This window comes from Macrosteles quadrilineatus, unplaced genomic scaffold (genome assembly GCF_028750875.1).
Source record: "Macrosteles quadrilineatus isolate MER2022 unplaced genomic scaffold, UCM_ALF_1.0 Scaffold_4__1_contigs__length_99947679, whole genome shotgun sequence".
NCBI lineage: Eukaryota > Metazoa > Arthropoda > Insecta > Hemiptera > Cicadellidae > Macrosteles > Macrosteles quadrilineatus.
In genome coordinates this window covers 5,003,633-5,075,721 of record NW_026542597.1, presented here as the reverse complement: position 1 = coordinate 5,075,721, position 72,089 = coordinate 5,003,633, and the positions used below count along the sequence as shown (strand labels likewise).

Sequence of the window (72,089 nt, the reverse complement as noted above, 5' to 3'; positions counted from 1 at the left end):
TTGTTGGCTGAAAGATACGTTTTGCTGGCCATGCCAGTTGTCATCGCCATTTGGGGACCGAGCAGGGTTTTACTTACCTAGGGCTGCAAAATCAGCTGCCCGTTTGCTGCCTAGCAACTATTTATTATTATTTTTGATAATTCCTCAAATTATTTCTTCACATAACCTTAAAATTTTACTTGTTTTGACTATTAGTGTGCATTATTATTGTGATGAATAGTGGTAATAAGGTATACTGTGGTGAAAAAAGCGTTCGTACCACGGGCCGAAATGGTTTTGCAGGTTTCGATCGTTTTAATTTCGAAATATACTATTTCGTAGCCAATGTATGTGTTTTGATCATCTTTGTTACTGAATTTGATCAGCTCTTACTTCAGCTAAGCCCGCAAAAGTTTCGAAGTATTAACATTACTCATTTAATCAATTTTCTGAGTATTAAAACGGTAACCCTCAAGATAGTACGCGGGCACTATGACTAACCAATACCCAGCTACTTGTACCGTTAGTACCTTCCAAACCAATAATTGATAATGATTTATTATTATTGTTTAGCTATTATTAATACAGAGGCATATAATTACATCTCATGGAGTTTTTCTCGGATTGCAAACTAACAAATTATTATTTAAGTGGTGATCAAAATTATATAAATGACGAGGATTAGATAAGACATTTGTATTAAGTGTATTTTTTTCAATGCCGAATAGTCTTCATTGGTCCCTAGTTATTTAGGTATTTATTTACGTATATTTACATATTATTTAGCGTATGTTATTTATATAGGCCTACAACCACAGTTGGGAAATATCATTATTTTAGCACTAACGCAATGCAATCGTTGTTTTTTAATGTAACACAATTTTTTATTCAATAACTTAAGATCTCTGGACGATAGTTTTCATTACTTGTTTAACTGTTTGGTACAGGTACATTCTCAATTGGTTGAAAATACATTGCTAATTTCACTGATGTGGGCAAATGAATGACTAATAAAAAATTATTGAACATTCATTAAAATTTAAATTAGCAAATAGTTTTTTTACAATTTAGATTCCTTCTTTTGAAAGAAAATAGAGTATTTAATTAGAATAAACTGTATTTATTTTAAATTGTTTTTTAAACTGGTTTAATGAAATAATAATTTTTTATTTTATTGATAGTATTCAACTTATTGTACCTGAGTGTAGAACTCCATTTTATATTAACGTGCAGAAATAATGCAGACTAGGTTTTAATATCCAATATATTAGTGTTGTTCAAAGGTTTATTGCGGACATTTTCCATCACGAATGTAAAAAACAATACACAACGTTTCGGGATCTGGAATCTGATCCCGTCTTCAGGTGAAAAAAACTTAACTAACACATTACAACTAACAAAACACAAACGCCCTACCTAAGTTGGAATACACTACAGAGGGTAGTAGTCAAAAAATATGCAAAAAAATATGTATGGGACAATATATTAGGTTGAAACCATTATAATGTATAACTATAATGTACGATTATAATGTATTTAGGTCGATCGTAAATTGTATTTTAAAGTATTATTTTGAACGTAATTTACTTTCGATACTATTTAGTTAAAATGTATGAACTGCACTGACCACTTCAAAGGAACCAGAATTGTTTTGACGTGTAGTATTTTCCTCATCATGCTAAACATGTTATGTTTACCACAAAATGAGGAGACCGTCAAACATGACACGTTTCAATAATTAGAATTTGTCAAAGCAATTAATCAGATGTGTCGTCATCATAACAATCCACTGGAATTTACTTTATTCTCTTAATAATTAATTAAAAACAACAGTAATATTATTTTAGGTGTTTGATGGTTTTGACACTGACCAATAGTATTAAGATAATTTTTATTTTAAAACCAATTATTTAGAACTATGCGCACAATGAAAATCTCTCCATTTTAAAATAACGCACACTGCGTTATGTATAAGAATCCATCGCACCGTTCACATTTAATTCCTAGACAGTATTTATGATGCAAAATTAATGTTTATGGATACCTGCGACTTAATATTTTCCTTTTGTTATGATTAACTTTACGTATCATGCCATCGTAAATTTGGTAATAATTGATCCGATTAAAACCTGATGTACAGTTCCCCTTCGACAATAGTGTAGCGTATGTTATGTTGTGTAATTTAAGTTGACACAGTCCTTTGTTTATAATTTGTTTTCGTAGTCCTTCTCAAATATTCCTAACTGTACTTTAAAGAACATATTTGATTGTCTTTACAATATTATACTTTATCTTCCTATTATTGCCAATATAATTTAATTAGAAGCAATAGAGTACTAGTATTATAAACCGTAGGAGCGAGCTAATCTAGTTTTAGAGAGCAAGGCACCGGAGCCCGAGGTCCCGGGTACGATTCCCGCCGATCACCAATGGATTTAATCTATATGTGATGGGTAAAATGGTTCCGCACTAGAACCTAGTGTTATTTTTACCTATGATGTTATTTCTAAGAAAACAAACTTGTTATAAACCTAAGATTATAATAATAACCGAATATACGCTAACATTTCGTATTGATATATTTATAGAGTTAATGAGAGGATAGAGCTTTCTTTATGTTAGTTTCAATAACAATTATGTCTGTTATGCAAGCTCCTTATGTTAAAAGTTTAATATTTCATTTGCATGCAATGATTCTAGAAACAGAACGTACCAGCATAAATATAATGAAAACAAAATGTTGTAGATACATTAACTAACACGTTTTAGGCTGTGATAGCTCAAGATAATATTTAATTTAAAACTGTATTTTATTTTACTTACTGACTAAAAAAATTATAAAATAAAATGTACAAAATAAAATAAAATAATAATAAATATATTATGATAAATAATTATAATAATAAAATAAAATATATAAAATTAAATTAAATAATAGTGCTGAGAAAAGCACAATAGTTTATCTATATTTATTATTTTTGGTAACCTTTGAACATTAAATGAAGTTTTTAATTGAATGTGTATTTTTTTCTAATTCGCAACCTTATTGTCCGTTATCCTCTTACTCGGAGTTTTTTCCTTAAGAATAATCCAAACCCAAACAAATGTTCATAAAACTTTGTCGACTTTTCTTTTAGATAATTCTAAATAAAAAACTGTTTTACAAAATCTTATTAAGGAACACTGCACAATGCTTATTTGGGTTATCCTAAGCATTAAACACATCCTACCTGGCATGAACATCAGCTGATCCTTGCATAGTTCTCCTACTTTGTATCCGTTGTCACAAAACCTTCCAGGAACCTCGACCTTGGTGCCGCCTTCGTCACCCGCGATGTATTTGGCTTCATTGAAGAGGATGTCGGTGATGACGTTCACCAACTCGATGGTGATCTCGAAGGGTAGAAAGTTGGGGTAGTAGTTGGTGCTGAAGGGGCTGAGCCTGTAGGATAGGTCGACCGCGGTGTAGTAACAGTCGTCAGCAGCTGACGCTAGTCCCACTGTAGTTGCTATCAGCAGGAACACATGCATGGTTACTTCAACTGACAAACACCGAGTACCGCTATCGATACTTTGCTATATAAATTTTCTTATCGTTCAATTTATAGTGCAGTAAAAAGCTTTAACTATCGCTCTCTTCGGTTTATATAGGAGACTTTATCGCGAAAGGCAAATACTCTCGTAACGATGGCTACTGACGACTTTGGTTCTGTCTCTGGATGGGAACTGGTAAAAAACTCTTCCTCGAAATCTTTATAAGTTTGGATTATTAAGTTTATAGCAGAAAACACTGGATATGCTACATGTTCGACAATGTTGACGGAAGGATGTTTCAATGTAGACTGAAAGGAATCTATATCGGAATAATGTTTACATGGAATCATAATAATATCTATAATGAGTGGAGGGGGGGTTGATAAGGGAAACTGATAACTGATAATTAATTTGGGATTTTTAGCTCAACATTCGAGTAATTAAACACGTGATTGGTTTGAAAATATTTAGTAATAATTGATTAGTTGTACTACGTTGTTGAATATAACCATATTATTCCAAATATTTATCTTGCCAAGAAATATTTTTGTTTTTTATGTTTAGGGGTATTTGAAACTCACAGGCTATTAGATGGGGTATTGGACAACTGTTAGATTCTCTAAACACAAATTTTTATGTTTACATTTCTCAGCTATTTATTTTATTTTATTTATTTTAGTTATTTTTTTATTTTTTTTTATTTTCTTAGTCCTCGTTTTTTTATTGTTTATATATTATTGTTTGTGTTACATATATTGTTTATATATATTTTTTCTTTAAATTTTGTTAGTTATAAGAATGTGTTAGGCAAAGCCTATTTACTCGCGAATATTATTTAAGAAAGGATAAGCTTGTAAAAGATTTTGTTGCCAATGTTATTAAGTAAATAATGTTGTTGGTACATTGAAAAAGTCAAGTTAAACCTAAGAGGTATATAAATACTTCCTATAGTTCGCATTAATATACAGTATTTGACCTTGACGAGCCAGGTTCGGCGCTGGCGTCACCTTGTTGAGAATTTCAGTCAAACTTGTATTGAATATGACGTATTTGTATAACACACAACAAAACCTACAATTTCCTTTGGCTTTGGACCCATGAATAAAAAAAACTCAATATTATAATTGGCGATCATTTAAATGGTTGTTGTAACATTTTAGGTTGTTCACAATAAGATTTCTTTAACACCTACAAACAAATGCAACATTTCCCAAGATTAAAATAAATTTATATTAAATATATATTGTCAAGTATGTATTCATAATGAAACATGGCCCTGAATTTTAGGTACAAAAAATATTGTTATATTTCATTGCAAAGTTTTCATACAGAGACAGTCTCAATTAGGTTGAGGTCAATAGAGCTAAATGCATTGTTATTGAAGAGTGGCATTGTACGAACTTTGATCCTTAGTTGGCTTGTTTTAGTTGAGAGGAATTACTGTTGTGTCGAGGAAAATCAAAATGAATGAATTAGGAAAGCATATCATACTAATTATATAATAAATGTGAAAGTTTGTGTATTCGTTTGTTTGTTTGAAGTTAAATGACTCATTAAGTGCTGGTTGGATTGGAGTGAAGTTTTGATCATTGAAATTATGATAGCATAGATACCCGATTGAAATACAAGCCTATTCTAATATCAAAAACCCTTTCAGACTGCGCCTTAGTGGCCCTGGAATTTCCCATGTTAGCATTATGAGTATTCATACTTACAACTTTGACTAAAAGTGATTACCGAATTTTGTAAGCAGTTTCAACTTTGGTTCTATGGTATTGGATACCGCAGCATTAAAAGGTTATTGGGTCTACCAACAGCGTGCACTATTAATCATTTATATTATTTTATTACCAAAGCTAATTTGAACTAAGCAGCAACAAAAGGCAGTCATACACAATGTTAACTGATGATTTAAAATAAATAGAATAGGCAGAGAGAGTATACAGGGCAGAGAATTAAAATGGAAAGATGAGCCTGCTGGAATGAGTCGTTCTAGCTCAAAAGTTTTTTACCCGTATTATAAGCGCCGATAAAGCTATGAAAGAACTATACCTTAGAATATACACTGATAAATACACTGAAGAGTCACGGCATTTTCAGTTTTAAGATTTGATGTTGTAATATTTTTTAGCTGCGTATTAAACATATTGTTGTCTGTTGTATAGTGTTTATTTAGTTTTTGATTGTAATTGTATTTCTTTTTAAACTGTGCGTGACGCAAATGATAACTTATTTTCATAAAATAAAACTGGAAAACTTTAAGCATCCAGTTTTGTTACCTGTTTTGATTTAGATTGTAATATTCTGTATATTTCTTATGCTGTATTATGGTATCTACGCTGGAAAAGCCGCCGGTACAGGCAAGTAACTCCGTAATGACCAGATCAGTTTAAGAATGGTTGGATACTAACTCATGCAGGCGTTCACTGAAATCAGTAGAAAAAAAATCATGTTATTACGTAACCCTTTCTTACTCCTCACCCTGAGATTGTAATAAACTAAAGCTAAGCTAATGCATATACTGAACCTAAATTTAGTCTTTTAATTTAGTCTAAACTTGAATGTCAGTCTTTGACGTCAAGAGGATAAATTAAATCCGAGAGGCTCACATGACTTAAAAGGCTGCTAGCTCTCCCTTTGGAACTCAATAGATTGACTTTCGCAGAAAAAAGTCTCTATACTCGACATAAAGAAAATTATATTTTCGAGGAATTCCTATCTTGTCACTATAAGTGTAGGTAGGCTGATCCGTGTATTTTTAGTCATCCTGTCTTTAGAATACTGCGAATTCCAAATATGTATTGTTGACTCAATAAGTAATTGTGCCTAAAATACGTTTTGTTGTTTCGGACCTCTTTTTCAGTGAATTTCGTCGTGCTTACCAACACAAATATTACATAGAATTTAAGGAGGAATAATTAAATCAACTCAGAATTTCAAATAGCATAATGCAGTACTTGCATATATCTTTTGAGAAATTGTTATAAAAATCATCCGTATTGTTGGTGAAATTACTAGTATTAATCTTCTGATCAACAATGACATATACAGATGCTCAAAATATGTTTTTCTCCACACTACGACGTTTTTATTGGTTTTACAAACGTATTGGACGCCGAAAGTTACGTATTGCTGTCCATCGTCATCGTCATTTGGGTAGGTTTTTACATCCCTAAGGCCGAAAACCAGCTGTTTGCTTATATACTTAAAACATTAATGTATATTAAGTACACAAGCAGTATATGCATTGCAATAGACTTGGTTTATTGTCACCACTATCTAGGCTATTTATTGTTATTTTTGGTGATTCCTCAAAATAATTCACATAACCAAAAAATTTTAGTCGTGTTGACTGATAGTGTGAATTGTGGTATATAGTGGTTGGTAATAGAGTAATAGCGTGGAGGAAAATAGCGTTCGTACCATGGAACGAAACATATTTGCAGCTCTCGGTCGTTTCAAGTTCTCGACATCGTCTCGAACTTCAAAACCGATTTAGAGCCGGTAAAACCTCATTTTCGGCCCTAGTTACGAAATATACTATTGTATTATGTTTGTCCGTGAAGTAAAATAAGTATGCTAAATAGATGTGGACGATTTTAATACACGACGTTAGTGATAAAATGCTTATATGTCTTCCAAACAAATAGATGTTTTGTGCGAAGAGCAACAAAGCTCCATTGGAACTGTGATGCCACAAAACATCAAGGAATATTATAATGATCTTTATTGGTGTATACAATTTAACCTTGAAATGACGTTACATGCCTAACTGATAAATTAAGAAGACTTATTATAAGTGTGACTTTGTAGAACAAAAAGTATAACTTTGTTCCAAAGCTATTGGCTTTGAAAATAAACATGAAGCCATATAGCCCATTCAAGGACATGTCCTCGTAAGTGAACAGCTATCATATTAAAAACGGCGTGAAAATGATACTAATCGCTAATAATAGTTTTGTAATATTTTAGTAGTAATAGCCTTAAAAACGCACCGTTATTATTATGTCCAGTAATTTTGCTGCAAATCATCAGCATGAGAGGGACATTGGTATGTCTGTGTTGTAGTGGGGGAATTTCAACGTTCATATTCAATGCGTGTACATTAAAACTTTCTAAACACACATTGCAGCTATCCCCGTGTTAGAGCTGGATAACCTTGTAGAAGTAAATGCCATAGTAATGACATTTTGTGCAAAACTTTGTATCTTGAATAAGATATTTACGATGAAACTTTATGCAGTGATAAGCTTGATATGTTCTAACTATGAGAAAGATTATATTGCATTATACAGTCCCGAAGCTTGGCCTCGTTTGATAAACCTTAATAAGAGCGATATTTTCTGCCCTAGTTAAAGAATATATGATAGAAGTGATGACTATCACTTCTATATATTCACAGTAGTTTCCTAAAACCTCGAGGTTTATTGGAATTGAATTTCAATATAGTTGAAACTATATTGAATTGAGTTTCAATATTCTTCAATATAGTTTTAGATACGAGTAATGCATGTCATAGGTAAAACCTAAGCTATTTCAAAAAGCCTAGATCATACAATTTGATTACACTTTAGGTTACAGACGAACAAACAGAGGTATTAGGCCTGCTATTCGGTGATTCTTAAGACAAAGATAAATCTGATATTATTTGTGTGTTGTGTTTCTGCATACCCCTAATTTGCCAAAAAGTATTTGTTTAGTTTAAAAACCCAAACTAAAATTATATTGACTAGCTGTTTTAGCTAGTATAATATACAGGGTGGTAAAAAATTCCCAGGACAGTTAAATATAAAAAAAAATGCAGATAGAGCTACAATACTTGGTACAAAGTTATAGGGCATAAACTCTATTTTAACACATATTCAGTGATCCAATAACTCTTCAGGGAGGCGGCCCACAAAAAGTCGGAAGAAAATCTTAAACAGAAGCTTAGGTCAATATGCACATCAAATTAAAGGTCTTTTTGAGTAGAATACAATGCCGCAAACCGCACTTAAAAAGGTTGATCCTGCGCAAAATGACAGTTGTTCAAAGATTAATTTAATTTACATTGCTATTATACGCTTGCTCCTAAAGGGTGCCAGCCCTAGCAATCAGAAGAAAATTGTTAACGTAAGCATAGGTCGATATGCACATCAAATTAAAGGTCTTCACTAGTAGATTACGATGCCGTGAATTCAAGCTCAAAAGAATGCCTGAGTAAAAAATGGCAGTCGTTCAAAGATTCAAAATGGCTGATTCAAGAAATCTTTGAACATCTGCCATTTTGCGCAGGATCAACCTTTTGAAGTGCGGTTTGTAGCATTGTATTCTACTAAAAAAGGCCTATAATTTGATGTGCATATTGACCTATGCTTCCATTTAAGATTTTCTTCCGACTCCGTGTGGGCCGTCCCCCTGAAGAGTTATTGGATCACTGAATATGTGTTAAAATAGAGTTTTATGCTCTGTAAATTTGTACCAAGTATTGTAGCTCTATCTACATTATTTTTTTTAAATATTTAACTGTCCTTGGACTTTTTTAACACCCTGTATATTTTTTAATAAATCAGTTTATTGGCCTCTTTACCTTGCCTGTCTACATGGGCCACAGAACGCCCAGCAAAGCAAGAGTTGCGCCAGTTCAGTACAAGGGTGAACTGCACTGATAAGTAATAAAAAGTAGTGAGAGAATACCAGCGTCCGAGCCCAAGACCAAAGACTCATTATGGGATATTATTGTAGACTATTTCGTCTAATTATTGTTTGCTAAATATTGTACTGCAAAGCAAACGCCACAGTATGTTTTTTAAGACATGAATAAATGGATGTTATGTTTGAAGTGAATTGCGTGAATATAAATTAAATAATTAAATCTTTTAGGTTATATTACATTAAATAAAAATTATATTTAAAGGAGCCATAGTTTTGAGTGGTTGGCTTAGTCAAAAGAGGATTTTGGAGTTTATAAGGTATGTGAACAATAAACTACTTTAGAACAGGATGCTTTACCTATGTGATTCTATAAGCATTTAATACAACAAGTAGACGTCGTCCTAACATGCAATTGTAACTGGTTTTAATGCGTTTTATGTTGGTTATTTTGGGAGGAATTGTCCATATTGGGGCCCCTGAGCCCCAAAATCCTTTTTTTCGAATTGATTGGTTTGAATTGAATGGAGTTTGTTTATTGATGTATGTGTGTGCCATTATGTGTGTGTGGATGTGTACAGAGGTACTGATGACTACAGTCATAGAGTAAATAAACATGAGTTTATATTATTTGCTTCAGCTATGGTCCGCTTCATGTATGTACTAATCCTAACTAAGAAAATACACAGATTTTTTTGAAATTTTATATTTAATTGTGACTTTCCCAATAACATAACGATGGGATTTTAATAAAAATTGCTTTTACGATTTTGATTAAAATGTAGTAAATTATTGTCCTTTTCAATTTGCAACAAGTACTACAATTAATTGTTGAAGTGTATGCGATTTTACAGATAAAAAAAAAACCTATATTTACCCTATCAGTGTACCCATTATAAGGGTTGTTGACAAACTAATGGTAAATGGTATGTGTCAGTTTGCTTCTTCTGTTTAATGGATACATTGTGCATTATGTTCTTTTAACATATATGACGGTACCAATACAACGGTAAGGAATTAAAGACACATTTATTACAGCAATAATTACATATAAAACACGTAATGAGCGATTGTAAGACAGTTAATCTATTCCTTTTCCGGATAAAAACCAATGATAACCAATTTACTGTCGAGATATTTTAATACCTAAATGGTTAAATTCATATGAACTAAAACATTTGCTTATTTGATTAAATTAATTCGTATGATCCAATTCAATTCGGCTAGATAAATTGAAATACATTAGTAAAATTAATATGGGCTTACTACCAGATTCTATTTCATTCCAATGGTTTGTATTAAAACGTAATTCATTCTACATTAAAAGTAGCCTGAGTTCTGAGCTTGTAATGATAATATTGATAGATACAATATTTATTTGAAGATACAATATTTATAACGACAAATACAACCTAAAAAATAAAAGGTTTTACCTTTTGTTTACAAGCAGACACTTGTTAGTGCGTGGAACAAGTGTAAAAATCTTTCACTTCCGGAGACCAGCACCATACTTTGGGAATCGACTAAATACATCTAAAAGAGTGAAAATCAGCCGGGAGGCAAGCTTTAAAATAATTACGTCACGGACAGTGACATCATCAAAATGGCCGCTCAGCCGATTATAAGAATGCCGCATATCTCGGCAACCGCGTAACCGATTTTGACGTATGACATCTTATTTGAAAGGTATAATCATTGTCTATAAAAAAGGTAATTACACTTATAGCGATTAAACCAACGGTTTCTTTGTATTTTGTAAGAAATTAATTTTTTACCCCCCACAAAATGGGTTTTTTGGATTTTTCATTTGGAAAAATTAAAATAATCAAAATTTACTTTCCACCCATGAATTCAGCTTAAAAAAATGAACAATTTAGTATTTTTAATCATCATTCTATGTGTATTTGTTACCGAGATATTGAAAGTGGTAAACTCAGAACACTGTTTCCCATGTTATTCTTATGGAAAAAATAAAATTCTATATTTCGGTTATTTTTTAACATATCTTAATAAAACTCGGTATGTGGCTTCACCAAGTTGATCTACTTGATAATGACTATTAAATAATTATATTTTACATTTACATGGCAGCAGACCTGCGTACTCATTTTCCATTCAATTCGTAAGGCGAATATTTATGCATGATTATATATGAACATATGTTGACAAAACTTAACGTTAGGCTTCATTTTCATTAATTATAGAAAAATTTGAAATTCGCCGAGTATGCAGGTCTACTGCAATGGGGTTTTTTATAAATATCAGTAATTTTATTTTTGGAAATATTTTTTTCCTGGGTTGGTCAGACTGATCACCCAAGAGACCTTTGATGGTTAACAAGACCTAACAGCTGGTAGGGTCATTTGTCCATTGTTGACCAAGAAACGTGATAATAACATGTTTGTTTTTGTCTTATTTGAGTTTAGATTGTTCTAGTAATTTAAATTTAGGGACAGATGTGTTTTTTGCTTTTTAAAACATAGTTGTAGATTGTTTAGATTTCTTCGATATTTTTTGATAACCTGAAGAAGATAGTACTGTATTCATAGTAATTTTATTTTTGGGTAAGAATCTTTTGATGAAAACATAGTAATGAATTTTTCTGTGGTTACCTGAAGAATATTTTAGCATTTCAGGCTTTGGACAGTGGATTCTTCACTTAAACATAGAATTAGACTGTTTATATAATCTTTATAATTAGTATAGAATACGGCTTGACGTCTCTGTTATTTCCTTTCAACAAATTTTATTAATGATCTTTAATATAATACAACCAAAGTGGGCATGTCCAAAAAAGAGAAACGGAAGTTTGTATTGCTTGATGCAAGCCTTGTAACACCGACTATATCATGGGAAAAGTGCATCCTATGCCAAATTAAAAACAAAGAGGCTCTAATTTCACCAGCAGAAAGTGGATATAAATCACTTAGTGAACATTTGAATGAGTATGCAAAATATGAAACCCTCCCATCTCACTTACAGCAGGAAAATATTCATCATGCCATTGTTCAAAATAGCGCCAAGTATCATAAAACATGCAGAAGCAAATATAACAGGCGCATGATCGAAAGACTGAGAAAAAAGCCACGCCTTGATATTACATGCTTGGATGAGATTCTGCCCCAGAAAGATCCCGAAAATAATTCAGTTGAAGGCAAGAACTATTTCAAGACTAGATCAAGTTGCACTCCATTTGATATTAAATCCACCTGTATATTTTGCGAGCTTAATGATCACAAGGAAAAACTTGTGTCTGCATCAACACTTGGCATTGGACCAAATATATTAGCATATGCGCAGCAAATTGAGGACCAAAAACTTCTTTCAAAGCTGTACTCAACAGATTTTATTGCTTTAGGAGCAAAATACCACAAGTCTTGTTACAAAAGTTTATTAAATAAAGTTCGAAGTAAGAGCAGGTCACAGTGTAATGTAAATAGCGATCCTTCAAAAACTGCATTTGGCTCGGTTGTAAATGAACTAGTAACTTACTTGCAAGACATGTACGTCTACAATGATACAGTCCCAGTTTTCCGGTTGGCAAATCTTGTGAAGCTTGTTGATGAACGGCTTGAACAATTGGGTTTCACCGATTTTGTGGTAAATAGCACTCGACTAAAAGATCAACTGATTGCTTTTGTACCGGGTCTTCGCGAAGACAGAGTTGGTCGAGACATTTTTCTTACCTTTGAAGGAGATGTACATAATGCCATATTTGATGCTTGTAATTTCAATTCTTTAAGTGATGGAATGTGTCTTTCGCGTGCTGCAAATATTCTTCGTGAAGATATGTTTGCTGAGTACCCTAAGTTTGACGGTTCTTTTACAGAACCATTTACAAGTGTAAACTGTGTGTCTAAGAAATCAATAATGTTTTTTAGAATGGTATTAGAAGGCATTTCTACTGGAAAACCAATAACTAGAGAAGAAGCATCGTTTGAGAAACAAGAGAAGTTGCCTCTTGCAGCTGTGACTATTGCACAATTGGTTAGATTTAATAGCATAAAAAGAAAACGACAATCCGATGCTAAGTTCACACGTCATAACATAGACCAAGAAACTCCTCTACCCTTATATTTAGGGCTAATGATTCACAATCATACAGGGGGGGAAAAGATCGTTAACAAAATGTATCAACTTGGCTTGAGCGTATCCTATAAGAGAGTTCAACAAGTAGAGCATTCTGTTGCCGCTAGTGTATGCGAGTATTACAATCAGAATAAGGACACTGTTGTGCCGCCCAATATTACACAAGATGTATTTACATGTGCGGCGATAGACAACATAGACCACAATACATCCTCTAATCAGTCACTCGACTCATTTCACGGTACAAGCATATCGCTAATACAATATCCCTCAGACCACCACAAGAAAAACGTGATGAAATCGTTAAATAACAATGTACACAACAGTAAGATTTCTCTACCTCAGTGGTACACATCAGTTATACCAACCGCTAAATGTAGCTGTGACAACCCTTTACCCGTGATAAATGACTCGTATGGTAATTCCAACTTCAATGTTTTTGAAGAAACAAAAGAATGGGTGGATCAGGTTACATCCAATGCTGAAGAGAACATTCTACCATGGGCTGTATTTCACTCTCGTAAGGAAGAAAATGCTTATATCAACAAATCAAAGTGCACATCAACTCTACTTCCACTCCTAAAAGAAGACATCAACTCACCAGCTATGGTTCGTCATTCTATGAACATTGTTATAACTTTGTTGAAAAATATAAACTCAGATCAAATTCCAGTTATCACGGCAGACCAACCAGTATATGCGATCGCAAAGCAAATTCAGTGGAGGTATCCTGATTTGTACGGAGAAGACAAAATGTTTGTAATGTTAGGCGGACTTCACATTGAGATGGCCATAATTTCTATGATTGGTTCATGGCTAGAAGGCTCTGGTTGGACTGAAAATCTCATAGAAGCCAATGTTACAACTTCAGGAAGGGCTGAGGGCATCCTCAACGCATCTCACGTTAAAAGAAGTCGGTATGCTCATGAAGTGAGCTATGCATCCCTTAATATTCTTTTGCAGCAAGCATACGATAGCAATGAAACTTCATTAACAGAAAATAAAACTGATTGGTGTAACCGGATGCAGCAAGAATCTGTTCAGTTCAAATACTGGCTAACAACTATGCAATTAGAAGGTCTTCTTTTAGTTTTTGTTCGCAGCATCCGTCAGGGAAACTTTCAAGATTTCATTTCAGTGCTTGAAAATATATGCCCTTGGATGTTTGCACTTGACCGTGTAAACTACGCTAGATGGTTGCCAATTTTCATACACAGTCTATGGAATTTACCAGAGCTTCACCCGACAGTGTATAGAGAATTTTTAAATGGAAACTTTGTAGGCTGTAAAACACTGCGCAACTTCTCATGCTTGTCTCACGATCAAATTCATGAGCAAAACAACAAACTTGTGAAACTTGACGGTAAAAAACTATCCCTACTGAGCAACAAAGATGCACTTCTAAAGTGGATGACTGCTGGCCCAGAAATTTCACGTATGAACAATGACTTTGAAGAAATCAACAACTTGGATGAAAAGCCTTCTTTGGAGTCAGGCAAACACCACGAAGATAAGGAATCATTTAAGATTCGCTTTCAACAAAATACTTGTGATTTAGTTCAAGTGTACCAGGAGAATGGTAATCCATTTGATGAGAAATACCTTACAACCGTTAACAGCAGTAAAGTAGTCATGAGCGATATAGCTGCAAAATCTGTCCTTGAAGCCCACGTCACAGGACAAGAACAATATGCCACCTACGTAAATGATCGTATAGTTTGTAGAAAAACATCTATTCATGATGTAATAAAACGGAACAATCTTGTATTGTTCTCTAAGAAAAAAGTTCCCCTTAAGTCAAAAGAAAAAAATCAGGTAGCACATTTGAGAAAGGATTCCAATGTATTTTGCCGACTTTACGTTGCAAGCCAAGTTAGACAAGGAAATGTGGAAGAGTTTTTTTCTCATGAAAATAGTACGTTTCCCCCATCTATTTCTGAGTCCGGTGAGCTTCGACTCCCTTCATGTAAATCTGATATTGTATCCTGTGTTAAAAAAACTTGCTGTTTATCAAGCGAAGCTATGGCCCAAACACCAAATGTGTCTGTCCTAATAATCGACGGAGCTGCCCTCATTCACATGTTGACACCTGGGTCTGCAATTACATTTCAGCAGTACATTGACTCTGTTGTAATACCTTATATAAGTCGAAGGTTAGAGACTGTCAGTAGATTGGACCTGGTGTTTGACCAATACAGAAAAGGAAGTTTAAAGTCCCAAACTCGCCAGTCCAGAGGAAGTGGTAATCGTATAGCGGTCAAACCTGGAGTAAAGATACCACGCAATTTTAAACAATTTTTGTCTGAAGACAGCAACAAGGAAGAATTGTTTAGTATGCTGGCAAACAGTATCGTTGCAATTGACAGCCCTGGCAAACAAATATTTTGCACTTTGAAAGATAAAGTACTATCATCAACCGGTCAAGAGAGTGTTCAATCAATTTCTCCATCTTTGCATGAGGAAGCAGATGCCCGACTTCTTTTACATGCAAATGATGCTGCTATGCATGGACACAACCAAATAACTATTAAAACTGTAGATTCTGATGTAGTTTGCATAGCTTTATTTGCATTTCCCTACATTACACAAGCTGAAGAACTATGGATTGAATATGGAACAGGAAAGCATTTACAGTATGTGCCTATTCATGAATTACATTCAAAGCTTCCCAGTGGTATGTCCGAGCTTATACCATTCTTCCACTCATTCACAGGTTGTGATACGGTGTCATCGTTTTCTGGCGTTGGGAAAAAAATTGCTTGGAAAACATGGATGGCATTTCGTGATGTTGATGTAGCCTTCAAAGAGTTTTCAAATATTTCAGCAACAAGTGTTACGACTGACAGTATTGAATTTTCCTTAGTTGAACGTTTTGTGGTTTCAATGTACCACCCTGCATGTACTGCAGAACATGTAAACCACGCACGCAGAATACTTTTTACTCAAATGAATAGAACCATAGAACATATACCACCAACGGCGGATGCGCTATTGCAGCATTTAAAACGTTCGATGCTTCAATGTAACGTTTGGAGAAACTGCTTAACAAAAAGCCCAACAGTAATCGATCCATGTCAGTGGGGCTGGAAATCAGATGATGGCACCAAGTTCACACCTCTCTGGACAACGATTCCAGACGTTAGTGTACACTGCCAAGAACTCGTTTCATGTAAGTGTAAGGAACGATGTACAAAGTGCCGCTGTGTGAAAATGGGACTTCGTTGCACTCTGTTATGTACTTGCGAAGGTCATTGTACAAGAATGGACACATAGTTAGCTGTGTATATATGAATGAAATATATGTTAACAATAAATACTTACTAATTTTACTTCATATTATTATTACCCTTAATTTAGATACATCAACATTTCAAATATTTAAGAAAAAATTTTACAAAATACTAAAAACTCGGAAAATGAGTACGCAGGTCTGCTGCCATGTAAATGTAAAATATAATTATTTAATAGTCATTATCAAGTAGATCAACTAGGTGAAGCCACATACCGAGTTTTATTAAGATATGTTAAAAAATAACCGAAATATAGAATTTTATTTTTTCCATAAGAATAACATGGGAAACAGTGTTCTGAGTTTACCACTTTCAATATCTCGGTAACAAATACACATAGAATGATGATTAAAAATACTAAATTGTTCATTTTTTTAAGCTGAATTCATGGGTGGAAAGTAAATTTTGATTATTTTAATTTTTCCAAATGAAAAATCCAAAAAACCCATTTTGTGGGGGGTAAAAAATTAATTTCTTACAAAATAAAAAGAAACCGTTGGTTTAATCGCTATAAGTGTAATTACCTTTTTTATAGACAATGATTAGACCTTTCAAATAAGATGTCATACGTCAAAATCGGTTACGCGGTTGCCGAGATATGCGGCATTCTTATAATCGGCTGAGCGGCCATTTTGATGATGTCACTGTCCGTGACGTAATTATTTTAAAGCTTGCCTCCCGGCTGATTTTCACTCTTTTAGATGTATTTAGTCGATTCCCAAAGTATGATGCTGGTCTCCGGAAGTGAAAGATTACTATGTAATATGTTGCTTGTTCCACGCACTATGTGTACTTCAATGCAACATGAGAAATACTAAATTTTCTAAAAGCCGTATAGCCGTATAGGGGTCATCAGGTTACTGTAGGTTATACTTTTACTTTCACCTTTAGTAGTTATAATACAGTATCTCCTAAAAGACAAAAAAACATTTTACCATGCGGTTTTTATAAAATAAACGCAAACAAATTAAATTCAAATAAAAAACAATCATAGGGGAATTTGTTTTTTAGAAAAAAGTTAATCCCTTTTTTCTTTAAGTAAGCCTTTTCATCTTACTGAGTGCATACATAATATACGTTGATAACTTTTTCATAGCGGAAAATTCTTGAAAACATAGTCTTTTGTAATTATTTAATAACTTCAATATATATCAAAATATAATAAATTGGGAAACTGGATGCTGGATGCTTAGTAGTTAGATTTTGATATTAAATGTATTGAACCTAACAGAAAGTAATAAGTATAAAGTATAAATCCAAAACAGTATTTTAAAACATTCACGCTATTACTAGAATACTCACCACAGACCTCCGTAGTGACTAAGCAAACAACAGAGCGTGATAAAGAACACAAACAATATAAAACTCAATCATGAGCTCGACTCCGGTTCGACCTGCAATGCTCGCAGTGGGTCGTATAGCCCTGGTGTGGGCAGTGGTGTGCCAGTGGGGGTGTGCTGAAGCATGTAGTGATTGTGCCTACACGGGGTCGCTCCTCACCTACTACATCAATGGGATGAACGGACCTTGCTGGCCAGGGTTCACCCCATTTCTGGTCTTCCCGGAGATCACCGAAGACACTCTCTTCTCTGGGTTCACCGAAGACCGCTACATCTCCGGAGATGAGGTTGCCACCTTCATCGAGGTCGGGGGATGCTACCACCCGGAGGGGAAGTTGATAGGAGATCTTGGACCGGAAGATTTATTTCTCCTGGAGAGTATGTATGAATATTTTATGTAAATTATTTTGTTCAATTTAATTTGTTTCGCTTAGCAAGTTATAATTATAGTGACCAGTGGCGATAAGTAAACAGTGGTCATCATGGTTTTTATATATATTTTTAAACAAACAAAAAACTCTGTTCTTAGTGTTCAGAAAACCAATACATATCTATCATGGTTCCTAAAATTTAAAACAAAAATGACTATTTTTTTGTATCAAGACTTTGATGGTGAATCAATTGTTTGAGTGTTTAGGTTTGGTTTCGGTTTGTTTTGTTTAGATTGTGTATGGTAGAATGTTTATTTTTTGTGCCAAAGCTTTGACTCACATTGTCTATAAAGTACCTATTATTCTTGTACTACTCTACTTCACATGGTCCATATGTTATTTTCCCGACGGCTATGGGCCGCAACATGAACCAGATCTTACATTTGTCGATAACAAAAAATATTGAAACACTATTCTAAATAAGTACTTAAAATTTTTTTAACTCAATAAGACTATTAAGCATTTGCTTAATTATTTTTTGAATTTTACAGCCAAATTTTATAAATTGGTTTATACATCTTAAATTTTTTATGAATTTATTCATTATTTTGAATCAGCCTGCAAAATAATATTATTTTATTGCAATAAATTTTAACCAATACGTTAACAATTGATTATGAATTAACTGTTCATTCATATTTTGTATTAAATAAATAAAAAAATACATAAAACTTAAACTAGCCTAGAATATAATATAAAATTAAACATCTCAAAAAGAGGTAGTTCGGTTATATCAGAATTAGTTACATATAATTAATTAGGTACACAATCTAAATCAATCTGACAAGCCTCTGTATCCAAATCAAAACAAAATTTTAAATAATCTCATTTACTTTTTTTATAAAGGCTATTCGAATAATAGATACTTGTCATAAGACTACTTTTATGAACTACCGAAAAAGTGTTTTTAGAATGGTTCAGGGTAATAATTATTTATGCAGTTTATAAAAATATATGACACATAGCTTTATAAAAATACGTATTAAATTATTTTACCTAGGCTATACTAAAGTAAACAAACTCTTAGCTTCCTGTAACAGAAGTATTATGTGGATATAAAACATAACGATATAGTCGTAGGTAAAAGGTTTTAGCTGTAGGGCCTATATTCTTATTTTATGGTGGAGATTCTCTCACCGCATCGTAAAATATTCCACTAACATTTACGAGATCTATAATATTTACTAGGAAACGAGGAACACTTAACCGAAATTTAGGATTTATGAAACACTCATATAACATTATTTATGTTTTGTGTAAAATATAGATTCTTTAGTACACTCTCAGTTTTAATGTGATATATAAAACACAAATGTTTGCATAAACGAATTTTTACAATGTTAATGATATTTATATCATACTTAAAATGATGAGTATTGTTCATGTAGAGATACTGCCAAAATCAGTAACGAAGATAACAATACAAAGTAAATGAATATGCCTAATATTTGTCTAAAAACTATCTACTAAAACTGTCTATCGTGTTGTTAAAAGTACTTAACAGAACTAAACGTGGTATTTGTGGAAACAATTAAAATATTAGAAGCGATCAAATACTTAACTTACTTTTTGAATTGGTCAAAAGTATCTTTTAGTACACAATTTTGAGAAAGAAACCAACATATTGTTATGGTGTTGAGGATAAATGTGAAAAAATATTATAGGGCTTACCATTAAGGGTAAAGGATATTGTAAGGAATAAATATCACATAGAATCAATTTTACTTATTATTTCGGAAAAAAACAACTTTAGCATAAATTCCTAACTAACTGAATTTAATTTTGTTTTGAGACGTGCATTACGTAAATCAGATTTTTCTTTAAAATCCACACATAAACATTTTGAAGGCAGCTTAAAATTTGCATCAAAACGTCCTTTAAATACATTTAATACACCTAGATAACTAACTATGTGTGTGTTAGTTTAACTAACGTTTTATCTACTAATTTTTTTCACTATTATTGATGGTTGATTTTTAAACATTTTTGCAATTACTGAATTGCCTAAACGCAGTTTTTTTCTTAGTTTCATGGAATAATTTAATCTCATAAAAATATTTTAACGGGAATTTAAGATATTTAGTTAAAAATATATAAATCTTGTATCTAAAACGATTGTATAACAATCATGCTCGATAAATTCCCTACAGATTTCAAGTAATATTTTTAAAAGTAACAAATGTTGGGTCAGATTATGGAACTTTTTTTGTGATTTAATATACGAGATAAACATTAGTCTGTTATATTAAACCTTTAACATTGCTTTTGCGTTGGTGTTTTAGGTCATGAATGTTGGGTACAACTAACACATCGTAGACTATTTTAACAAATTATAACTTTACATACATCCTATACACTAGGGCAATAATGAACCTTGTCAAAAAATACATCTTGGTGCGACGTGATTAAAAATATAATTTGCCAATTAGGAATTCTCACAGTTTAATACTGTTAGGGGTTTAAAGGTCTAATTCAATAATTAAATGAAGTGTTAGGATTGTACACAAGCTATGTCCCTTATAAGATTTAAATTATACTCGAAATTTATTATGTAATAAAAACGCTGGACCTTGTCGTTTTTTCTGCATTGAATAAAATAAAATGGCTACCGAAAATAACTATAGAATTGATTTGACTTAAATGTCACGAAATAAAAACTGCTGCCTCGAATGACATTTTGATATAAATACGTAGAAATGCCAATTTTGCTTTATCTCATGGTGTTACTCAGCTACTGCACATAATTTACAAAATGTTTTATTCTTTAATCAATTCTAGCTGGTGAAAAGAGTTTGTAAACATTTTACACAAATAAATATTATTCATTTCCTGTAATATCAGGTTTTTCATCATAATTTGTTATTGTGCAATAAAATGTTTTACATATTTTTCAAGTTGTTAAGGACTTTATTTATCGATGTTAAATGCGTAACAGTTTTAAAACAAGAAAATATTAGTTCCCAGAAAAAATATTATGCATTAGGTAAATCGACTCAAAATAATAGAGATGGAGTATCAGACAGCAGTTTGTAAACACTGTTTGATGGTGTTTTGTTTACATTGATGACATTTGTGTCTGCCAATATTAGTGTTGGCGAAATTGTTATGTTTCATTAACAAGGAAGTGCAGATGTTTTAATATGTTAATTTTTATTCGTGATATTTATCGAATATGTAGTGGGTAAAGAGGCCTTACTGATTTTGAAGGTTTTTTTTTTAAAACGTACTTTCTTTCGTGATGCCAATATAATATTTTTTTTTGCAATTAGTATCGTTGTATCAGTTTACCCAAGTATACATTGATTCCAAATGTGAGTAGAAGTGCTTAATATTACACATTTTTAGATCAGCAGGATGGAGTAACCTCAAGGGTGGCTCAGTGGTAGGCACGGACGTTTTGTCCTTTTGTAAACCAACGTTGGAGGTTTAACCATGTCATACAATGAACTTAATACACCATATAATTCCCCCTCATACTCCCTTTCTGTTGCGAAGAAAGGACTAGTTCTATGTACTGTACAAATTAAATCAACATTAATTCATCTTTGATTGACTTAGATCTTTTTATTCAGTGAGGAAAATATTTACTCGGACTACCATCCATGTAGATTATTGGTGTAAGAGTCAACATTGTCTTTTAACAAGGAAAAAAAGCATTTAAATAATTAATAATTCCGAATTAACAAAAAAACATAATAATATGGTTATTAATTTCGGTTGTCTCTGCAATACTCCAATCAAAAGAATTCATTTATATTTTGGTAATCTAAAATGAAACAATGTGCATGCATAATTTGTATTTATTTTGCAAGTAATTTGTTACATTTGCAGCCATCCAAATTGACGTAACATGGAAAGCTGCTAAGGACTCGAACTACGAGATAACCAAGGAAGACATAGAGCAGTGGATCTGCGAGTATGGGATGATTCCTCCGAGGTCCTTTGTCATCTTCAACACAGGGTGGTCCTTCAAGCGCGGTAACCGATACTACGGTCCGGACACTCTGGCTGACATCGGCAAGGTCGATGATCTTCTGACTGACCTATTGGGCACCAACGTCCTGGAAGACATAGAGTACCTCATCCCTGGAGTACTGGAATTCTCTTGGCCTGGCTTGTCTGCAGGTTAGCCACATGTTTACTGTTTTTACTCAACTATATAAGTGTCTGATAACTGGTAACTGTTTGCTACGAAGAAATAAAGAAGGCCTATCTATGAATGTTATAGTATTCTAAATGTTGTGTACAGAGAAATGTAACTGTATGTCTAACGTTAAGAAATTACACAGTTTTTCGTGCTTTGACCATCGGTATGTTTAATTACTCCAGTCCGATAGTACTCTAGTCCGGTCGGTGTTTATGGTGGATTCCACAAAAGAATCGAACCAAAATAGCCTTTAGTTCTTAAACATGCTTCTAATTGAAGATGAAAACCATTACTAGCTACCATTACTTTTATATTACGATAGCTTTGTAAAATTAATACAATAAAGCTATATACAATTAATGAAAAGCTCTCCTAAATAGCTCCAGTACTTGTTTTCCCCAATCTTACTTTGTTGGCATTTAGAGACTTTGCAATCATCCATTTAATTTATAGGCAGACAAAAAATGGGAAATGGGGGAGAATGGGATACAAATATTATACTAAATAATCATCTGGTATACATAATTAATTGTTCAAAATTAAAAACAAGTAAAGTTTTTACAAGAGTACATTAACAGCCTCCAAAACCTTTTAATGCAGAATTCGCTGGTTAAGCTAATGCATTGCATTGATAGTTCCATCCATTAAATAATTTGTATCAATTAGTTTGCAAACATATTAAACATAATTTTCTTCGAATTTATGGGTGTATTAGTGTTTGTGAAACCAAATATGAATAAGAAGTAATGTGCTTTTTCCTTGATTGTCGTTCTGTGTATATTTCTATCTATGAAATTCGAAATATTCGCCTATTTCTATTTTAGTGTTGTAAATAACAACTACGAATCTGTCACATAATTAATCGACAACCAATGAAAAAAGTGACACCAAGGTCAATCCTTGAATCTATCTCTTTCGTAAATCTATTTCAGCAGAAGTCCAATCAGCAGCCTTTAAACTTTAAGGCGAGCACTAAAACTAGCATCTCAGTTTCCCCACCCGCTAACTGATGAGAACCTTTTCTGCGAAGAGTGGGGTATTGTGGGAGAGCCCCTCACGTCGATTTAAGAAAATCTTTAAATTTAAAAACCACTTGGTTACCTAGACACTTATTATTAATTTCGTTGGCGATTTTTTATTTGCATGCATATGATTCACCTCTATTATTCTTTCAAACTAATTATCCAACTCACATGTAATATTGGATCTCTACTCAATTAAAATCGTAGTTTTTAACCTGTCAACTGCTAAATTGCTATTTAACTTATTTTAGGACAGCAATAACTTGTAAATACTGAATATTTAAAAGTTATTAATGGTTATTCAATCATGGTAATTCAATCATACTCTGTATGATTGAATAACCAACTATGACTGAGTAGCTTTTACTGAATAAGAGCCTAGTTTCTAACAGTACAGTGTTTTGAGTCCGTCGATCATTTTTATTTACCTAGTATTTCTCTTTTATATGCTATAGCAATAGCAAGTTTACATTTAAAACCAAAAGATTTATAAACATAAATTTCTCATTTTCAGAGGCCGCGGAGTTCCTTTACGACCACTTCGACATCAAAGGCATCGGTATAGACACGCCCTCTGTGGACGCTGGGTTCCGCTACAGGTCCTACGTAGGTGACTACCCTGACACACGAGGTGTGAGGAGGTTCCTAGCCTCCTACGGGCTGTTCTTGGTCCAGAACCTGCTCCTGTTGGATATTCAACTCCCTGCTAGAGGGGTTTTCACAACTCTAGGAGTGTTCAACATGTGCAAGGCCACCAGAGCACCTGTCAACGTGTATGTAGAGTTTTGCGCTGACTGGACTCCTTCCATGTGCTGTGAGGTGTCTGATTACGTTAGTGTAGTTTTGAACAACTACCCCTACCCTTACCGACGCTAAGAGATACGGTATTGTCTTTGAAATTTTGTTGGAATGGTACTGATCCAAATAAACTCATGCGAAATTAATTTTTATAGTAAGCATTATACGATACATGTCCAAATATTGTTGTCAATTTCATTATGTTTAATAATTTAATGTGTTACAATGGGAGCTTTAGATAACCTACAGATTGAAACTTTCCATAGAAAAATCACCGCACTTAATTATTTATTCTTTAATGAAAATACATACACTTAGGTAACACAAATTATTTTTTCCTAAATTAGAATATTGGTACCTGAAAAGAAAATGGAGATCCACTAACATTTTCTTAATTTAAATGTTGAAGAATTAATTATGTAAGTCATCAATAAATGTTTATTGTATTACGTAGTATAAATGATTAGGGTATTTTTTGTAAAAGTGTTTTATCACTAAAACATACCTTTTGTGTTTTCACGAATATCTGCCACAGTCATATTTAATTTCTTTAATTACAAATATAAAAATTTAATGTCAATAATAGAAACTGTCTTGACTTTAATGTATGTTTTTGTAAATAAATAGAAAGTTGTATATATTTTTGTAATTTATTATACAAATGCTGTAAATAATAATGTAAATTATTTCCTACTTTTATAACAACGCTTGAACTTTTGTTTATTTCTACCCTAAAACTTCTCAAATTAGCTTAAATTTAGAATGCCTAATCAGCTAAGCATGATTTCATTTAGGTTAATCGTTGGATTTGCAGATATTTATTGACAAAATATTCAACATTTTAAGTATCAAAACATATATGGGAATATATATATATATGAGGATATATTGATTTGCGAATTTACATAGTTACATTGCACAGTTAGCTAATTTATTGGGGAGGAATAGGAGTTCGTGACGTGATATGACAAGTTAAATAGATTTTATTTCAACTATTATTTCTTTCAATAACAAATTTCAAAAAAAAAAAAAAAAAAAAAATAGGTATATTTAAACAAATTATTATCCTTTAAATTTGCAAGAAAGCAAAAATTAAAATCTGCATTATTTAATATTAATGATATCATTAGAATCTTGGAAATAATTGTTAACAAATGTATTTCTCTTTATCGATTATTTTATACCTGAAATGACTATGTTTTCATCAACTTCCCCTCTGGTACTTTTAGCCTTACTGCCTTTTAAATGAAGAAAAATACACCAATCCGTTCCAGTTTTGTTTTCCTAATGTTATCATGCAATGCAGCCTTAAAAATACAACTTTTTAGTATAACAATGAAATACTTATAACTTTTGTATTACAATAATATAATAAATACGGCCTTGTGAATATCAAAATGGTTATAATTCAATGTAATTAAAACCAAATTTTGTTGGAGAAAGTAGTTGATTTTTCGAAAAAAAAATAATAATATGATATAAGATATACTACGGGATGATGTACTTTAACACAATCAATCTGTCTAACTATAAAATTATTCTGGGAGCAGAATGAGAGAAAACATGATAACACGGTAAGAAGTTAAATGAATCAGATTTTAAGAATTTTAATGTTGCACAACTACAAGCTTATACATTTACTGCTTTTATAAATATTTAAATATTTTGTTTGACACAAGAACTATATTTTCTGTCGTAAATATATATATTTTTTGAGTAGCCACAAGTTACTTAAATATGAGGTTAATTTACCTTGGCCCTGATGTGTCTTAGCACTAACATTCTCTTTTCATCACAACATATAAAATTACTCAAATGATTAAGGCATATTTTTCTAGCTTTATTGATTTGAGACAATGGAATATAGCAATATGATATTTCACTAAAATTGTCTTCTTTGGTTGGGAGGCGCTGAAGAAGTTGGCCTACACTCAACCGAAGAAGGGTTGTTACCTGGTATTTATCCTGTGACGTAGAGAGTTCAATAATATTTATGCTATCATCGGGTTCCATAATGGTTTATAAAAGAATGCTAGACTGCGAGGTAATTTTCCGTTCAAAAGTTGGATTTAGTTGCTGTTATAGTGGCTTTAAAGATCTTAAATTTTTCGAAATCTGCCATACTTTGTACTTTTTTAGCATATAAGTAAAAGCTACTCGTTATATGCTATATCCAGTCATTGATGAAACTTCGACCATTAGTTGATATTAGTTAATCCTTGTTGTTAGTCAAATAACTGGTCCGGAAACACTAAACACCAAACAGTATGCATAAATGTTGTCTTTGTCCTTCCTAAATTAACAAAAAAGTCCTCTTAATAAAAAAAATTTAAATTAAAGTGGAATTCCACCAAAAGACCACATTCGCAATGCATATTCTTCTGATGAAGGGGCCATATTCGTATAGCATCAACATTTTAACGTGAAAGTTTGGAAAGTAAATACAGAAATGTTTGTGATTACAGTTGAGGGTGCTATATTTTACATTGAAGACAATGTGCATAACTCTAATGAAAAATATTGTTATCCTCGGACCATAAATATACTCCAGATATAAATGTCCATACACTTAAAAGTTATAACATCTAACTACTTAAGAGTAATTTTACCAAATAAATTAGCAATACAACATATATGGTTGATGTTATCCGATTTTACACATTATATGGTTCACATCCCACCAAACTCAAATGGATTTTAAATGTGATATTGCCACACCCCATAGGTCTAGCAAGAAGTAATGTGAAAGACAATCCCGGCACGTACTTAGCGTTCTAGGGGGAAATAGTTATTTGTGCAACTAGTGAGCAATTGCACTTTGCACTCGAGTTGCACATTATATTTTTCCTACAGTTACCATAAAACAAATAAATTAGTAAAGGAACGTAACATATTTTTACACAGAAGGGAACTTTGAATATGACATTTATTGATACAACAGTACAACAGCTGACCAGCCGATTTGCAGCCAGTGCTGCCAACGTATTTCGCGCATACGACCTTGTCTGCATGTTACGCGCTCACTATTTCTTGTCTTCACGTTACAAATCTGGAGTGAGACAAAGTAATTAGAGTGAGACAATGTTAACATTGTCTCACTGATGAGCAAATTAGCCACTTTGCTTTCTCAAATTAGCGAGAGAACATTTACATTGTTAGGTAACTGTAGGAAAAATATGTTTCCATACTATATGTCAAAGCCAAAATGAAGAAACAAATAAATAAAATATAAAATGTCATCGTACCTCAAAATAGCGTTTTGACTGTATCATAATCAATACTTATTTATCTAGTATTCGAAACCATTGATGTTTTGTGTTTGTAGTAATAAGTAATGAAATAATAACAAGGAATCGGGAATCCTAGGTATTTACTTGATATTTTATATCATCTATGTATGTCGCCTTTCAAACATCTCAAGAAAATCTTGTTGGCAATCATATTTTGATCAGCTCTGTGATAGAAACACAATGCTAAACAAAAGCACCACCTCAAGGCTTGTGTTCGTGGAAGTTACATTATGGATATAAACTAGTGTCATCATGTATGAGAGAAATGACAATATTAGCTTAATCGTTTCCTTATCTAAACGTCAGCTTACCATAACACACCCTAAGGGTTGTCAGTTTTCGGTATTCAGTCCTAGCTTACAGCAAACTTAAAGCTATTGTATGGTATACAGTGTGATACAAACAAAAGCGTTATAGCGTTAACTTAACCGACTTAACCTTGTAATACAACATTTAATGGATACAGTGTTAGTCTCTGAAGTAGTGAGATGTGTAAAAGATTTGATATAACATTTTATCAATTGTATGTTAAAATACCTAACGGTTAGTTGCCTAACATAGTACCGAATTGGCTTTTAATCTAACAAATATATCTATAATGGTTATATGTGCATTTTTTATTATGTTGCTTTGATGTATCAAAAAAAGCTTAAGCCAATCTTAACTATTATTGCAGTAATTTGCATTTTGAAGCGTTTGCCATATTGTTATTGGCAATCAGCCGATTTCAATCTATTTTACAACGTATACTTTCAAGCACACTATGCTTATAAATACATTTCATGCTACGGTATCTAAAAGGCTAGGTTACACAAAAAGTAAACACATTGCATTACATTTTTTTTTATTGGTTATTAAAATGAAGTTATAGTTTGTCGCTTGTGTCAACGCCAGTAGCATAGATTTAAGTCCACTCTAACGGTTTTATAGTAAACTGGTCATAGCCCCATTATAACTACGTCTTTCCCGCATCGATGTCCGAGTCGCTAACCACTAGGCTAGTAACCCTAACTGAGAACTGAATTTCGCAAGAGTGTAACTAACGAAGCATTAAAGATAACATTAGGGAACAAAATTTAGGACAACATTATTGACTAAGTATTATGTAGGCAATTTAGGATTAAGGTTAACACTGCGATTGGAAAATAAATATTAGGGAACACTAGGAACGGAACTTCAATTTTGAATAAAAAAACAGGACTTAAATATATATTTTTGGGACTGTGCGTCGATGATGATGTTTGTCACTGAGTTACAATAACGACATTAGAAAATGCGCATCGATTACTGATAGGTATGTTTTCGGGGCAGTGATAATATTGAGGGCTGAGCTTTTATGAGGACTTGAGGGACTATTTTGGGGACTAAGTGGTCTTAACGACAACGAAAAAAGACCGTAGATGATGACGTCAAGAGCTGAGCGTCAGTGATGGTGAAGGTTTGATCATCGGTGACAAAATGAAAGACTACCCGTCGATGACGATTCCGGGGACTTAGTGTCAGTGACGATGTTGAGGACTGATCGTCGATTAAATTACCAGATACCAATTAGTAATGACAGCGTTGAAAATTGAGTGGTGATGATTTCATTCGGAACTGGTTGACGTGGACGATATTGTGAGCAATATATGCCTATAGCAAGGTTTTTCATTTAAGATACTTTAGTTTCCTATGCCTAATTTGGTACATAGTTATTTGTGCAACTAGTGAGAAAAGTGAGCAATTGACTCACTCGAGAGAAAATCCTTACTCACGAGCCGTAGGCGAGTGAGGAATGGTTTCTCGAGTGAGGCAATTGTACTTTGAACTCGAGTTGCACATTATACTTTTCCTACAGTTACCATAAAACAAATAAATTGGTGAAGAAACATAACCTATTTTTACACAGAAGTGAACTTTTAATATAACATTTAATGTGAAGTGACAAATACAACAGTACAACAGCTGACCAGCTGATTTACAGCCAGTGCTGCCAACGTATTTCGCGCGCATACGACGTTGCCTGCATGTTACGCGCTCACTATTTCGTACCTTGACGTTGCAAATCTGGAGTGAGACAATGTTAACATTGTCTCACTGATGAGCGAATTGGCCACTTTGCTTTCTCAAATCAGTGAGAGAACATGTACATTGTTAGGTAACTGTAGGAAAAAGTTATATTTGAACTTCATTTTAGTGGTAGTATTGTTATGTACTATCTTTGTTAGGCGGACTTGTAACTTGTTTAGAAATAATATATTAGTAGTTATAAATTGATCTTAAAAGGGAAATTAAATTAAATATTGGTTTAAGTAGGGTCTACTGTTAAATAACATATGCATGTCCCGCCACAATTTATACACTGCATTGGGCAAATCCTTTCAGCATTAACTTTACGTGTTTTATGGGAACAGCTGCTCAACTGTGAACAACATGGAATGAATATCTGCTGTCGATGAAAATACAAACTTTTGAATAGTTTTAAGGTGACTTAATATCTTCTGGTTAACATTCCTGAGTTTCTTTAGCATTTTCGTATATCAATCAGATAACTCATATCAAAATAGATAACTTTTAGTAGTTACTAATACAAATATACAGCGACATATTACTTTTCTTCTTAGCTATATTAACGCCATTTAAACTACAAACCATAATCATGCACTGCTTCTAGTTATTTAATGAATGTAACAAATAAACTGCTAGTGTTAAAACAGAAACATATAAGGGAATTGGAAATAAAACACAAGTGAGTGTAAACATAAAACGCAAATTGTTAGGTTGGGTTATTTGGATAGTAAGTCATAACAACATGTTGTTTAACTACTTTGTTTACAGTATACGTCCGTGCAAAATAACAATGCACTTCTCTTAATAAATTCAACAAAAGCTTTTTTAACAATTAACCAAAGGATAATAAGTTTAAATTTTCTTTTAAAACAATAGGTATTTTTTTTAAATATACTTAACTGCTATACTGTAATACGTTGAATTCTTGATTACATATCTCTTTGATTTTAAATGAATGTGTACTGTCCACAGTTGGCAATACAAAAAAATACAAAACAAAATAAAGACCTTAGCTTAATTCATGTTCCTTTGGATCCTAAAGTTATTATATGTTGAACTAGTTACCAGATAATTGTCAAGAAAGGTGTACCAAAATACCGAACAACAGAGCTTTTGCACAATCATACAGTGCAAACAAACATTCGGAAAAAAAGTGACTAGCACGAGATTATTGGTTTTAATGCAAACTAAATACAGGCTAAAAAAACTACTTTGAATTAGGTGTGACTGGTCTTAAAGAAAATATAAATATCCAATCTAATTGTATTGTAAAGAACAAATAGATCACAAGACATTTGAATACACTAACTTTTCAACACTTATATTTCTTCATCTCAAAATAACTCGGTAACTAGGACTGAATTTGCGTCGCACGCGTTCAAATCAACCTGGATACCATAAAATGGTGGAAAGTGGTACAATACGTCAACCAAGAGATGGAGACGAGTATTGCAGTGCTGATAACGTATGTACCCAAGTGGTCTGATAAGAAGCCAGTTACTCCACTACGATGCGTACGTCCCTCATCATCTTCCCAAGCTGCTTGACAGACGGGATGACGTTGGTGATAAAACCAAGGTCAGTATTACTTTACATATACACTACTGTCTTATTATAAAATTACTTTTTCAACCTGCTACAATGTTAAAACAAACTTCCCTAGCAATAATTTAGTCCGAATAACAGCTGTTTGTCGCCTGATTAATCAAATGGGGTTTCATTCCTACTGTACATAATGAGTTTTTTCTGGACACCAGCTGATTATATTTGACAATGAGTGATTATAAACAAAAACATAACCTCTTAGAGCTTGCGAGTAGTTATTGTTAGTTCTTTAGGCAGTGGAAATATATAGCAGATTTTTACAATTTTTCTTTTTTAGGTAAGTTTAGGCAAGTATGGCGAATGAATTCCAAAAAATGCATTTACCGGATTCGTAGAGCAATCCCACACTCGACTTTGTCTCGCGTGACTTTGGTATATTTTCCGGAATAATACCATAATATACTATAATTCCAGTGAACTATGTACTTTCAATTGAGCTCCTTTCATACACGTGTACTGAATATAGTGCATATGGTTGCACCGAAAGAATCAAACCATACTTAGTATTTTAAAATAATTATGTAGTAAGTTATCATTATTTTATATTTGTTTGAAGAAAAACCTTTTATCATTTAAAAGTATCCATTGCTCTTTTTTGGAATGTCAAAACATTTTTTCTCTCAAGCGTTTAGTTTTTTTTATCTCAATTTTTTTTATACAATTAAGTTAAAATAATTTGAAATCAATCTGTGGCTAGGAATAAAAGTATTTCCTTTCAAAATTCCTGAACTTTTACACTGGGGAATATAGATTTTTTTTATCTGCAGATCTACAAAATCTATTCACGTTTGATATATGTTCAGATTTTATTTTTCCCCATTAAATTATACTTCAATTGTTTATAAAATTATCAATAAATCTGCATTCCTTGGATAGTAAGTCCATACAAATAATATATATATGGTATATTACAGCTAAATTGATTTGGCTCAGAAATTTGATTTTGTAATTAGTTGATTTATGTTATAATTTATGTTTTGCTAGAGCGAATTTCAAAATTAATTTTTAAACATGTCAACTCTACATTTTAACCTATGATACACTTCCAGAATAACCATCGCTATATACTCGTATTGTAACTCACTTATCATAAAGTGGTTTTTGTTTTAAACATCAGTATTCTGAATATCATGTAGATATTGTCTTATGGCAGGATATTTTAATGTAATAACTATCAGCCTTTATAGCACTAAACCTAATTTATATAAAGGAAATAAATTACTATGTTTTACTTTGATATAATGAAATTGTACGCATGAATGATATATTTTCGAAGACCACATAATTTTACTTTAAAATCTGTGTCTTATGTAGACGCAATGTGTTATTCGAATGACAAGATTATTATGTTTCAGCTTCATTTTTGACTCCTTAATGCAAAGCTGTATAAATAATAATAATTATTAGGCTTAGTAAAAATTGCTTTATATTTGCAGATATATCATATGACAGGAACAGCACTTAAAAACATGCTTTACTGAGGTAAGATAGCTATTATTATTTTAAAATATATAAGAAAAAGAATTAATAAGGCATAGATTGAAGAAAAATGTCATCTACTAAAAGTACTCTACTAATTGATTAGTGATAAACTATCGACTGTCCAGCTAAATTAAATATTAAACACAACATTCAAAATATCAATTTACGGAGTATGAGCAACTCCCTTGGAATCGATATTTTACTTATTTCAATTTATATTTATGATTTTAATTTTATTTTAAAACGTGTTAATGATTAACAAGTAATTAATTTTGCTTTAGATCATGCTTGCATAGTGAATGATAAGTGTGTCAATTAATGAACGATTGGTGAATAAAAATGAATGCATAGTAATGATGGTACATTTTAAATTCAAAATATGTCGGCACAAAACGTAAAAATAAACCAGACAAATTTATTTTAAGTACGGGATTACGATTTTAGCTTGAAGGCTATTAAATAATACATAAAACGTTTAACAATGATTCAATTTTAAAACCAATAAATCTATTCCAGTGTGTGTTTACAGTTTGTAAACCTACAAAAACAAACAATCCTCTACATCGCAAAAATTAACCGTTATTGAATTTTGATATTTAAACAGTAAAGTATAACATTGTTTTACTATTTTTTATTATTGTGTATACGTTGTTGGGTTTGTTAATCGCTTATTTGTCTAGGTATATTTGCATTGCACTATTTTCGGAGTCTTACCGTACTATTGATCTATCGTTTATTACTGTTGTATACAGTAATTGATGTGGTGTTTTCAAAATAATATATACCCTATACCGTACGATTTTCATCTTCATTAGGATTGTATTATGAAGGATTCCAGTTTATATTTGCATAAATTATATTTTCGACAAATTTTTCATGTCTTGTTAGAATTTGGCTTATATTTTGGCTAGTTATTTCATTACCAGAATTATTAAGTATGCAGATTTGTATTTAAAATTCACAATCAATTCTCTACTTGAGAGAAAGGTGGTAGCTCCTCTGAACAGCAAACAATCAAGAATTACAACTGGCCGAGCCTTTGCTTTGCCAATGAAATACTCCGCGGCGTTATCAGAACATAAACGCCAAGCGGAGATAAAATAGGTTATTTACGACCGCAATTGAGGGGAGCATAATTCTTTTCTGTGTCAGAGATGCATACGGGAACGATAGAAGACTATGGGAATCATGCGTGCTGTCTTGTTCCTGTCATGTCTTCTGTTTTTGGCAAAATCCGGTGAGGGCGCGACGGACTGTGCCTACTCGTCAGCACTCCTGTCGTACACGTTCTCCCACAGGGCCAGGGTCATCCCTAACTTCGAGCCCTTCATCATCACGCCCGAGGAGGACCTACTGGACATCCTCCTAGATCCTCTCAATATCACCGTTAATCGCTACTTCTCCGCAGATGAAGTCGGTACCCATGTGGATATGCCGGGACGGTTTCACGTGGACGGATACCGCGTTGGGGAGATAGGATTTTGTGACTTCTTCCTGGTGCCGGGTAAGTAGATAAGGATAGTGGATTTGGATCATCGCGAACATATGGTGTTGGATCATAACCCTTCATGGTCGTGCTTAATGGATCTACCTAGGGACATTGACCTTGGTGACGGACATTGGGGTTTGGGGAACTTGGTCTCATTGTGGATTAGCAATGGAGTTTTATGTGATTGAATTTAAAAGGGATGGTGACGTGGACTCAAGATGGCTTCGACTGATGATGTGGCTATTTAAAATTTATATCCGCTTTTCGTAAAACATTTACTTTTATTTAACAGTATAAAGAAATATATATCTATTTTTTAATTCATTATAGATTAAAATATTTATAATGCTGACTTTATCATAAACCTCTATTCAATATGCAGCTTAAAATCATTTAAGGAACTTAAGTATTTTTTTATGTTTACCTATTAACATTAACTTGCCTGATACAGGAAAGTTTATTTTTTTTATTGATTGAACACTATGTTTGAATTTTGTATTCATCTTTTGTCAGCATACATTAGCAAACAAACATTAACAAGCTCTAATTTCAAAAAGGTTTTCCGGGTACCGTTTTTTTCAGTTAATTCGTGATCTGATATTGGAATATACATTATAAATACTACTTTATCTTGTTTTTAAAAAACTCCAGCCGGTCTTGTTTACAAATTTATCACTGCTGACTTGATCTTTATGGGCATGATGACAAATAGCTCACATTGATTAATCCTACTACGAGTTAATACCTTACGCACGTCTCTTTTAAATAAAAATACTTTCGCTTTTTTCTGTTTTAATCAGGCTTTTATACTGCTTTTATTTTCATAATTTTAACTCTTTTATTTATCATCGTGATAGGTACGTGTGTACTTGAGTAATGGAATTCATACAGCATGTATAATTTTGTATACATGTTAAATAAAGGTCAATAACATTATTCGATTAAAGGTTGATTAAATATTTATTATAACCCTAAAATTTCAATACTAAAATATATGAATGGTTTATTATCAAATTGCCTTTTGATAAATAATAAACCTTCTTGAATTGAGTAACTCCTTAGATAGTTCAATGTGTTTAAGCCCAATACAGCCCAAACCCTTCATTTATAGGTTTTTAATATTATTAGTTGATATAAACAATGGTTTATCGTGTATTAAAAAATAAAAAAATAAACAGTCACTCATATAATAATGAGTAACGAATATTGTAACTAGTTTAAACATAGGCTAAAATTAGGCGATACATTCCAACATAACCTCATTGTTATAAAATATGGTAATAATTAAATTGGTCAAGCTGGTATACTTTTTAAGTTTTTGACTCAGCTAATCGCTGGGTTAGGCTGCATGCTGCGTTGGTCAATTACCATGCATGTTTTGTGTGAGAGTACAATGAAGTACCCTATATTTGAAACTAATTGTTATTTGCCTATCGCATTCAATTGTTTTTAATGATTCACTTTTTATATAAAACAATATTCATAAATAACGAAGCGATAAAAAATCCTTATTCTTTGCGTAAAGATGAAGACACATTTGTTTGTCTTACGGAAATATAAATAGGATATACTTACTTTATAATATACTTAAATTTAATTTATAAATATACTTAAGTCGCTTTAAGACCGTCATCAAATGTGTCTACCTTTTTTCGCGAAGAATTTGGATAACTTTTATGGATTTAAATCCTTTACAGTTTAATTTAAACAAAACAAGATTTATAAACAACGTATATTTCTATGTATAAGGATTTCTTTTCTTTTGAGTTCGTAGATAAACAACCTTTAACAAAAGTTCTTGAACAATATCTGGAGAGGCATTTAATTGAATTCAATTTAATAAATAACAAGATGAAATTCAAAACTAAAAAAATATGACACGCTTAAAAATTAAAAAATATAATTTGCTGTGCTTAATAAGCACAGAGTATGACAAAACCTTGGATTTAAAATTTTGTTTGGTAGGTTTTATTGTATAATCAATCATTTATATAAGTGTATTCCTTTATTATATTGAGGATGATTTAAAGTAAAAAATATTTAATTCTGTTTTATACAGTTACATACTACTTAGTTCATTGGGAAAATAAAACGTGTAAAACAATCTTCATAAAATCCAAATAACAATAATGTCCCGTAAAAAAAATCATTCTAATCTAGATTAAATATATGATTTTATAATTAAAACTTTTTCAGTATAAATTAATTAGAAACTTTTAATTAAAAGAAAAATACATACGCGTTCATTAAAATGTTAAATAGTTATTCCAATCCTGATCTTTTAGCTTTTTGTAGTAAACATTTTAATTGATTAACCTTAATTTTAATCTTTAAGAAGTTTTGTCAGCCCCATAAAAGCTCGTGCTTTTAAACACTAAATAATCAATCAGATTATTTGCTTGAATATTCTTTGAAACTATGAGAATTCGTCTTAAGATGGAAATATTTGCTTACAAAATACTTTTTTAATAATTATGTTCCTTCTGACAGCAACTAAATATTGATATCACAATATTATACAAGTTCTATCCCAAACCAGATCGTTACCAGACCATGATGTTATTTGTCATTGGGCTCTCATATCAATTTATAAAGTTGTCTAGCAACATATCGACGGTAGATAGTAACAGGACCAAGGTTTGTACAGTTTCCTTACAAAACATAATCAATGCCACAGGCTTAGGGCAACAACAAGTTCGAGCAACTGTTAAAAAGAACATTGTGTCAGCAGTTTTTAAATATCAAAAGACTAAAAGATTTATTTCATACATTAAATTTTTTAGCCAAAGTAAAAAATCTGTTCCTTGTAACAAAATCATAAAAATTTAATTTCATATAAAATTTTACAACTAGTGAAAAATACATGTCACTTAAACATTCAGTTTTTCCCAGGTATTAAGATAGACGTGTCGGCCAAGGCGGCCAAAGTACGAGACTATGAAGTGACAGTGGAAGACATCGAAGAATGGATTTGCGAGAACGGACCGCTGCCTGAGAGAGCGATTGTGCTGTTCGACTTCGGCTGGAGTTACCGTTACGACGACGCCAGAAGGTACTTCGGAGATGACTCGCTACTGGATCTACTGTTGCCGCTACAATACAGCTGGCCTGGAGTGTCTCTCGGTAGGCTGTTAGAAGCGCTTTGATTGCGTTTATATATATATATATTATTTATATATATATTATATATATTTTATTATATATTATATAATATTATTATTATTATATTATATATATATATATACATTTATATTGCATCAATGTATATTGTAGTGTAATGTCGGTTAATTCAAGCCTCTAAATCACTGATCTTAGCTGGCTTAGATTTCTTACCTGATGGATTTCTTATCTGATCCCAAATCTTTGAAATGGTACCGGTTTCGATTCATATAACTTCTTATTCACACGAATAATTTTGTCTTTCATTCTAATGTTGATTCATAGACTATTGGATACTGAAGTAGACAGCACATCTACAGGGTGTCCCGGAACTCTCTACCAATATTTTAGGGCATTGATCCTGGGTAAGAAACATACCTAAATATCATATTTAAATTGTCCGGAAGTCCTTAGTTACTCACACAGCCGCCATTTTGTTTTTTTTTTTCAGTTATTAATGTTTTTCTAAAGTATGGTTAAACATACGAAATGGAAACTTTGCACAAACATTTATGACAACTAGACAAAGCTGCAAAAAAATTATGAAGATTTTTCAAATTCATAAAAAAAATGGCGGCCATTTAAAATTTTCTTTCTTAAATAATTCAAAAACCATTAATTTTACAAAAATTTTAAATGGCCGCTATTTTGTTTTATGAATTTGAAAAATCGTGATAATCTTTTGGTAGCTTTGTCTAGTTGTCATAAATGTTTGTGCAAAGTTTCTATTTCGTATTTTTAACCAATATTTAGAAAAAAATAATAACTGGAAAAAAAAAATGGCGGCTGTGTGAGTAACTAAGGACTTCCGGACAATTGAAATGTGATATTTAGGTATGTTTCTTACCCAGAATCAATGCCCTAAAATATTGGTAGAGAGTTCCGGGACACCCTGTATATGGACCAGCTGTCGCAATTTGTTATGTGAACTACTCTCACTAAAAACTTCACATATTACTTCTACTACTTTCTTCTACTACGTTACTTCACATAACATAGTTATGTGAACTACTCTCAGAATGCGCTAGTGACTTATATTATGTTTCCTTCCAATTTTTTTTCGGTGACCAAGTTGAAAAGTGACACAATAAGTCATTCCATCACTTTAACTGAGTAAAGACGTTTACTTATTTGACAGAAATTAGTTTGCTTACTATGGATAATAATCCACTTACGTATGGCAGAAGGTGTCAATTATTGTAAATATTATTCATGCTCTACATGTTTCGATCCTAAACACGGCTCATCTTCAGCAGCATTCTTGTTTGTAAAATTTTGTGTTCGTGTTCCTCAGTAGGCCTACAAATGTCGTCCGGAAAGTTTTATCTAATTGAGCGTACGCTACGCAAACACTTGTAAATAGCACGCTAAAACGTTCTATGTTTCTATATGTGTGTCTGTGTGGTTCCTGTAAATAGTCGACCATCATCTTTAGATGTGACAATTTTTACATACAAGAATGCTGATGAAGATGAGCCGTGGTATGCTAGAAACATGTACAGCATGAATAATATCAACAACAAATGACACACACTGGCATACGTAAGTAGATGTTTTATAGTAAACATATTAAAGGTGTCAAGGCTGATCAATTTGATATCAAAGATAGAAATTAGTTACTCAGATCAGCACTATCTGTCGGTGGCTCACATCAACTACGACGATTTTGATTAAAGACTTTGTGACAACTTTTACATGAAGATGGAAAGTCTATAATCATATAATTTGGAAAAGTGATTTCATAAACGAGTTTAATATTATTATTTTTCAAAGTAGCAAGCCAAAGAAATGATAAATAATTATTTTGCTATCTGTTTTATTCCGATAACGGGGCTGTTTGATTCATGTATACAATATTAGTCGTTTTGGTAATTTCGAAACTGAGCAAACTAAGTAATTTAAAACACAACTAAATGATCACTTTAATGCTAATGCTAAAATGATTGATCAGAATTTACACCATCACAAATATTATTGAGATGCACGACTTTTAATGGAAATGTTTATCCAACAGGAAACTGGAAAGATGTTTGTTTTTATTACACGAGTTCGTACATGCGAGGTGGAGTGAGAATTCAAGTGAATCGTATCTCAAACAAAATATACACTTTTGCATTGACACATATTGATGATATTCTTTTAAAATAAGTTTCCACTAGAAAGTCAAATGACATAGAGTTTAATCTAGTCTATTAATTCTCGTATATGTATTTGTATTTTTTTAGTTACAATGGTAAGCTTACTAAGCACATGCAGCTGAGTGCAACATAAAAAGTGCTATTTATTGACGCAATAAACATTGTTGCTATTGCATAAAATTGTAGGCCTAAAGAGAGGGGGATATATCATTTTCATTGTTTTTTTCTATGATAAAATTATTTTCCCCTTAATGTATGATTTTTGTTTAACAGCATTTTGTTTTGTAGCAAAGCTAAAACTTTTTTTACTATTGGGTATTTTCAAATTTTTGCTGCATATTTTGATGACAAATTTTACATTTTAAGGTCCTATCCTAGCTGAATAAACGAAATTCGTTCATACACCGTGAGTAATTTACACCGAAACACAATTTGCCGGACGAAACTATCACAGAAACGGCATTGACTTATAACATGTTCAGATGTATTTTTTCTGTCAGATTTTTTTTTTTTATAGTGAACAGCTGGTTAGTTATCATTTTCTTGAAAAAATATGTTCTTTCTTTAAGCTCTACGCTGATGTACGTATTATTTTGGAATGAAAATATAAATTTGGATATTCTACCTTAAACAAATTGTATGTGTGAATTTGTACACATTTTTACGGCGTTGACTATAGACTTAAAAAATTGAAGGTAGCAAATCGGGTAATCATATCAATTGAGACTATATAGATTGTTTTTCATGCATCTGACGTAACTTGTTGTGTTTGCTTTACAAACATTTCACTGCACGCAATGCATATGATGTGAAATCCAATGAATATGATCGCGTCCCACCTAGGATGCATTCTTGTTTGTGATATTTACTGTCCCTCGCGCAATTACCTGGATAGATTTGGGCCAGACATCGTCTATTCATATTCTATCCAACCCCCAAATAGCACCATATTTTTTCATGAGACGGAATGCTCAAACATGTTCAAAGGAGCAACTATTCACCTCCTAGTGATTACCATAGCATTCTTTGTATTCCGTTTGTTTCAGAGGCTGCGGAGTTCTTGGTGCAATGCGCGAGTAACATTATCGCTGTGGGGGTGGATTCCCCCGGAGTAGACACCGGATACTCTACCAGTCCTGCTGAAGCAATTCCTCCCCTGGAACCGACGTCTCGGTACCTCACCAGATACGGTCTCTACCTCATCGAGAACCTGCAGCTGAGGAGCGTCGAGCTGCCTAACCGTGGCTTCTTCCTCACAGTCGGAGTACAGAACCTGCAGGTGATGACTGCATCACCGGCCTACGTAGTGGCAGAGTACTGCGCTGACGCCACCCCCGAGCTTGTGTGTCCCGCCCCTACCCTGGAGAGCGTGCTCAACGGATTCTACCCCTACCCTGGCCGCGGGCAACGTCCCGGCCTTACCCGCCCCCCGTACCGCGGTTCCCGTCTACCCCACTACCACCGTATCGGCAGAGGATACCGTCCACGATAAAACTCAATAAATTTAGCTTAGTTAAACAACAACTGAATTTATTTTACAACCAGACATCTAAAGCTTTCCGCATTTGAAGGGGTCGATCCAAACGAACAACGAAACTTTTTCAACCCCGAACCTCCTGAGCAACACGGCACGCACGTCCTTCCCCTCTCTTCACTAGCTTAGTTTTTTTATATAATTTAGTCCTGGATGACATTGTTGGTGATTGTATGCGTTGATTGTACAGATAATATAAGTTTTAGAATAAAATATTGTCACTTAATAATTTCCTGTTTAATTCTTTAGTCTTCCGAGTAGACATTATTGCGAGGGCTCGACCGAATCTGAAGTCGTTTCACGGAAAAGCGCTTTAACGCTTTAGAAGACTGGTTTAACATTAATAAAATTATTTTTATTTTCTTAGTATTCGTTTCATCTTATCCTTGTTCTCATACACATTTATGAAAATACCTTTAACTTTTCTTGTTTTTGACGGTGACATCATATAAAGTAAAATGCTAACTAAGTAGAAGTAACTGTTAACTATAATTTTTTAATGATATTACCATTTAGTGTGTTGATCACTGAAAGTAAACTGAACCATGTACCTTTGATCTTCTGTTTATTGAAAAAGGCATGTCTTTTTATATCACCAACTATCATTATTTAGCAGAATCGAACTAAATAATACCATATGTTAACTTATTCATTATATTATCATCTCGTTAAAAAATTATATAAATACATAGTAGTTTGGTCTGCATCCAACTCGATCAAATTTATTTAATTTCAAGTACTGAAGGTAATTATAGACTATCCCACAAACTTTGATCATTTAATACTATGTTTGTATACCAAAATCTTGTAATTAATTAATTTTGTTTAACACAATTCGGCTGGTAGTACTATTAAATAAGCTATTTTTACAATATTTATAATTATGTATTTCTTAAGTGGGGTGGTTTTCTTTTTTGCCTTTTGTGTGGTCATTATAAAAAATTTACCTTTTTCGAATACACTATCCAACCATACTTGGGGTTAACTTAGTAATTCGTTCTAGAGATTTTTAACAAAAAATTATTCATTAATCAAAACATAAGACAACATAAGATCCCAAAAAAAAACCTGCAAATTGCGCTAATAAAACTTGCTGAGTTTTCAATCCAGAAAAAAACATTTCCATTTGATATATTTTTCTTTATTGCTGGAAATCCCATTCTATAACTTACACTTATAAATACAACATTTTATATATTTACCAATATTTTTGTAGTTTTTTCTTTCTATCCATGTTTTTCATATTTTTTTCTAAGGTAGATTATCGAGTTTTTATTCATGGAGTTTAATTTTAAATTATTCCGATATTAACTAAGTAAAACGAAAACACATTATTTTATTACTGGTAGCCTACGGATTATTAAGATAGAATTTATTAAAGTGGTTTGAATAACTGTTATGTTAATAATCCAAATTGTTGCGTTACAACTAGTTTCGGCTCACAATTGAGCCATCTTTAGGCTTTTCCAAGGACATATATTCAACCAATTTCTAGTCGTCCACATATTTCACGTATTTCTACCCAAACGACTAACATTAATTACTTTCTATTGATTACGTTGATATAATTATAACTGACCTACGGTTTTTCATAAAATTGTTAAAAATGTAAATTTGAATACCTTTTCAATTTATTTGAAATACTTTCATTATATTTCAAATATATTAAGAAAAAATACATTTAAGTGAAATATTTGAAAATATAAATGTGGTAATTAATAGCAGTAAGTTAAATAAACAAAAGTATCGGTTATCGAATTCAAACCCGCTGAAAAATCTCAAATTGCATATGTATTCTGAGTTTTATCTTTTCGTTACAATCTTGCTTTATTTTTCTTGTAGTAAACCACATGGAGTTATTTTACTATTTACACAACACTATATACTTGTTTTGGTGGCTGCTAAGTGAAAAAAAAACATTTTTTTTATTTTTTATATAAAATTATGCTTTTAAAAGATAAGTAGGACCTAAATTTAGTTTTTAATAATTTTAGACGTTATCATAATGTCGTGTAAATACAAAGAAAATAAATTTATATGACGGTATCGATAAAAAAATATTAGTATATTTTATATTTTATCCGCAACTAAAGATTGAAGATTGTGTCTAAATATGAGTAGGTTTACAGCTAAAAGAGTTTTAAACTCATATTTAAAACTATATCAGATTTTAAAATAGAATCTCTATCTTGGAGTTATATGGTCGCTTACTGCAAATAAAAGCTTCGTACCAGAAAATCATCCCACAGCCTACGAGGAATTTAGTTAAGCCTTGAATGGGACTTCGTCATTTAAAATATTTTCAAGTACTACTGTAAATTTTTTCACCCACTAAATGGTTTCACCTGTAAAAACCGATACACCATTTCATATCAACGGTAATTCCATAGCCATGATCTCAAAAACTAGAATATAACTATAGTAACAAATTATATCGATAGTACTTGTATGCGTAACTAAGGAACACATTTAATTTCACAATTTTCAAGTGGTCAAAATATTAAAATACAAAAAATGTAAAAAATGTTTCACCGTCACTTACTTCAACGGAAGATTGCAGTGTAATGCTAAAATAAGCACGAGAAATGCAGGCAGCTATAAATAAATCTCAAATTTATTTTTTGCTCTTGACAAAATATGATATGCAGAGCTGTTTGGTGGATGACAGCCACAACCGCATCGTGACAAGTTGGTAAATTCACTGACAAGAAAATCTTCCATCACATTTTCTAAATTGAATCCAATTTCATTACAGCTCATCTCATCCCTCTGACAACCTCATCATTCACTCCTCATGCAGTTTATCTCGTCACACATCATTACAAAGATCATTACAATGATATGTCGGTGTTTAAAATATTACTGACATTGTTCTTAAAACCACACTAGAATTTCTTATCAGTTTGCAAATTAAATCATCCTACATATGAAGTTAGCCGATGTTACTATTTCCCTTACAAATATACTATTATTTATTTTAAATATAATATAAATAAATCCTTTAAAAATTTAGAATTTATCATCCCTATCATAAAAAATGCATTTCTATGTGATATAAGATGATTTCTACATACGGATAAAGTAAAAGAAATCGGTGTAACATTGATACACAAACTGTAATTTTATATTCTCTCATAATCTACATGTTAATGCTGAATTAAAATACATAATAATGCATAACACACGTTAATTAAATTACATAACTAATCAAAATCTTACCCAAGATATTTTACTTTTTTTAGGATAGGAGGTATACGATACGGACGATAAGATTATATAATTTAACATAAAAACTGCATCATTTATAACAAATTGTTACGAGTAGACCGTGCAAAACTTGTAATTAATCTTTTTTTCTATCAAAGATTGTTTGATTCAGACAGTTTGTATCGTGTCATGTTTACTTTGAATAAACATTCAACTGAAGGATCAGTTATTTTTTACTTACAATTTAAATTTAATTCCATTATAAAGAAAGTTGGTTGCACCACTGTGTCTTTGAAACCAAGCTCTATAAAGAAATCAAACGCTAAGGGGGCGAGGCCCTGAATTGAACTATTATTTAGGTTACAGTTCGTCAAATCAAATTATTACCAAGCATTAACACCTCAAATGTAAAAATCTGTTTATAGAAGGCGGAAAATAGATTCTAAAGAGAAGCCACTTATTAAGTATACGGGATTTATTTTGTTTTAAGGACTAGTTAAAACAGAACTTAGTATATCAGTATTACGAATCTTAATTAAAAAATACGATTGCTGTTACGGGTATAATCTCGTTACGTTATGCAATCTTTGGTTAGGTAACCGTTAAAAGTTTGCACCAAATGAATTTTGTTTCTAGGGTCTAAAAAAGCTCTAAATATCGTTTTCCTATGATTGTATTTTAAAGTAGGCGTTTCAATTCAGTTCTTAGAATTGAAAAGTTTCACATAACAGGATAGTTTTGCTCATAAAAATCACAGGTAACGTACCGATGAGGTTTAAGGATTGAGAGAGAATAAGTAAAATTGTAATGATTAGAATTTCAAATAATCAGCTGTTCAGACCGATTTAATTGTTGAATGGCGCAATTAGTGTTTGGTACAATGTTTCGTTGCATCACTGTCAGTGGCAGTGAGAGGTTATGAGAAGTTATGAGTAGTGTTTTTTAGAAAATAAAACACTGTCGTAGGTTAAGTAGTGTACGCCACTGGCGCAAATAGTGTTAACGACACTCGTAAAAGTTTTTAAGGCACTTGCCAAGGCTCGTACCTTAAATTTTCTACTAGTGTCGTTAACACTATCTTAACGCAATCGTTGCGTAAACTACTATAAACAAATCGTGTGGCTTAAAGTTATGGACATTAAATTGAAAATTTATATTAAGCAATTAATTGAGATGCAAATGTAGCAGTTCAGTGAATCTGTTTTAAACTATTACTTATATATAAACCACAAACACACTTTACACAGAATAATTAATTAAGATCATTTTAGTACCAGGATCGATTTTTGAGCAGGGAAATCCAGTTGAGCCGCTCACGTTTCTACTATTACGTTTTATGATTTTTTCATGAAGTAAGACATTTCAACAACGTGTTTGAACACAAATTAATTTATTAATTGAAAATAAGTATTTATTAAGGGTGAAAAATTACTTGCACTGTTAAAGACAGAATATTCCACGCAATGAATGCTCAAAAAACAGTATAGAGGGAAATGTTTGGAACATAATTTCTGGCTCCGTAGCTTGGTTTAGGAGGTAAACATAGCAAAGTGGGGCGTCTATCCCTTGTTCTGTGGGGAAGGGGGGGGAGGGTGGAAGATACCATTTTGGGTTTCTGCTGAAATCTCGAAAACCATGCGTCCAAGTGGAATTACAATAATATACTATATTATGAAAGCTTAATATATTGTCAGCATGTTTGAAAATTACTATTCTTCGATATCTTGTATGCTTTTTACGTTATTTATATCAAAAGTTAGTAAATTTAGAAAAATACATTTTTCCTCGTGTTTTTTGTTCTTTTGGCAAGTTAACTCCTAAACTATGCAACATAAAAATAAGTGTTAGGCGTAGGGTTGTAGAAAGTCAAAACCCCTTCAATAATATATATGGGTTTACTAGTTTACCTTCTTCCGTTCAGATTTTAAAGCAAATTAACCATCAGAATCAAAAAATAAAATTTAATTTAAATTTAAGAAAATTTAAACCTAGTTTTTGGAATTTGAATTCTTGAGACAGCTGGTGACTACTACTAAATATGTCATATTATCACATTACCAATTGGTTGAAACATTCACCATTAATTAGATTAGTGAGTACTGGGGGGTAGTCTATAAATAGCACATATACCCACTATAGAAAATATATACTTCTGGGCTGTCTAACCAGCTTCCTCACACTTAATGATCTAGCTAGACTATTGAAATGAGAAAATGTGTTATTATAAACATGTTTGTGGATATTAGGAAAACCAGTCGTTTCTATAAACTTTTTTAGGCAAAGTATGAAATATCATTAATATTTCTCAACCAACATGGGAACCCATAAGCATAGTATTATAAATTAAGATGGAATGCTAGTTTTTCAATTGTTTATGCCTTATACAACAAACAATTGCTTCCTCACTCACTGTTCCTCTGTTCATAAAAACAAATCTTTTTAAGTTAGTCTGAAATATATTTCGTCGTTATTGCATAATGATGTAAGACAGTTTGCAATTAAGTTAATCCCAAACAGGTTTGCTTGACCGTTTAGTTAATAAACCCTTAGGCCCATACGAATTTAACAAATCTGTCTTAAACAAAATGCACTAATATATGTACTTCACGATTAAAATAGGTACTATTAAAAAAAAACATTTACATCCTACACGAGCTCATTAGTTTTTCCTGCTTTTTCTGGCTATTTTCAGTAATGTTTATGATGATAATAAGAGTTTTCTACAAATAAAAGTATGACTATTACATATGGACTGTCACTAAATATAATTCAGTACAAAACGTTAAACTATAGTTCGTTTTCAGTTTTCCTGCGTAACATCACTTTTTGTCTTAATGTATGTTGCACCTGATAGACGGCTCAAATAATTGTTTGTTGATATTTATTTTTTTGTTTTAATGGTTCGTACCTTTCTCCTATTACAGTAATAAGAAATCATTGATATAAATGCAGAATAATAGTAATACAAATAAACAAGCAAATGTGTGTACAGTTATAGTAAATTAGTACTGTAAATGTAAGCCCATTAGTATGTACGGTATAGTTATCTTTAAGATCTCATTATCTACAACACAAGCGCACTTGCTTACAAAAATACAGAGGACTGATTTTCGTCGTCCCAGATATATGAAGAACAGACAAATTGGCTTACATTAGAGGAAAGTGAGGAACATGCCACTAAGAAAGATTAGGTTGATTGAGTAGACACTGTATTAATTAATAAACTTACGATTTCAACAAATCATCATTAACCTTCAAAAGCAAAGTTCTGACAGTTACAGTTGTAATGACGCTCTTAAGCCAGTGGACGTTTAAGCCACAAATAGATACTGAAAATGTATACATCATTCCAACATTGACAATGAAAATGTCCGAGGTTTATTTTTATATTTGCATTTTTAATAATGTACGTAAATATGAAATAACAGAAGTCCTGTTCTATATTGGTATCGGTTTTTAGACATAAACATTCATTTAACCGATATATGTAGCAAATTTGTAGCATATAAGGCAAAATAGTTCAATAATTTATTTTAAGCATAATATAGATCTTAATCAGTGATTCATTAGAGGCTAACAAATTTGTAGTTTACGCTTTGTCAAACATTTGGCCTTAAGTACAAAGGTTTCGTGTTTTGGCGTGCCGAAATCAAATATATATCGAAGTTCAGATTTATAAATATCTTAAATCATTAATATCTAGTAGTCAATTAATTACACACCATGCATATGCATATTTTTTTAGGTTTTTTTAAGATAATTTGTTTTAGGCAGGGGTCTAATAGGAATAGGATAGGGCTGATAAATAATTTACCTTATTCTTCTAACATTAAGTCCACAGGGTGGATATCGGGAAAATGGAGGAATATTAATAAATCATAAATCGTAAATAAATCACAAATCTGTATTGGTCATTAAATAACAGGTGTTACAATAGACCTCTTCAAAAAAAAAGGTGCCAAAAAAGGGCCATAGATTCTAGATAGTATAACATGGTCTATAACATGGAATCTTCACTAAATATAACAAAGACAACAAGAAAATAAATAGTTAAAAATCATTTTTGAAAACCACAGAACTGTATACAGAAACAAAAAGTGAGGTACTTAAACAAAGTAATTCAAATTAGGTAACAGTTGACTGTGGACTAAGTAAGAACTAGATAGCAATTTTACCATTACAATTGTGTTCTGCAAACAATTCATCCAAACTGTAAAAAGGGTGGTCAGCTAGCCAAACTATCAACTTTTGTTTTAGCCAAGTACAAGGAATGTCAAGTATTTCACTTGCAAAACAATTTACTATTTTTACTGATATACTAGCAAAGCTTTGCTGTACTGTTGTTAGTCTGGTGTAGGGTCTATCCAAAGCAGATCTTCCCCTTGTGCAGTATGAGTGAAAATTTTTTCTAGAGCTAAAAAAATGAGGATTTTGTTTTACAAAAATAACACACTCTAATAATTATACAGTTGTAAGGTTACCTGTTGCTTTAAAAAGAGGTTTACAATGGTCCCTTAACCCTGAATTGGTCAACAGTCTTACAGCCTTCTTTGAAGGTTTAAAATTATTAGAATGTGGGTGGAGTTACCCCACAGTAACAGACCATAATTTAACAGAGTTTGAAATAAAGCAAAATACGCAGTTCTAGCATACAAAGGAGGAACAAAATCACTTAGACGTCTAATTAAAAATAAAATTTTAGAAAATTTCTTACTTCAGTTATATAAATGGGTTGACCAGCTTAAGTCACTATCCAAAATCTATGCCTAATAAATTTATAGATTAAATAGTAACCAGAAAAGATAACTACGGACTAACGAGCCTAAATACTTATATTATTTAGCTATAACTTTACAATTGTTTATTGTACTCTACAAACTGTATTCAGCTGATGAAATCCGAGGGAACAAAACAATCTTTGTACTGATGGATGTATTGATCTATTGGAAAGTCTCAGCTATACAAATTGAACAACAGACGAAACAAAACTCAGGAAAGTTTCTGAGAAGAAGCCAAAGAGAAAATAAAAGGTTCGAACGTGGAAATGAAACCCTGCCTGAGGGTTGTATCGGTAAATCAGAGTGTTAAAGTTTATCGGGGCCCACTTCGTGTTGCCCGCTGGCGCTACTGATGCCTCCATCGATTACCCCGACGTAAACTAAGAACTGTTGCACCGTGTTACCTTCTTTCACCTCTCTCTTAAACGATATTTCATCTGTTCCAAATATATATGGAAGTATTTTATAAAATGGATACCACTTTGTTAGATGCTTTAAGTTTTCATATGGTTATTTTTACTGTTTATTAATTGTATGATGTAGGCCCATGTTAAGACCAAGTTTATAATAAAATTACCAGCTATATGACATTTAGTTTTTTATTTATTGACAAGTGGAAAGTTGTGTGGTTGTAAGATTTTAATGTTTAAAATATCTACAATAGTTATTTTTTAACTAGTAGGCGAAGTGGAACTTTGCAACACACGAGAGAAATGTTTACGAATGTTGGCGAGTGTGGAAAGGTGTAGCTCGCGTTACACATTATATTTTTCCTACAGTTACTATAAGCCATATAAATATTTATTCTTTCAAACACTGAACAACACGTTTTCAAGGTTAGGTTAAATCCGAACATTGAACCAAATGGAAAACAATGCACCAGCACATCGTAGTCGCAATATCTTTAAGAGATGCCAACTTATTTTCAAGCGTACACGTATTGCGTAATAAAAGCACGTTGTTTTTTTTTTTACTGGAACACTGGTGTGTGGCATAAGTCAAAAAGTGTGCGGCAAAAGTAAGTAGATATAGCAATTAGCAACTTTCTGTTCTATAATCAGTGGAAGGCCACTTTTTCAGGTGACTGTAGAAAACATATTTTTATTTTTATTTTAATAACAAAAAATGTTTATATTGTTAAAAAGCCAAATCTTTATCAAGTTATAATGTTTGCCAACTGTTCTAAAGCTTTTGCGTTTAATTAAAACTACCTAGTGATGCTAGTTAAGGGTCCGTGACCTATTTAATTATTATTAGTTTATTAGTTTACAATTGAACCTAGACCATCTTCAAATTCTTGATCGTTCAACACCTTAGTTCAAGTTTGATTTTAAAAAGGGGCAGGGGTAAGTTAGATTCATTATTTTTATAATTTGATTAGATAACATTGTTATATCAAATGCAAATTAAAATTTGTCTTTCTCCATCCTATTCTATGATTAATTAGGGAAAATTTAAATCCAGTTACAGAAATTGGTATATTTCAATATTGAGCAGGATCGTCTTCAAAATGAATTAACGAAATTACCATTTTGATCATTTTAGTGCCACAATGATTCCGCATTCTGTACCTTAAAATAAACTAAAACTTTCAATACCGAAAGACACACATAATACAAAACAACAATTTTTATATTGAAACACAATAGATTTTTTACTATCAACAATAGTTCATCAAATCAATAACGAAAAAAAGAAAGGAAATGAGCACGTATTTCTCTTTTGAGATAATACCCAAGTTAAACCTGTATAAGTTAGCCTAATTTTGTTATTTTGTTTTATCATTCATTTGGTCATGACCAGTAAGTATACTTAACTCAGGACTAAGATAATCATAATGGCGGACTTGTTTAAGAGATATTGGCCTGTTTAGAACTCCTACGGTTTCAGTTCAAGTTTTAATTAAAGTGAATTTTAAAGTTTCTACTTGTCAACTAATTCTCTTTAAATTTTTTTTTGTGTTGAAGTTTTTTTCATAAAAAACTACACTATCTTATCATTAAATAGATCAAGATGCATTTATAATATCCTCTAACATTTGCAGTTTTTCATATGGGTTTACCAATTTGAGGCTTCATGTAAGTCGGTTTTTGCTGAACACAAGAACCCAAATAATATAGCTTTTATTTGTGTAATTGATTAACTGTTTGGCTAAAATATTATCATTAACGATACCTATAAAAAACTGATTTCTTTATTTCGTCATCATTTAAGTTATCTATCCCTGGTTCTCAAGAGTCTTGATTATTTTACTTGTATAGATATAAGAAACATTTTAGGAAATTCAAATCTTACTTAAATAGTTTCTTACCTTTTATTTGTTCTTATATAGCTTTATAATTTAACATTCCTAATCATTAATGTATATTCAAATAAGGTGTGCAAAATTTTGCCAAATAAAATGAAAGAACTGGGTAGAGTTTTTACATCTTTGCACAAAATATAAGAACATTTTAAAGACAAATCGCCAGAATCTGGGGAGCTCATTTTCGCACCGGAGTAAATGAGTGGCTCGTTTACACCAATAGCTTTATCTTTGTCTTAGAACTCGTACCAAACAACTTCCAACTGTATTTTTTATTAGTACGATGCTATCTTTTCAGATTTACAAATATTATATGATTTTTTGTAGTTGACAATGTAGTGCTTCTTTTTTAACAACGTCTATACATACTCACGTATACAATTTTTTCATATTACTCTTAAATGCACAAATCTTTCTATATTTACAGGGGTTTTTCCTAGCAAAACTGACAGTCATATTGGTCAGAAATATTATGACAAAAATATATTTAAATTTACTCTACAGCTTTAGGCCTACTTGTTATTTTAGATATTTACAACAAGTAAAATAATGCCAACTTAATTTCCCCAAAAAGTCGCCACTTTTTTAGTTTTTTTTTTATCCCCATCAAACAATCAAGTACGTTAAATACAACAATGAGACATGGGTTCGGTCACTAGACCCTACAGGAAAAATCAACGGTTAATCATGATATGAATAACCTACAATGCACCTCAAACCTTCATTGGATAGATCACACAAATTATATTGTAAAAATATTTTTTATGCAACAAATAGAAACCATTTTTAGCCAAGTTTACCCAAAATAATGGCATAAATAGTACAGTCTAGAAACGCTCCAAAGATCCAGCATCGACTGAGACCGCTACTGTTATCGTCGTGATATCAATACCAATGAATACGTTAAACAAACTACCATAAAGAGCTGTGATAGAGAGTCATATAACTCTGATAACGTCAGCCCAGCTTACCGGAGGAGGCAGAGCGGGTATTTCATGTTGCCAGAATGGGCCATCTTCGCGCCCTTAGTTTTTTGGCATTGATTACCTTAAGCCAGTGTTTTTTGGATCCGTGTTTTTACAACTGTGAGGACAGGTCATATGACTTGACACATCCGATCAATGAGGCTACCCCAGCATACCCGGGGCTCTACTTCCTCGCGTATGATCAGACTCTGGCCTACGAATTTCCGGAGCCCCAATTTTTCTTGGCCTTCAACTACACCGTGTCAGGATTAGGAGGCACATCCATCACTGCTCCATCTGCCTTCTTCCCCAACAGTCGGCAAGTTCATGAGATACCCTTCCAACAGCTCATCAGAGTTGAGGGTAAGTATTGAGTTTGACTTTGGCACTTAAATTTAATTGTTTTTAGTAATTAATTTGACCTCCGGCCAACTTTAAATATTGGGAAGACTACAGATGACACTTGTGACGTTATCACATACACTGATGTTAGGTTAGGACATGACGATTCTGTTTCTACTAATTACGGATTCGTGAACAACTCAACTTTGCGGATATGCAGTGAAATTTAAGAACTTTTGATTTATAGAATTAAATATTATTTCGAAATTAATATTTGACAGACCAATTGAATTTTGAATTTTTGAATTTTCCCATTAGACGTTCGTATAAAAACAATTGAAATACTAGATATAGCCTACGTCTATTGCCTTTGAAAATCAATCATGGAAGCTTAGTTCCCCATGAACAACACTTAAGCAATTTTATCATTTAAAAAAACTCTTAGCATACTTATTGAATAAATATTGAAAAATTATTCAACATCTAGATGTGATGGGAAAAACAATAGTCTTTGACATCTTATCAATATCATGACTTAGCGTATATATGGCGACCTACAAATAACGATTCAGGTTTACAATTATTAATAATTAATTTATTATCATTATTTTTAAATTGTATTTGGAAGTGAATTTGGAAATTTAACTCAGATAAAACAAATTTACACAATTATTTCTGGATTTTCTGTACACTCTACTTCAGTTTAACAGTAGCTCCTTTAAATTATTCTTTTGTGAAAATACAAGCAAAGGAATTCATGATTAAATTGCAATAAAATTTTGTTGATTCCAAGAGCAAACTATGTGTACGTCATAACCAAAAATGTTTATTAGAATTTAAGTATAGTCAAAGAGTTGTGAAACCAGAAAAGATTGAATTATAATTGGATTGTATCGCAGATTTGCAAGATATTTAGCTGGTTTAATTTTTTGTAATAATTTAAAACATGTGTAACTCTTAGCTTCTTTTATCGTTTACTCGTGTTATAGGCATTGTACTATTAACGAGTTGTCGATTACTTTTGTATCTTATTCAGTTATGACAAATGTACATTCAGTTTTTACCATAAAGGAGTGATTAGAAATAATACATGATATATAAACGTTATATTGTACTGCATATTTAACCTATAGTATCGTACTTTTTATGAAAAAAAGCCCTTATAATCTTTATATTGAAATCCTCAGCGTCAAATTAAACATTGATCGGAAACCTAAAATTTATTTACATAGTAATATGTTAATGATTGATAGTAAAATCGATACAATAAAAATATAAAATTCAAGAGATGGTTTAATGAGCATGACTTTCAAAGAGCTGGCAATATGTAAACAAGTAATATAAATAGAGTATTAACAATATAATAAAACGTATGATTTAAAAAAGGCCTTTTTTAAAAGGCAGGCAGTACATAGTATTCAGAGAACTTTTAACAATCAGCTACAAACTGTAATAGCTACGTCCATTAGTATAGTCAACTTCAGGAAATTTTAACTAAAATTTACTCAAAGTAGGCCTAACCTAGTAAATAGCATTGCGTTTCAACGGAGTTTTCTGCACTATTCCGTCAACGACACAGGGTTACTACGATGTCTACGCGAGTCTACTACGGTCATAGAAAAAATATATTTAAGACCTTAATATTTTAAAATATAGCCTAATATTTAATTAATAATGAACGACAATTAGCTAATATATTCGTCGTTATAAAATATTTGTCCTTACCCAATTAGTTCGCAACGCCTAGTATTTTCTTAGTTTTAGATTATTTTTAAAATATATATGATCTAATGAACTCTTCTATCGGAGTAAAAAGGTTTTAATTTCAATAAGTCCTTTTAAGTCTTTAATTTTGTGAGTTGTGGTGGCTTTTTGTACAAAATTTAACCAACATTATTAAACCATATTTTGATTCATAATATGCAACTTTTATGTACAACTAATAAAATACAATAATTAAGCAACATTGAGTTACACAAACAATAAAATTAAATAGCAAACGATATGTTAATGACCTAATGTTTTTCTAAGTGGATGGTTTAGTTGCTCAATCATCTAGTAGCTGTTTAGAAGTGCTGTTTGGTTAATACAAATGTTAGGTTCAACATATTATTTCATTGGATTTTTCCTGTTCATCGATTAGTATCCACACTAAGACCCAGATTATTGGATATTAAGTCAAACAAAGTTTAAGTGTCTTTTTCCTCTGATAAATAAAGACACTGCATAGAACACGGAGATTTAAACATTCAACACAGCGTTCAGTACTTAATTTATTTGTTTGTTATCCTTCTATGATATGCCTAGTTTTGGACTTAAACATTAGTGTGCTTGGAAAAAGTAAGGTTAGTTTTAACCGTACGTGTTGATGAGATCATACAAAAATGACTATTATTTAAATATTAATATTTTATATTTAAAATGTGATGCAATTTTACAATTATTTTGTATAAAGGTTTTTTATATATATATATTTAATCAGAAGGTATGGTTCATTACAAAAATTACCATCAGGTTCTTTTACATCTTTCTTTTAGGCAAAATAGGTTTTCTGACATATTTTGTTATTTAATTTCTTTTTCATCTAGATCTTTAGAATAACGATCGCTCTGTTCATAATCATCGAGTGTTGGTTTTTCTTTATTTGTTGAACATTCTATACTGGGTTTAAACCTGTAAGGGGTTAACTATTTGCACCGTGATCACTGCTCATAATAACAATACCTTTATCAAAAGCGAACCATCGTAATTTCGCCACTAACTAATTCAATCCCTTTATCATGAAATACATCATCCTAACTGATAGAACATTGTATTACTATTTACCTAAATTGAATAATTACAGTCATTTAATGATCTTCCAACTATTGAATTTCACAGAAGTATGATTTGCATATCGTTTGGCGGGAAAATTATGTTTACTAAACTTAATAATTATCAAGAAAAGATTTGAGCTATCCGAATTTAAAATGCACCAAAAATATTTCGATTGCACTCACGAGTAGCAATTTAATAAAATGTGAAAAGTTGTATCACGTTTTAAAAATCATAAGGAAACGAAGTAATGTTTGGGTTTTCATATACTCGCAAATCGGTCCAGTAATGTTAAGAGTGTCACAAAATAATATAATAACGTTATCCATTTTTATAACTAACTGCTCCATAACATTTGGAGTCGTATTTTGGGTTTTAGTAAATTTAAAAACAGAAAAAACGAATTTTTTATTTGCGTATACATATTTGAATACCGTAGGTTTTACCAACTTATACAGTGAGATTATTGGCTGTGAAAATTTAAGTAAATAGTTATTTGTGTAACTGTTGCGCAAAATAGCACTTTGTTGCACTTGATAGAAATGTTTACGCAAGAGCAGCCGGCGAGCGCGGAAAGTTCCTTGAGTGCAGAAAAGAGACTTTGCGCTCGTGTTATATAGTATGTTTTTCCACAGATACTAATAGCATAAATAATGGGTTAATGATGGGGTTAAAAATTTGGGCAAATAATGGGGCCTAGTATGTATATTAAGGTTAACATTTAATATGCAGTTTCACAAAATAACAATTTCAAACCTAAATGAAATCGTCTCACAAATAAAATAAATGGAAATTTTCGACAAATTAGCAAATACAAATCTGAATGAAATTTCACAAACCTATTTAATCAATATCTGAGTATCAATTGTTGGTTTGTAATTTTTATATTAACAAACAACAACAGGTTTATAGGTTAAGTCAAGTCGCTGTATGTATGTAAGTAGAATGGCCAATAAACACTTCATCAGCTGATCGATTTAGCAGTGTCGCCAACTTGTTTTCTAGTATACCCGTACAACGTACCTTATACAAGCATATTATTTTGTGTTGTTTGGTTTCAATACTGGAATGCGGGAAAGTAAAATGAGTGCGTCAAAGTGCAATGAGTATGGGGAAGTAAGTAAATGCAGGAATCAGCTACTTTGCGTTCAACAAAGCCCCCAATCAGTGCTATAAAGCCCGCTTGGTCAGGTAATGGTAGGAGAAAAGATATACACTGCTAAAGAATTTGTATGTGTTAAGAAGAGGTCAATGAAAACTGGTATTAAGTATTTTCTCTCCTTATTACACTGGGATTTTTTTTAACTTGGTCCACATTTTGATTATTTAAGATGTATTACTGGATATTAATAATGTTTGCTGAAAAAAATAATAAGGTTTAAGAACTTAAAAATTTAATGTAGAATACTGTTGTCCTTATCCAACAAAGTACACAAGACTAGTGGCAAAGTCGCGTTCATCACATAATACGTTATTTTTTACTAAACTTACCCTCTTGGTTAGTTGTGTGAAGGAATCTCTATTATTGCACTCTTTATGAGTGTACATTCGTACATTGTAGCTCTGTGAAAGTAAAAAAAAACTACTATTTAAAATGTAACCTGATGAATAAATATACCTGCTCGAAATTATTAGTTGCGTTCGTTGAATTAAGATTAATCGGTCATAGCGGGTATGAATGCGGTAGATTGACACAACTGCGATACAGGATTACTTAACAAAATCAAGCACAAACTAAAAGATTTCTTCTAGGTCACTTAGCAAGTTTATGAGATTAGAGGTAAGGATCGAAGTCCACAAGTTTCACTTACGGCCAGGAATCTTTATTTTAACTGATGTGCTACTACTTCTAAGTAGCTAGTGGCGTAATCGTGATACAACAGTCTATAATAAAATTGTGCATCTATGAAAATAAAATATTCTAATGCGTAAATAGATTGAGTGATTGTGTTTAATAGCTTTTTAAGTGAGAAGCAACTTATTGACAATTACATTTCTCGTGGAGATTAAATTAATGTAAAGATTTGTTTTCTTATACGTGAAATACGTTAAAAATTCCAATCCAAACAACAATTATTACATGTAGTATAGAAGCTAGGAGGCTGGAATATTGGTTACCAGCATTGCATTCATATTAGTCTGAATATTTCAGTTTTCAACAATACCAGGTATCTTTCATGATTATCATGATTCCAGTTCATTTTTAGGGCAAACCATTATTTATTCCGTTTACTACTTCTGTAACGTACATTTCGTCAAAATGTTTTTCTTCCTAAAGCAGTTATAGTGACATTTAAGGAAACATGTTAAGGCATCCAATTTCAAAACCACGTATTGCGTATTGGAGATCTGAGCTTGTATATACAATGTAGACAACAAGTGATCATTTAAACATCAGAAACGGTTTTCAAACATTCAACATTTTAAACAGCTCACGAATATTTTACAATCTTTTGCTCTTTACCGAAGCATCTTTCTCATATGTTTATTGTCAACTGCGTTTTAATATATTTTTCGCCAAAAATGTAACTAGTTTCTTTTTCTTTAGACCAGTATTGCTTGTATTTTTAATTGATGACTTATAGTGGGAAACAATGGGCAACTTACTAGTATAATTTATAGTAGAAAATATACAGCTGTTAAAAGTTATTTATTAGCATTTATTTGTTTTCTCCTTAATATTAAATCTTTATTTCGACTTGGAATTCTTCTTAAATTCTAAAGGTGTTAAGTTTATTATAAATATGAGTCGATAAATAAGAAGATCTTAACCAACCTTTTCCGACCAATTTGTAACTATAATAATATAATTAGGTATGCAAATAAAACAAAAATAATATCATGAGGCAAAAATAAAAATAATTCTTTTTTATTGTCTACGAGTGTGTTCTTTTGTAATTGAACATTCTGTTGATCTCCCCATACCAAACATTACGTAATGTAGCGGTTGGTATCAATACTACGAATAAGAAAATATTTCACATATATTTTTAAATAACTTTTTGTTTCGTAGTAAAAGATGTGTTAATTGTGTGAAACTAAGGTTTTTAATTATTTTTCAATAGGACTCTACAGTTTTTTACGTCGTCTGAATAAAAACACCATAAATCACGTAATGCCTTGTATTTTACTCTATACAAATAAACTGCCACAGAAACTATTGTAAAACTAGATAGTTTTTTCTCTTCAAATATATTCGCACAGCTGGTGTCTGTAAAAGATTTAAGATCCCAAACTGTTCCCTATATTATTTCTGGTAATAATACTTTTTTTATAAAATGGTGGCCTTTTTTTTTAAGTCAAGTATGAATGGATATGAGTGTAGGATAAGTGACGCGATCTTATAGTCTTGTTACTAATGCCAACATGTTCCTCAGACACAGCTGTTAATTAATAGCCCATACAGCTAAAGGCAACAAAGGGGCCTACAGTTTATAGTGGAATCCGAACTATATATTTCCCTTGCAATTAAAGAATTGATCTAATTAACAAGATAGTACTGCCGATAGTCGTAGTATTCACTAGTATGGACGTTAATACACACCAGCGAGTATCGCATCCACAATGCATGTCTATAAATATTCACAATTCCAAAACCAAGAACTAGCCACCTTAAAGTGGAATAAATAAATAGAAAATAGTATTTCATTAATGAATACATGAGTAAAAGAATATTTATGAGTATTTGATAAAACTATTAAAAACATCATATTCATAACCTTTTATTTGATCATATTTGGAAAATGTTTGATAAGGAAGGACAATAAACGGTATCAGCATTCTGACACATACTTTCTCCCATAAGTTTGTCAACAACCTTTATCATGTGTAAGCGGTGAGAGTAAATATACGGAAATGGGATTTGTACAATTTTCTTCAGAATTTAAAGGACTATAACATACTAAATTGATATCAAAATCTTTCGAGCCAATTTTGGGAAAATCTGATTTTCCGTTATTTTATGGGGTTTTTAAGGGAAAATAACATAATTTACAATAACTTTTGAACCGTAATTTTTACAGAGATGGGATTTGTACCATTTTGTTCAGAATATAAAGGACTATAACATACTAAATTTTTATCAAAATCGCTCGGGCCATTTTTGGGAAAATCCTATTTTTCCGTTATTTTATGGGGTTTTATGGGAAAATCCCCATTAAAAATAAAAATTTCTAAAAAATGAAAAAACTATCAAAATTGTAAGGACCTTAACATATTATGTTAAATCAAAACCGGATTTTTGTCTAAAATCCTATTTTTCGTTATTTTATGGGGTTTTTATGGGAAAATAACATAATTTACCGTAACTTTTGAACCGTAATTTTTACAGAAATGGGATTTGTACCATTTTGTTCAGAATTTAAAGGGCTACAACATACTAAATCTTTATTAAAATCGTTCGGGCCATTTTTGAGAAAATCCGATTTTTCCGGTTTTTTATGGGTTTTTATGGGAAAATCCCCATTAAAAATCAAAATTTCAAAAAAATGAAAAAAACGCCTGGAGATACCATGGATTAGAACCTACATACCAAATTTCATCGAAATCGGACCACAGGTGTAGTCTCTAGCTCTGTACACATCCAGACACACAGACACACAGACACACAGACACACACACACACACACACACACACACACACACACAGACATCACTTCGAAAACCACTTTTTTGGGTCCAGGGGGACCCAAAACGAATATATCCACTCAAAACTCAAACTCGAAAATTTTGACGAAAACAATACTTTCTCCATATACTATGGTATAGGGGGAGAAAGTAAAAAGTAGTATTATTACTACTTCATTGTTCATTGTTGTTCATTGTTGTCTTGTTCATTCCTATATAACCTCTGTACCTCAATGTTTATTAATTATTTTCTTCAAGGTGTTAAACAATTGTCATTTCCAAACTAATGACAACATTCGTGGATAAGGAATTTGCTTAGTATACTCTAATTTTTACTTTTTAACAGTAAATTCAAATTGAATTTAAATCCTACGTTTTTATTTCAACGGAGATAATATTGTGATATTACAATTCTGAGAAAATTATTTCATTTGATTGAATGATTATATAGTAACTGAAAACCGACAGAGTATTTCTATATAAATGTAACTTTGATTTGAATTGTTAAACCTGAATCTGTTTTGACGAGCTTTCTTGCTATGGAACATCTCACAAAATTCTAGGTTATGGTTTATAGTCATATCGTTTAGAAAAAAAACATTTTTTTTTCTATCTATTTTGTACTCTCCCATAACATGATTCAACTTGTACACTAACTTGCCTATGTGACTTATACCGTTTCAACTCTTTGCTGTATTTTGATCATCCCACATATTATTATTTTATGATGAGAGAGAGGTGAGTGTATATAAACTTCTAGGCAAGATTATACACATAACTCTACAGTTTCATTGTAACCCTCCTCAACAATCAATACATATTATGAGCTGGTAAAGTGAAATTGGCAACACCAATAAAATGATACAACTGAGTAGACTAAAAGCTGATTATAATTGCAAAATTCTAAATCGTCTAGTAGACTAATATTTTAGCTTATATTACTTATATTATATTACTTATATTATTGGTACAAGCATAGGGTGTGGATATTTGGTTCGATGGACCGTGTCCAAATCTGAACAATCGTCAATATTTCTTTTTAACTGTAGGTAAAGCCCTCTGTTTTTCTTTTTTTACCATTTACCAACGTATCTAGAAAAGAGTTTGTATATTATACAGAGAAACGTACCGATATAAAGTGACCCCCATTTCTCACGTCTAAACAATTATTTAGTTCTTAATACTGTTTAATATTGTCATTAGGCTAAATATTTTCATATTTAAGGTCCTCGTGATATGACAGTACTAAGTGATTGATCCATAGACATTGTCAATACAATAATAGGATTTGTGCATGAAACCATAAAAGTTAAACATTTAAAAACTAAAAATAAACAAAACATGCTATGTATTACTAGTTTGTTTTAATTGCTAAATCGTAAATAGATCAAATCTATTGTCAGCTAATTAAGTAAATTTTCTATTCTCTAAGGAACAGAAACGAGAAAGAAATAGTTTGGTATCGGTCCGTAACTGAAAAAATATAGCCAAGGTATATTTTTGTGCCTAACTTTAGAACAAAATCTTATAGAAGTAGTTTTGAAACCTATAACTTGTAATCAGTTTTTCCATTATAAAAGGATCACATCTATAATAATATTACTTGTGTAATAAGAAGTAAATCCAAAATAATCATTGACAACAAAACCACCAACAAGGAATATATAATATTACATAACGCCAACACACCAAGGTGCTTATTTAGAGATACAGTAACTGCCATTTTTCTGGCGAAAAATCAAGAATTTGTATAATAAGTATATTAAGCTTAGACCAGTTTTTAAGCACTACTTAAACTCATGTCGATGCTAACGTCATTCTGATTGCCAGACGATAACTCTTTTTACCCAGCTACCCAGCCATATATTGCTAGGTGTTTGGAATAGATAATAAGCACATGGTTTCTACAAAATCTCTACGCCAATAAGTTCAGGGCTTCTGGTTTGGCTGTACATTTAACATGATAATGTTGTTCATTCTTAAAATAGCAGATGGCTTATTAATTTCACGTATTTCTGATTTATTAAGACCACATTGGTACTTATTAAAGATTTTTGTAAACTATTGTTCACAAATTATATCTGATTAATTTTTATATCATAAGAATAGTGTAAAAAGGTATGGAAACATATAACACAACATATAATCGGCTTAAAATGTTAGTTTGAATTTTATATTTCCTTTTAGGTTATTTTCTTCCAAATTTTCGTACATTTGTTACTTTTTCTTGTCAAATTATTTGCTCGTGGTTCCATCTATTGAAATAGATTAGTTTTCCTCTTAAGGACAATTTATTTATTTGAGCTCCTATTGGAATCTAACTCTCGGAACGTGTAGTAACATAACTATATTTTTTCGTGAACCAAGCAAAATATCGGACTTACTACTTGATAAGGAAACTTTTCAATTGTGTTACCATAGTGAATTTTCTAGCAAGACAGCTGCTAAATTGTACATTCTGAGTTAAAACAAACTGCTTTTGTGGACGTTTTAAACATACAATGTTTGGGACTAACGTGTACGAAACTAATAAATCCATCGAATACTGTGACTGTCGGAAAAAATCCGAGTTCACTGATAACCCATCCGTAAAGCCTAGCAATAACAGAAGATGTCTTAATCCTTGTTGTTTTTGTCTTAAATCATATCCACTAAAAGGTTATTCTGTATCTTGTCTTATTGCTGATAGCAAATCAAATATGCAGATTTCAGGATCATGCTTCATAGTTCTAATCGAAAATTATCATCGTACCAAGTTTTTTATTCTTTTACACTACTGTACAATACACTGTACTACTGTAATACTGTACTGTAATAATACTGTAGGTGGTGCAATACATTATTTAACAATACTCGTAGTATAAAATGGTTGGTTGACTTTCCACTTAACCTATTTTGAATACCGGTCTGGCGTACTCTGTACGACTACAATTATCGTAGACCTTATCAGGTACACGGAATTTATTTTTAAAACAATAATGTAAAAGCTGAGATCTGTGATTTCTACTGGATCTTGTAAAATCAAAGGTTAAGGACCAGCACACATGTACCTCAGTTTCTTGTTTAAAAATATGTTTTACACTTATATGGCTTTTCTTCGTTAGCAACCCGTTTCAAAGCTTTTTCAATCATATATGGTATATGGAGAGTGGCAAAAATTTTAAAATTAGCAGTTTCCAATTTCATCTCTTTAACTATACGTTTGTGAGTTTAAACGCCTTCAAATAGAGATAACTATAACAAAATATTTCTCATTAAAAATACAAACCTAACCTATTAAATTGTAATTCTTTTATTATGTAGGAAATAACTATGAAATGGCAATTGTATTAGATTAATAACTCGGGAAGCGCTGCTCCTCAGTATGTTCTTCTTGGACTTATTCAGGACAACAACCGCTTATATCACAAATAAATTATGGCCATAATTAAAAACAGTTCCTGAATACTTGGCATAGGAAATCTTTTAAAGTTCAGAGATTATCGAGTAACCCTGAATTCATATTATGTACCAGTTTTCACTATCTTTTCTGACCTTTTTGTCATCTAGGGCTGTGTGCGCCAGAAGAAGTTTTTGTTCCTACCACAAAAGACAACTATTAGAGCTTGTTTCAGGAAATCTCATCACAGTTCGTAAAAAACCCTTCTTTAGGAAAATAAAATACAACAAATTTTTATTCTTCATCCCTAATTATTGTCTTCATTTTGTACATGGCAACTTGGATTATTTCCGACCACAGCACCAACAAACACAATACACGCTTTGTATCCAAAACTATATCAACATTTTTAACACAAGACCATTTTTTAAGACAGGGGACAACGGAGTCAAATTTCACAATGCGTTCCCTGAACTTTGCATGAAGGGACAGGATGCTGCGTGATTTGAGAGAGTAGAAACAGATTTAGCTGAATATCCCTATAACCACTTTGGTGATTTTTTTGACAAAATAGTAAACGAATTAAATAAAAAGGATTAATTATTGTACCATCAAAACGTAATAGTATTTAAAAAATTTAAAATTTACGGAATTTTTTACGGATTTTTTTTTTTTTTTTTATTGTTGATGCTAGTCTATAATGTAGAAATTTTCTTCACAAATAAAGCTTATTTTAGTTGATTTGTAAGAAGAAAAAGAGCAAAGAAAGCTTTTTAGGTGTATAAATATTTAATTTGTATCATGTAATTTGTGCTCATTGTATTGTATATAATAACATATAAGTGACCTTGTCCAAGTTTACATCTACGTTACCTGGAAATAGTTAAGACAGATCGCTATAAACACATTTATTTTTGCATTACAATTGGAAAGTAGACAAGTTAGTAAAAGCTTTTTCCCAATCGAAGTTACTTCTCAATAGATCTGCTTGAAGCTTGTTTTTCCACTTAATCCTCAGAGGTATAAAATGTTGATTTATTAGATCAAGATCAAAATCCATTATAAAACTGACATAGATAGATAACACAGATTTTAAGTAGAAATATTGGTTTTATGCTATAATATAGTAATCGTCGGCAATTGAAGGGGGCGGTAGTTTTGTAGATGCCTATATTGTTTCAATGAAGTACTTTTTCATCGCTCTGTATTTGAAAATAGCCCATTTCCATACAGCTGAGATCTGTGAAAATCTTCAATTTCCATACACCAAAAACAAATAATGATCAGCTGACTTTTCCTGATATAAACATTACTTTCGCTACACAAACAATACTTTGTCTGACATCAACAAACTTACAACTGAAGTTCCCCGTTAGCTCAAAAGGGTGATGAAATAGTTTTTTTCATCGTGATAAAAAGTATCGTTCAATACTCGTCACGAAAGTCCCATTCCGTGACTTGTAGTGAAATAGACTATTTTATTTTGTACAAAATATTTGGTTTATTTGACAACATTTTAATTTAATAAAACAAATATTATAAAAATAGGATTTGACCGACAATTTTTGTTTGGGGTAAGACTAAAAATATTCTTGATATCATTCTTATACAGTAATGTGTATATTTTAATCGTATATTTTGATTTTGGTTATATTAATTTTACATCTCTCGCTTGGCCACGTTTCGCTTTGCGTTGTATCTAATTGTTATTATATAGCATAGTGTTCAGCTGAAACAAGTTTCCATGCAATATGTCCTTTTCTCCTTCGACGGTTTAATTTCGTTAATGTGGTAACAAAATTTCATTTTAGCCATATCATAAGCCTTATTTTAAATAATCACAGCTTATGGGTACCTCCCAATAATCAAAGGGCCCCACACATTTTCCACCCTCTTACGTACAACATCCAAAGTCGACTGTCCGTATCAGTGTACTCAACGATAAGGAAAACTACCGAGAGCACAATAAATATTGTCGCTTATCAGGCAATATCAACCTGTCGCTTATATATTACTGATAACAGCTGTAAAGGCAGTCCCCACTATTGGTTACCTCGCTCCGTCAAGGCGCGTATGTAGCCAACATGGAGATTCTCCATGCTGTTTACTTTTTGACACTGCTCGGCCTCGGTAATTGTATTTTGGACCCATGTTACTTTTACACCGATGAGTCCACGTTTGACCTTACACACCCCTTCTACGAGGGTATTCCGCCATATCCGGGGTTGGATCCGCAGGCTTTCGACCTCAACCTCGCCTATGAGTATCCGGAACCTCATTTCTTCTTGTCTTACAACTTCTCCGTTTCCGGACTTGCTGGAACCTCGATGACCGCTCCGGCTACCTTCTACCCGTTCAGTAGGCAGATTTCGGAAATACCCTTCAGCCAACTGGTCAGACTTAATGGTAAGTTATTGATTAGTTCTGTTATCTTTTCAAGACTTTTCGGGTGTTGAAATGGAGATTTCCAATACTAAAGCTTTTTTTCAAAATAATTTAACAAGATCAATATCTACTTTGGAAGCATTACTAAATTAAATATGCCACTTTACACAAACCATTGCTTAAGATTTAAAGCCAATTTGATTTAATTACACATATAATTAATTTTAACATCGGTGAGGCTATTTATTAGGGAATATGACTACCTTAGATACACCGGTACATGGAATATGATATTTACTATACAGCTGATATTCATTAAATATTTAAATAAACGAATTTTAAATCTTGGAAAAATATATTTATGTTTAGAAACAATAGTCCATCAATTTGTGAGGCATAGTTACGATGGAAGAAAATCCAATTACTTTAATGAAAAACTAATTACACGCTGAAGTATAATAACGTTGTCAAATTAACAAAGCGTCCGACGCAGTCAATAATTCATTAATAATTCAACAATGCTGGTGATTAACATCGGTTTATGAAGAGTTCGTTTTGTCTATGTCGACCCAATTCTTTACTGTCAGCTCATCGACTTAATTCTATTCTTAACCTACAGTATTTCATTTAATTAGAACAATTATCATAAATAATACAAATATTAGTTGGAATACGAATGTTTATTAAGAAAAACTTTAAACATTATGATAACACTTTCTAAGTTGAATATACTATCATGTGTTTTTACCTAGATACATTATTTTAATAATAAGGGTAACAAACAATATCCACACATTTTCGGGGATACGAGCTCCGTTACTAAATAAAATATAAGATGGAAACTATTTTTTATCAGTAGTTTTCATAAATGTTCACGTCTGAATCTATTTATTGAAGGTACCATATAAGTTATATCATTGACTATAAACAGATAGTATAGTCAATGGTTATATAACCTACAGCTACAAAATACTTAATAAGCAAAATTAAATATGAGTTTATACTGTCCGGAATATTTATATTAGTATTATCAAAAAACTGTATAAGAAAACTTGCTTACAGAGGGCCTTTATAGCCCTTATATAATTTAGGGTATTCACTGCAATACATTTAAGTTGGTTGAAAGATAAACATTTTATGTTCTAAATGTTATTTATTTTTACGCATATTATCCTGAATATTTAAATGAAGGGGGTACTTTTAATTGTCTTTAGTAATGGGGGTTGTGTAAAGTTAGTGCTACTTTCGACTTGCTTTACATGATATTAGCCTAGGTCCCTTATATTTTTGGGTTTTGTTCATGTTTAATTATTTTTTTCATTAATTGTTGAAAACTATATATTTTTTTTATTTCATGGGAATACTCTGCCACATACAGTACTGTTTTAGGTTTTAATTTTTAATAAATAAAATATTTTTTTATGTTTTATGATTGTTTTATATTAGTAAATAGTTAAAGCTCATCACAAACATGTTTTACTATACATTAAATGCATTTAGTTTTTAAGAGAATAAATAATAATTTAAGATTAAAAATTGATTACCGATATACGGATGGACATATAAAACAACATATAATGTCAACTATAATTTATGTACGCTATAAATAATAACAACTAAAGATAAATAATATAAAAATAAATATATAAACATATAAATAAATATATAAACATATAAATAAATATATAAACATATAAATAAATATATAAAAAAATATAAATAATAGTTGGTATAGTATTAGTTGTACTGTACTTGTCTTCATACATATTATAATTTTTTGATTATAAGGCTTTGCATTTTTTCCGTTCAAATCCCAATATAGTCTTTGATAAAAAAAATAATATCAAATTTTTACTCTGAATATAATTATTTTTTTCTCTTGTCTGTTTTTTTTTTGTTTCTACTCGTTGAAGTTAATTTTAAAGACTGTCAACAATCATTATCTATCCATAGAAATTACCAGTGAGATTGGTGTGACTATTAAAAGCACATTGAATACAAGATAATAAGATTAAGCAATAACGTAAGCGTTACGCTTGATATGAGCCTGAAGCGAATCCAGTAACGGTTGATTGGGCCTTTGATTAGTGTGTGAGTAAACCAATATTATCTGCTGGGATATTGGTTAAAAACTAAAACTAAGCATTAGGTAGTTAATTATATTAATACATTATTGGGGCAATAGATTACCTTTTCTAAACCCATCAATATTTTTCCAACAATTATTAGATTACCATTTTGATGGGTTCCATTGCTTTTACTTTATCGTAATTTAGAATTATGCACAGGGATGTTCATTGCTAGTTGATGCAAATACATTTTGTCGGAATCTAATACACTTGACAATACATGCTATACTGTTAATTAAATACACAATATACATTCTGAAGAATTTAAATGTTATAAAATAATTATAACTTAATAGGGCTGCACTTTACTTTAGGTCCTACACTCATTCGAATGAAAATATCGATCGCTATATCAAATATTCGATATATCGTTTGGTTAGTTATGTAAGGTTAACCTAACCTAACTAACCAAACGATATATCGAATGAAACAATCGAATAATTGATATTTTCATTCGGTTGTTTGTGTAGGACCTAAAGTAAAGTGCAGCCCTTAATAGATAGGACGTTTAATTAATATACGGACACGATGTACTATTGTAAGACTTAGTTAACATATATCATACCTACATCCTTTTAGTATTGGTCGAAATGAAAGGACATGTTACTCTACACTGTAACTATAGTGTAAAACTAGAACAGAAAATAAAAATTGTACTCTTTATGAGAGGCTTATTCACCTTTGTTCTCCGTGAAAATACTACAAAGGCCCGTATTTATTATGAAATATCTACTGCGGTATCAAAAGTCAAAGGGTATACAAATTAACATTTGTTTTGTCCTAGGACGCTAGGCACGAGCCTGGAATTGTTTTTGATATTACTTCAGGCTAGACCTAGGGGTTGCGGCATTATCACTTGGATAAAATCCATTGGTGACTTGGCGGGGATCGAACCCGGGACCTCAGGGACTAAAGTCCCTCGCTCTAACCACTACGCCAGCTCGCTCCCCCATACAAATTAACATTAAGGACAACATGAAATGTCAAACAGTATCTAAGAAGGCGTTGTGCAGGTAGAGTGATCGACATCAGTGACCAAGTGAAGATCAACCCTAACTATGAAGCGACAGTGGACGACATCGTCTGCAACGAGAACGAGTACGGATGCTTCGGTCCCGGCACCGTGGTCATCTTCTACACAGGATGGGCGACCCGTTGGCCCAACCAGGAGCGTGTGTTCGGTCTTGAGGGAGTCCTAGGTCTGGACCTGCTGCCCATTGACTACAACTACCCCGGCATCTCCGAAGGTAAACATTCCAAAACTATTGTTTTCATATACGAATATTGAACTATAATCGTTATATTAGTATGGTATATCCTAATTGATTTGTAAAAATAAATATTTTACGTGTAAGTGGTTCATTAAGAATGTGTGAGTATTTTAACATACTAAACAAAGCTTTTCCGTGGTTTTGGGTTACAGAAAGTGTTAAGCATTTAGATTTACATTAATTATGGTGTGAAACTAAATTTGGTTTCAATCTTACTTATATAAAATGAATTATTTATAATATATTTGGTTGGAAAATGTAGATTAGTTCTTCTATTTCATATTCATTATGCATCTTTGTGGCACATAGTAACATGCCGACACCTTTCTAGGCTAAACAAACATGGTATATTAAGAAACTATGTTCATTCGATTCAATTTTGTTGTTGTTGCCTAAGTTCTTGTAGGTAAGTACAATAGACGATAGCAAAAAAGCTAACTTTTGAGCTTTTGAACTTTTTTGTCATTGTATTTGTACAATGTAAGTTGTTAAAGCTGGTATAACAAAACATTAAGTTGATTGAAGTCCTCAAATTGCCCTACAACCCTGTAAAACTCACAATTGAGTTTTACAGAGCCATCATTGAGCCAAAAGTGATTCTCCTAGAATAACATCTCATGTCATTCCAGAGGCGGCTAGGTACCTCGCCAGTCAGCCTAATGTGTACGGAGTGATGATCGACTCTCCTGGGGTGGATTCCGGTGCCGTCCCCATCATCGGTTTCGACATCTACAAGTCCTCTAGGATCCTTGCTAGAGAGAACAAGTACATCGTCCAGAACGTCAACATGGAGTGTACTCTTCCCAACATCAACCTGAAGGTCTACATTTTGCCTCTGTACGTCCTCGGAGGCACCAGCGCCCCTTGCCGCGTGTTTGCACATGTCTGTCAGGATCAATGTCCTGTTCCTGCTCTCCCCCCACCACCACCTCCACCACCCCCACCACCACCACCAATCCCTCCCCCACCACCCCCACCAGCACCCCCACAGCACGTCCACGTCTCCGGTATCCGCAGGCTATAATCTCCACTAATACCATCCTCCCCGGTACAAATCCCACACTCCTGACTCCTGATTCAAATGACTAAGGTGATTCCCTAAGTATATGATAATTAAAAAAACTTAGACAGATATTTTTTTAATTATTGTAAATTTGTTTAATAAATAAATTAGGATAGGTTTTGTTGTGTTTTATTTTATTGTTGATTGTGCAGAAGGCAAGAAAGGTTTGTAATATTTTCGAGAGTGAGTTTCCTTGTAATTTTAATTCACCGATGGAGTTCGTGTTTGGATTTTATGTAAAGATTTGCTGAACATTTAAATATTAACTGAAATATTATTCCGTACAAAATTAATAGAGTGTTTAAATTTATAAATCGTATCTTCGATGAGTGAAAGGCTGGTTCTTTGTTACAAGCACATTTTTTTGTATTGATATAGTTAAATGGATATTAGGTATTTAGTAAAGCTGAGAGATTACTTAAGTTCTGTTTCAATGAAACTGTCCACAGGAAAGAAAAACTTTAGCTTAGTCCAGATACGTGAGCAGAAACTCAACATCGTCTCTCCTGGGAGTTGCAGACATGTTCAATTGTCCTTCAGTATTCTCGGAGTGGAAAACCGAATGGTTAACATTGATACAGACCATTATTCTATATTATGGTTTTTAAAATGGTACATTCAAAATATGTTTTCGATAAGCACATTTTGATTTTCAGACACATGTCCACTTAATATACCTTAAAACGCGTGTCTAGCCGAGCAAACTTACAAGCTTAAGATTTTGGAATGAAGCCATAAAAGTCCTGATAAACCTGATAAAACCGAAAATGGCCTGTTAGTATTTATGATTCAAAGATAAGAAATCCTAGCTGTACGTTAACTTTCACAAAACAAACAAAAAATCCAGCGGAATTGAACCTAGGCGCATAAAAAACAATGAATCAGGACTTTGAATTTCAAATAGGATTTGTTTTTTTTTTGTTATTTTTTTTTTGTAGGCAGACATTGGACCAATGGTTTGTTTTTTTTTCGTAAAAATGTTCCGGTAGGGCACATTGGGACACAGGAAATAATAAAGTGAAATTAATACATTTAAAACCAATCATGTATAGCTTACAGTGGCCAGGTTGCCTAACTCAACGGAAAACAAAGAATTTTACTTAAATGTTGATGACGATGGAACAGTTGATGTACATTTCGTATCGGAGTAGGACATTCATGTAGTTAATAATGACGAATACAATCCGTAAAAAATCACCGTTTGTTATTTTTCACGATGTAGGGTCACGTAAATTGCTTTCCAGGAAGATGATGCTTGAGAAAACCATACCCATATTGTGAAACATGACCTCTACGTTTCCATGTTGGTGGGAGATGATCTAACGCTAAATCTTTGGATTCTATAAAGACAAAAAACACCTAGTTTAGGTTCAACTTATTTAATTACACACTGTCATCCAGGGAATTTAAATAATCTGCATACCTGTTATTTGTATCAATTTTCAGGAGTTCATTATTAGTGCATATTGAAAAACTTTAATCTTAAAATAGAGGCACCTGCAAAAGTGTCATTAGGCTTCCACAAAACTGAAAACTGTCTAGAGTATTGTTTGAGAATAGACAATTAACAGGTTCAAAAGGGTTCCAGGCTTAAAGGGGATTAATTTATGTGATAACAAGGCCAACACTGAGGAGTTTTCTCAAGAAACGCAGTTATCAGATGAGTTTCCTAAAAGCCTCAAATAATGTGGTCTCCAACTTCACCGGATTAGTTATAAAATAACCTAGTGAGGCTAATACAAATTTAAACCAAAGGTGCTGAACCTTATGGAAATATAGCGACGTCGGTCAATTTATTAAGGGCTGAAATATGGTCAG

The 72,089-nt window shown here is 32.1% G+C and overlaps 4 protein-coding genes across 5 annotated transcripts in view; 3 read left to right on the top strand and 1 right to left on the bottom strand.

The window, feature by feature from the left end:
• The window catches only part of LOC128991707 (uncharacterized), a 5,807-nt gene extending 2,297 nt beyond the window's left edge, over positions 1–3,510 (bottom strand). Inside the window, exon 1 of the mRNA XM_054414829.1 lies at positions 3,210–3,510. Coding sequence (XP_054270804.1) covers positions 3,210–3,510 — 301 coding nt within the window. The remainder of the gene's footprint in view (positions 1–3,209) is intronic.
• A 14,410-nt stretch (positions 3,511–17,920) lies between these two features.
• On the top strand, positions 17,921–24,354 carry LOC128993613 (uncharacterized). Its single transcript, XM_054417611.1, has 3 exons — positions 17,921–18,241; positions 22,126–22,419; positions 23,978–24,354. The coding sequence occupies exons 1-3, from the start codon at positions 17,923–17,925 to the stop codon at positions 24,337–24,339; spliced, it is 975 nt and encodes a 324-aa protein (XP_054273586.1). The 5' UTR covers positions 17,921–17,922; the 3' UTR covers positions 24,340–24,354.
• An 8,307-nt stretch (positions 24,355–32,661) lies between these two features.
• Positions 32,662–41,373, top strand: LOC128992458 (uncharacterized). The gene is made up of 4 exons (XM_054416036.1): positions 32,662–32,687; positions 33,840–34,191; positions 37,069–37,299; positions 40,520–41,373. The coding sequence occupies exons 2-4, from the start codon at positions 33,867–33,869 to the stop codon at positions 40,963–40,965; spliced, it is 1,002 nt and encodes a 333-aa protein (XP_054272011.1). The 5' UTR covers positions 32,662–32,687; positions 33,840–33,866; the 3' UTR covers positions 40,966–41,373.
• Positions 41,374–52,243: 10,870 nt separating this feature from the next.
• On the top strand, positions 52,244–70,389 carry LOC128992588 (uncharacterized). 2 transcript variants are annotated; one of them, XM_054416239.1, is made up of 3 exons: positions 52,244–52,625; positions 68,951–69,184; positions 69,838–70,389. In XM_054416239.1, exons 1-3 carry the CDS (start codon positions 52,304–52,306, stop codon positions 70,230–70,232), a joined length of 951 nt encoding a protein of 316 aa, XP_054272214.1. In that variant the 5' UTR covers positions 52,244–52,303; the 3' UTR covers positions 70,233–70,389. The 2 variants fall into 2 exon arrangements, with proteins under 2 accessions (XP_054272214.1, XP_054272211.1); XM_054416236.1 differs by lacking the exon at positions 52,244–52,625 and adding an exon at positions 65,436–65,829.
• Positions 70,390–72,089: the final 1,700 nt, after the last annotated feature.

What these genes read in the sequence shown, in the direction of transcription:
- LOC128993613 (XM_054417611.1), top strand. Translation starts at nt 17,923, where the DNA reads ATGCTCGCAGTGGGTCGTATAGCCCTGGTGTGGGCAGTGGTGTGCCAG. An exon ending in AGATTTATTTCTCCTGGAGA is followed by an intron (nt 18,242 to 22,125) that starts GTATGTATGAAT and finishes TTACATTTGCAG; the next exon opens with CCATCCAAATTGACGTAACA. An exon ending in TTGGCCTGGCTTGTCTGCAG is followed by an intron (nt 22,420 to 23,977) that starts GTTAGCCACATG and finishes TCTCATTTTCAG; the next exon opens with AGGCCGCGGAGTTCCTTTAC.
- LOC128992458 (XM_054416036.1), top strand. Translation starts at nt 33,867, where the DNA reads ATGGGAATCATGCGTGCTGTCTTGTTCCTGTCATGTCTTCTGTTTTTG. An exon ending in TGACTTCTTCCTGGTGCCGG is followed by an intron (nt 34,192 to 37,068) that starts GTAAGTAGATAA and finishes AGTTTTTCCCAG; the next exon opens with GTATTAAGATAGACGTGTCG. An exon ending in CTGGCCTGGAGTGTCTCTCG is followed by an intron (nt 37,300 to 40,519) that starts GTAGGCTGTTAG and finishes CGTTTGTTTCAG; the next exon opens with AGGCTGCGGAGTTCTTGGTG.
- LOC128992588 (XM_054416239.1), top strand. Translation starts at nt 52,304, where the DNA reads ATGGGCCATCTTCGCGCCCTTAGTTTTTTGGCATTGATTACCTTAAGC. An exon ending in ACAGCTCATCAGAGTTGAGG is followed by an intron (nt 52,626 to 68,950) that starts GTAAGTATTGAG and finishes GGCGTTGTGCAG; the next exon opens with GTAGAGTGATCGACATCAGT. An exon ending in CTACCCCGGCATCTCCGAAG is followed by an intron (nt 69,185 to 69,837) that starts GTAAACATTCCA and finishes ATGTCATTCCAG; the next exon opens with AGGCGGCTAGGTACCTCGCC.